This window comes from Muntiacus reevesi, chromosome 4, assembly GCF_963930625.1.
Source record: "Muntiacus reevesi chromosome 4, mMunRee1.1, whole genome shotgun sequence".
Lineage (NCBI taxonomy): Eukaryota > Metazoa > Chordata > Mammalia > Artiodactyla > Cervidae > Muntiacus > Muntiacus reevesi.
The window spans coordinates 145,141,479-145,213,295 of record NC_089252.1 but is presented as its reverse complement, the minus strand read 5'-3'; the positions used below and the strand labels follow the sequence as shown (position 1 = coordinate 145,213,295).

Genomic DNA, 71,817 nt, shown 5'->3' with positions numbered 1-71,817 from the left:
AGGATACTGGAGTGGGTTGCCATTTCCTTCTCCAGGGGATCTTCCCGACCCAGGAATTGAACTTGGGTCTCCTGCATTGCAGGCAGATGATTTACCAACTGAGCTATGAGGTAAGCCCTCCCCTTCTCTATATAAATTTAAAAAGAGGTTTCTTTTAAGATCTGTGTTGCCATGATGACACCTGATTCCACCTGAACTTAACTTTTCTCAAACCTTGAGCTAACAATGCATTTTTCTTATGGAAATGTCTGTCTTAAGCTATGTTAATGAACTATGTATTTACCCTAGACTCTGTCTTCAAGTCAGTTCTGCCTAAGATTCAAAACAGACTTTGACAAACCAGTATGTTTTACTCATGCAAATGTTCTCTTAAGCTATGTTAATGAGACTGTATTTACTTGGAAACCTGCCTTTCTTCAAAATTCACGTCAGTCATTTTATGGCCTGGGACATCTCCCCTTGTGCCAATGTTATCTCAAAATGCAAGTTGTGGGTGAGGGGCCTGATACCAGTCTCTGAGTTTTGAGTCATTTCCTTTCTCTAATTAGCAGACTGCTAGTAGCTATATAAAATCCAGCTAAAGACTAGCAGGGAGGCACTCTTTCTGCCTCCTTCTGATGTCTATGTCAGAAGTTTTCTCTATCTTTTCTATACTCTAATAAAACTTTATTACACAAAAGCTCTGAGCAATCGAGCCTTGTCACTGGCCCCAGACTAAATTCCTCTCTTCCAGAGGCCAAGAATCCCATCATCTTTCACACTCAGCAACAACCTTTCAGAGGCTTAGATGCTATGCTGCATGTGGGATCTTAGTTCCCCGATCAGGGATCAAACCTGAGTCCCGTGCATTGCAAGGGGTTCTTAACCTCTGGACCACTGGAGAAGTCCCCATAGTAGCTTCATTTGTAATAAGCTACTACTGTAATAAGCAACGGAAACGTTAACAACTCAAATATCCATCAAATTCAGGTGAGTAGATAAACTGGTATAGATCCACACAATGGCATACTACTCAGTGGAAAATCAATGGATACATACAAGAGTATAAATGACTCTTAATTATGCTGGATGAAAGAAACCAGACAAAGTAGATACTGTATGATCCCAATTAACATAAAATTATAGGATGTATGTGTATGCGTATGTGCTTACTCGCTCAGTCATGTCCAACTCTTTGCGACCCCATGGACTGTAGCCTGCCAGGACCTCTGTCCATGGGGATTCTCCAGGCAAGAATACTGGAGTGGGTTGCCATCCTCCTCCAGGGGATCTTTCCAACCCAGGGATCAAACCCAGGTATCCCACATTGCAGGCAGATTCTTTACCGTCTGAGCCACTAGGAAAACCCAAGAATACTGGAGTGGGTACTCTATCCTTTCTCCAGAGGATCATCCTGACCCAGGAATCAACCAGGAATTGAACTGGCGTCACGCCAGTGTATGTTCCTCAGTTCTTTGTCTCGTCACAACAAAAATTTGGAGTGATGGACATTGAAGCCCCCTCGGTGGGTCACAGCTCTTGGGAGGACAGACCGTGTTATAGCTCTTAAATAAATCAGTGTTACAGCTCAATTTATTTAGATAATAGCAGGAAAATCCATCTTCGAGGCATGAGGGCACGTCGATCCAAAGACACAAAGAGAAGAGCGCGGGAGAGCAAGAGAGAAGAGGGCTTTGGCTCCTCTTTTTATATGTTTTTTGTTCCCCCTGGGCCTGTCCTATGCAAATTAGGCTTAGGCAGGAGCGTTGTTTGTTTTACCTGAGGTTCTCACTCTGGTCCTCTGACCTTCCGTTGTTCTATTTTCGCGGGCTTTTCCCTTCCAGGTCTTTTAGCCACTGCCATTTTGGACTCCTTTTCCCTATTCTAACTACCTAACCTTGTCTTCTGCATTGCAGGAGGATTCTTGTAAGCCCAAACTATAGGAAAGGCAAACTAACCTCCAGACAGAAAACAGATCAGTGGTGGCCTGGGAGTGGGGAGGGCAGGAAAGAGGGATCACAAAGGGGCAAGGGGTATTTGGGAGGTGGGAACTGTAATTGATATGTTCATTACCTTGACTGAAGCAATGATTTCATGTGTGTGTACATGTGCCAGAATTTAACCAAATGATACAGCTTAAATATGTGTAGTTTATTGTATGTTAATTCCACCTCAAGAAAGCTGTTAAGATGGAGCACATATTTATAAAACATGCATTGGGTGTAACACATAATGAAATAAAACACTCCCTGTGTCCATTACATGGTTTTAAAAAGTAAACATTACCATTATTTTTGGGCATTTCTGTGTTTCCTGAACACCCTAAGACCCAGGCTTTCTTGTTAAAAACAGATAGATGTCTGAAAATATTTTCTTAACACTTTAGGTTCCCAAAAGTGAATATTCTGGGGACTATTTTTATGTAAGTTAATTCAGGAATGTAGTAACTTGGCACAGTTTGAAGGTGATACTTGCCCTTTAAAAGATGGGCAGCCCAAAACAGTGATTTAAAAATAATCCCACTGTGCAGTTATCAACATCTTAGAATGCAAAAGGGAAAACTCTTGCTGTGACCAGACAGGCATGTGCTTTCACTTCTTTTTTTTTTTTTTTTTAATGAGGCAGAGGTGGGCAGGATGGAACAGAAGCAGGATGGAGCACAAAGTAATAAACGAGGTTTAGTAACAGCCTTCTGGTGTGTTTTAACCAGGCTCCACCCACAGCTTCTGTTTTCTTAGGAGAGACTGGAAAACGGACAAGCTGTGAATACACTCTGCATTTAAAACTGCAGCAGTAGTCTCCAAACAGGAATAGGGGGTTGTAATCAGCTTTCCTTCTAAGGGAAAGCTGGGAACCTTCTCATTTCACTTCATGAAAATAAGCCATGAGGCAACTTCTGCCAAACATCTATTAATTGGATAAAACAGGTCTCTTGCCCGATATCTGACTTCAGCTGTGTATTTCCAGCACAGCCAGTTCTTCTTTCCTCTGCAGCTGATTGGCTCTGGAGTGTGGCCAGAAACCTACTTCCCGCAGTTAAAGGAGTCAGATCTCTAACTCTTGATCTGTTTTCTTCTCTTCTGAGTGATGGCGCTCACCATTTTAATCCTCCGGCTAGCCGTCTGCATCCTGGCATTTCCCATGTACCTGCTGGACTTTCTGGGCTTGTGGAACTGGATATGCAAACAGTGGTTCCCCTACTTCCTGGCGAGGTTCACTGTGACGTACAACGAACAGATGGCGAGCAAGAAGCGGGAGCTCTTCAGCAACCTGCAAGAGTTCACGGGCCCCTCCGGGAAGCTCTCCCTGCTGGAGCTGGGCTGTGGCACCGGGGCCAACTTCAAGTTCTACCCCTCTGGATGCCAGGTGACCTGTATTGATCCCAACCCCAACTTTAAGAAGTTCTTGATCAAGAGTATTGCCCAGAACTCACACCTGCAGTTTGAGCGCTTCATAGTGGCTGCCGGGGAGAACATGCATCAGGTGGCCACAGGCTCCATGGATGTGGTGGTCTGCACCCTGGTGCTCTGCTCCGTGAAGAACCAGGAGCAGATCCTCCAGGAAGTGCGCCGAGTGCTGAGGCCGGTGAGTATGCGCTGAGAAGGGCTGCTCAGTAGCAACCACCATCACCAAGGGCAGCCCTCCCAATTTCAGTAGATCAAACACCCTAACATGAAAGTAAAGCTACTAGAAAAAATACTGTTGAATTTTTTAAGAAAAAAATCTTAGAGTGCAGAAGAAGCTATGCAGGAAGAGATTGATAATACATGAATAAAAAAAAATTTAGAACTCCTGCAGGGAAAAGGACTATAAACAAATTTGAAGTACAAAAATGTTTTGTAAAAAATATTTGCCAAAGATGATAATGAGTTAACTTCCTTCATAAAGGCATTACACATCAACAAGATCAACAGGATTCTTAAATAAATTATATTAAAAAGAGGGAAAAAAAGCAAAGCACAGGAACAGAAATATAAATAAAAATAGCCAATATATGATTTAAATATCTAGTCTTGTAATTAAAGAAAAAATCAAAGCATGATATTTTATAGTGGAATCTTTAAAATAAAACAAGTGAATATAATAAAACAGAAACAAATTCATAGATATACAGAACAAACTAATGGTTACCAGCTGGGAGAGGGAAAAACAGAGGAGCAAGAGTGGTATGGGATTAACAGATATAAACTAGTATGTATAAAATAAATAAGCAACAAGGATATATTCTACAGCACAGGAAAATATAGTCATTATTTTGTAATAACTTTAAATGGAGTATAAACTATAAAAATTTTGAATCACTTTGTTGTACACCTGAAACTAATATTATAATCAACCATGCTGCTGCTGCTGCTAAGCTGCTTCAGTCGTGTCCGACTCTGTGTGACCCCATAGACGGCAGCTCACCAGGCTCCTCTGTCCCTGGGATTCTTCAGGCAAGACTACTGGAATGGGTTGCCATTTCCTTCTCCATAATCAACCATACTTCAATTAAAAAGAAATTAAAGCAAGACCCTTTTTATCTACTATTCGACAGAGACTTTTAAGTTCAATATAGTATTGGGGTGGGTCTGGGGGTCTGGACACCCAACTGGAGGAAGTGTCCTCTTCGGAGGGCAATTTAGTAATATCAAATTTTCAAGTAATTTACATCTTCATCCAACAGGAATTTATCCCATAGCTATCCTGCAAAAATATGCAAAAACTCATTTAAAGATAAAAATATTCATTACAATATTTTTAATATAATAAATTGGAAATAACATCCATCAATTGGAAGTTGTTAATTGTCACATAGTATAAAAGAAGAAATTTTTACCTATGTCAATGAAAAAAATCCTCAAAGGGATAGTATTAATTTTAAAAGCAATGAAAACAAAATATTATGTAGAGTGCTAATCTATTTGTGTGTGGGGGGGGAGAATATACTTATATAAGTATTTGTTTTAATGGGAATTATAAACATGTAATTATTAACAGTGGTTACCTATTGGGAAGGGAATTGGATGAGGGGAAAGAATTTCTTTTCATTTTATACCTCTCTGTATAGTTTGAAATTCTTTATACCTGTATGTAATTTTCACATATTACCTTTATTGTTTACTAAAAACTAGTTTTAAATAGAAGCTTGGTGTACTGCAGTCCACGGGGTCGCAAAGAGTCGGATACAACTGAGAAACTGAACAATAACAATTCTAAACAAAGCTGAACATACATAAAATATGAATATTTTAACATTTGAATTTACTCTTCTAGGGGAAAAAGATGGTCTGTAATCCCCAGTTTTATTTTCTCCCATCCAAGTACTAACCAGGCCCAACCCTGCTTAGGTTCTGAGATCAGACGAGATGGCCATGTTTAGGGTAATACTGCCGTAGACCACAGTTTTATTTTCTAACAGAAGAAGCTCCTCAGAAAGAAAGGGACTTGAAGATAGTGTTTAGAGGCAATAATATACAGTTGTCCCTCAGAGTCACTCCCTGCCCCCACACAGATACCAAAAGCTATACAAGCTCAAGTCCCTTACATAAAATGGTATTGAATCTGCATATGACCTTTGCATATCCTCCCACATACTTTAAATCATCTCTAGATTACTTTTAATACCTAATACAAGGTAAATACTATACAAATAGTTGCCAGCATGTGGGAAATTCAAGTCTGGCCTTTTTTTGAACTTCCTGGATTTTTTCCCCAATATTTTTGATCTGGTGGTTGAATCCACGGATGCAGAACCTATGGATACTGAGGGCCGACTGTAATTCTGTGTTTGGCTCAAGAATAGGCCACCATCAAAACTGTAACAGAAAAAGTTCCGATTCTGACATTCAAATCCTGGGTTCTTCTTTCCCAAGACTGGGCATTACCTGGGCACATTTAAGAGACATTTTGCTTATGTGTTACTAATCTCACAACGCCTCTGCAAAGCAAATAATGATCACCTCGGGTTTAAGCTCTGAGAATGTTCTTAGGGGATCATAAGTCTTCCTTTAGCTCCTACAAAGCACCCACTCACTGCTGAATAGAACCAGAGACTTTCCTGCATTCTCATTCACCCCATCACACAGTCCTTAACGCAGGGACTGTCTTCATGTTGGGTTGGGGAAACAGACCTAGAGAAGTTAAGAAATTTGCCCCATATTACACAGCCTGCTGCTGCTGCTGGTAAGTTGCTTCAGTTGTGTCCGACTCTGTGCGACCCCGTAACGGCAGCCCACCAGGCTCCCCTGTCCCTGGGACTCTCCAGGCAAGAATACTGGAGTGAGTTGCCATTTCCCCCTCCAATGCATGAAAGTGAAAAGTGAAAGTGAAGTTGCTCAGTCGTGTCCGACTCGTAGCGACCCCATGGACGGCAGCCTACCAGGCTCCTCTGTCCATGGGATTTTCCAAGCAAGAATACTGGAGTGGGGTGCCATTGCCTTCTCTGACATAGCCAGCAGATCTGACTTTAATGCACATATTCTTATCACTGCACCACAGTGCTTATCACTGGGGCTTTGTATTGCTTCAACTTCAACATTTCTACCACTTTTGCTGGCTAGTCTTCCTCTGCCCATCCCTTCAACACTGGAGTTTCTATTTTGGCTCTAATTTTGCTTATATACACCCCCTGTGTAATCTCATGTACCGCCAAAGTTTTCAATGACCATGCACACAGATGGTTTCCAAATCTAAGTATCAAGCTCAGATCTCTTTTCTAATCCCAAACCTTCATGCCTAGTTGCCTACACATGTCACCTGAAAGGGTAAAGGCTCTCTAGCCTAACCTGTGTAACCCAGAGGGCATCAGCAACCTCCTCAGACCTGGGTCTCCTCTTCTCTCCTGTCCTCTTCCATGGAAAAAATTTTTTTCCATCAGGAGATTTCAAGTTTTCCATTTCTGAACACATGTCTCATACTTGCCCACCAAGTGGCAAGTAGAGGGAACTCCCTCTCTAATCTCTGCCTGGACAGCCAAGACTAGGGAAGCTAGAAGAGGCAAAGGAGAATGGGACAGTCATCATGGGTTTTGGAGGTACTCATTGGTCCCATTCCTCCTTCCCCCCCCAGAGGTAGGTTAAGTAGAAAACTTCTGAAGACTCGTTAATAATGTGTACCCTCTACTGTGTCCAGACTTGATCTATATTTACAGGACTGTCCTAGATGAAACCAGCAGTTACTGCTATTTGACAGTTATTTACATACAGTATCCACTGATTGAAAAAAAATCAAATTACAAAATACTATCATGAATTCAGTAACACTTTTAGATGGCTCAATAGCTTTGTCCTTTTTTTAAAAAAATTATTTTTTAGATGAAAGATAACTGCTTTACAGAATTTTGTTTCCTGTCAAATCTCAACATGAATCAGCATTAGGTATACATATGTCCACTTTCTCTTGAATCTCCCTCCCATCTCCCTCCCCATCCCACCCCTCCACATGGATACAGAGCCCCTATTTGAGTTTCCTGAGACATACAGCAAATTCCCATTGCTTATCTATTTTATATATGGTAATGTAAGTTTCCATATTACTCTCTCCATCATCTGACTCTCTCCTCCCCTCTCCCCAAGTCCATAAATTTGCTCTCTATATCTGTTTCTCCATTGCTGCCCCACAAATAAATTCTTCAGTACCATCTTTCTAGATTCTGTATATATGTGTTAATATATGGTATTTCTCTGACTTACTTCACTCTGTATAATAGGCTGTAGGTTCATCCACCTCATCAGAACTCACTCAAATGTATTCCTTTTTATGGCTAAGTAATATTCCATTGTGTATATGTACCACAAGTTCTTTATCCATTCATGTGTTGATAGACATCTAGGTTGCTTCCACATTCTAGCTATTGTAAATAGTGCTACAATGAACAATGGGGTACATGTGTCTTTTTCAATTTGGGTTTCCTCAAGGTATATGCCTAGGAGAGGGACTGCTGGGTCATATGGTGGTTTTATTCCTAGTTCTTTAAGGACTCTCCAAACTATCTTCCATAGTGACTGTATCAACTTAAATTCCCACCAATAGTGCAAGAGGATTCCCTTTTCTCCACACCCTCTCCGGCATTTATTGTTTGTAGACTTTTTGTTGATGGCCATTCTGACTCATGTGAGGTGATATCTCACTGTAGTTTTGATTTGCATTTTTCTAATGAGTGATGTTGAGCATCTTTTCACATGTTTGTTAGCCATCTGAATGTCGTCTTTGCAGACCTGTCTGTTTAGGTCTTTTTGCCACTTTTTGATTGGGTTGTTTGTTTTTCTGGTACTGAGTTGTATGAGCTGCTTGTATAGTTTGGAAATTAACCCTTGTTTTGTTTGCTATTATTTTCTCCAATTTTGAGAGCTGTCTGTTCACCTTGCTTATAGTTTCTTTGGTATGCAAAAGTTTTTAAGTTTAACTAGGTCCCACTTGTTTACTTTTGTTTTTATTTCCATTAATCTAGGAGGTGGGTCATAGAGGATCCTGCTTTATGTCATCAAGTGTTCTGTCTATGTTTTCCTCTAAGTGTTTTACAGTTTCTGGTCTTACATTTAGGTCTTTAACCCATTTTGAGTTTATCTTTGTATATGGTGTTAGGAAGTGTCCTAATTTCATTCTTTTACATGCAACTGTCCAGTTTTCCTAGCACCACTTACTGAAGAGGCTGTCTTTGCCCCATTGTGTATTCTTGCCTCTTTTGTCAAAAATAAGGTATCCACAGGTGCATGGGTTTATTTCTGGGTTTTCTATCTTGTTCCATTGGTCTGTATTTCTGTTTTTGTGCCAGTACCATACTGTCTTGATGACTGTAGATATGTAGTATAATCTGAAATCAGGAAGGTTGATTCCTCCAGCTCCATTCTTCTTTCTCAAGACTGCTTTGGCTATTCGGGGCCTTTTGTGTTTCCATATGAATTGTGAAATTTTTTGTTCTAGTTCTGTGAAAAATGCCATTGGTAATTTGATAGGGATCACATTGAATCTGTAGATTGCATTTGGTAGTACAGTCATTTTCACAATATGGATTCTTCCTTCCCAGAAACATGGAATCTCTCTCCATCTGTTTATGTTGTCTTTGATTTCTTTCATCAGTGTCTTATAATTTTCTGTATACAGTTACTTTGTCTCCTTAGGTAGGTTTATTCCTAGATATTTTATTCTTTTTGTTGCAATAGTGAATGGGACTGATTCCTTAATTTCTCTTTCTAATTTTTCATTGTTAGTATATAGGAATGCAAGTGACTTCTGTGTATTGATTTTGTATCCTGCAACTTTGCTAAATTCACTGATTAGCTCTAGTAATTTTCTGATAATATCTTTAGGGTTTTCTATGTATAGTATCATGTCATCTGCAAACAGGGAGCACTCTACTTTTCTGATCTGGATTCCTTTTATTTCTTTTTCTTCTCTTATTACTGTAACTAGGACTTCCAAAACTATGTTGAATAATGGTGGTGAGAATGGATACCCTTGTCTTGTTTCTGATCTTTGGGGGAATGCTTTCAGTTTTTCACCATTGAGAATAATGTTTGCTGTGGGCTTATCATACATGGCCTTTACCATGTTGAGGTATGTTCCTTCCACGCCCATTTTTTGAACAGTTTAAATCATAAATGGGTGCTGAATTTTGTCAAAGGCTTTTTCTGCTTCTATTGAGATTATCATATGGCTTTTTTCTTTCAATGTTAATATGGTGTATCACATTGATTTGCATATACTGAAGAATCCTTGCATCCCTGGAGTAAACCCAACTTGATCATGGTGTATGAGTTTTTTAATGTATTGGTGAATTTTAAATGTATTGGTGAATTGCTAAAATTTTGTTGAGGATTTTTGTATGTATGTTCATCAGTGATACTGGCCTGTAGTTTTCTTTTGTGTTGTCTTTGTCTGCTTTTGGAATCACAGTGATGGTGGCCTCGTAGAATGAGTTTGGAAGTGTTCCTTCCTCTGCAATTTTTTGAAAGAATTTTAGAAGGATGGGTATTAGCTCTTCTCTAAATGTTTGACAGAATTCACCTGTGAAGCCATCTGGTCCTGGGTTTGTTTTCTGGGAGATTTTTGATCACAGTTTCGATTTCAGTGCTTATAATTGGGTTGTTCATAATTTCTATTTCTTCCTGGTTCAGTCTTGGAAGATTGAACTTTTTAAAGAATTTGTCCATTTCTTCCAGGTTATCCATTTTATTGCCATATAGTTGCTCAGAAGTCTCTTATAATCCTTTGTATTTCTGCATTGTCTATTGTAACCTCTCCTTTTCCATTTATTTTGTTGATTTGATTCTTCTCTCTTTTTTCCTTGATGAGTCTGGAGAAAGGTTTGTCAATTTTGTTTATCTTCTCAAAGAACCAGCTTTTATTTTTATTAATCTTTACTATTGTTTCTTTCATTTCTTTTTCCTCTGATCATTATGACTTGTTTCCTTCTGCTAATTTTGGCGGTTTTTTGTTTTGCTTTTTCCAGTTGTTTTAGGAAGTTAGGTTGTCTAGTCAATGTTTTTGTTTCTTGAGGTAGGACTATATTGCTATAAACTCCCCTCTTAGAACTGCTTTTGCTGCATCCCATAGGTTTTGAGTTGTGTTTTCATTGTCATTTGTTTCTAGGAAATTTTTAATTTCCCTTTTGATTTCTTCAGTAACCTGTTCATAACTTAGAAACATATTGTTTAATCTCACAGTGCAGCTTGCCACTTGTGTACATCTTGCAGGTGGACTTTCCTCCACCTCATGGACAGGGTCTACAAGATGATGAGGCAGAGAATCCTCCAGGTTCACAGGAAATTTCACTTTACTCGCTTCTCCTGCTCAACGATCTCTCTGGCCGAAAGGATGTTCTTCTCCTGCATCTCAGTCTTCTTCAGCTTGGCCTCATTGAAGCTGTTGATTTCCCCACGTTGGGCTTGTCTGCCATGTTCTTAAAACAATCCGAGAAGTTTCACTTCAAGTCTCCTGTCCCAGTGCTCCCATTTGTGTCACTGCCAAAAGAGACCCAGTGTTTTTGTTTTGTTTTTTTTTTAATTTCAACAAACCAAAAACTTGTGCTTTTATTCTTTCCCTATTTTTTAAAATTAATTTGTATTAAAGTATAGCTGTTTTTACAATGTTGCATTAGTCTCTACCATGCAGCAAAGTGAATCCCTTCTGGACTTCCTTCCCATTCCGGTCACCACAGAGCGTTAAGTAGAGTTTCCTGTGCCGTACAGTATGTTCTCATTTGTTAGAAGATTCATTTTTTAAATTTAATCCTATCACTTACATTCTGTGACAATGGTACAAAAGTACAAGACATGGTTATTTAGCCTCAGACAGTGGTTGGCATGGATTCAAACTCCCACAGGCTTGCAAAACAGAGCCTAAGAACAATTTTCAGATGAATTTAAAGGTGTTTTGTTTTGTTTTTTTTAATAAAAAGAGAAGTCAAAAAAATTGTCATTAAAAGGCAAACAACAAATGGGGGAAACATTTGTAGTGTATGTAGTATAATTATACTAAAAGCCCTTACTAATCAGTAAGAAAAAACCAACAGCCTATTAGAAAACTGATAACAGACATTAACAGACAAATCAGAAAACAAGAAATCCAAACAGCCAGTATTAGTAGTCAAAGTGTTAGTCACTCAGTCGTGTCAGACTCCTTACGACCCCATGGACTGTATACCCCACCAGGCTCCTCTGTCCATGGAATTCTCTAGGCAAGAACACTAGGGTGGGTTGCCATTCCTTTCTACCGGGGATCTTTCCAACCTATGACGTTTAGTAAAAGGTGCTATGATTTAAAATACTAAAGATATGCATGTTATAAAAAATACCACAGTACACATCAAATAGATTTTAAAAAATATAGATGAGCATTTATTGAAAATGGGCACTCACGTCTATTGCTGTTATGAATACAAACTGCTGCAACTCTTCCAAAGGGCAGTTTGACAACCAGGCTTCCGAGGTGGCTCAGTGGTAAAGAATCCACCTGCCAATGTAGGAGATGCAAGAGACATGGGTTCAGTCCCTGGGTTGGGAAGATCCCCTGGAGGAGGGCATGGCAACCCACTCCAGTATTCTTGTCTGAAGAATCCCATGGAGAGAGGAGCCTGGTGGGCTACAATTCATGGGGTCGCAGAGTTGGAAGTGACTGAGCACGCAAGCACGCATGTGACAGGCATTAAGAATAGGCCCTTGAATGCTTTAAACTGCTTTAAATTTTAGCTATAATTATATATTACTTTTATGAACAGACAATATAGACTGGCAGCTCTGTATACAATCTGACAGAAGATGACACTATTAACCACAATGGTATCATAGTAAGTTTGAATTTCTCCATGTGTTCTCGTGAAGTGGACCTGTGGGGCCACTGAACTCTGACATCTAAACATCTTATCAAATTGTGTGTCCCAAACTAAAATTCTTGGTATGGTTTTCTTTCCCCCTTTTCTTTATCAGGGAGGAGCTTTTTATTTCATGGAGCATGTAGCAGATAAGCCTTCAACCTGGAATTACTTCTGGCAACAGGTCCTGGATCCCGTCTGGTACCTTTTGTTTGATGGATGCAACCTGACCAGAGAGAGCTGGAAGGCCCTGGAGCAGGCCCGCTTCTCCAAGCTGAAGCTGCAGCACTTACAGGCCCCTCTGTCCTGGGAGCTCGTGCGCCCTCACATTTACGGATATGCTGTGAAGTAGTGGAAGCAGGGAGATGAGACCCAAAGGGCTCAAATAATTTAAGGTTTTGGCTTCAGTAAGTGGAAGATGGGAACTCCCTTTTCTGGGTAAATTTGAATTTCATCCCTAAAAGTTTATGTTATAACTTAGTTAGCCATTTTCTATCATCTCCCAAGAATCAAAAACAAAACAACTTTGAACTCTCTCTTGAAAGAAACAGTGGGCTTCCATAATTAAATTCTACCATTATCCTCAGATCTTACTTTATTCCATAACTTCACAATTTTTCTTATTTAAATGATGACCCAATGGATTTTAATTTCACCCTTTCTATGAGAGGCTGATGCTAATAAGAATTAAATCACACAAAAGAAGATTTTGAAAAGGGAGATGGGAAAAGATCTTAATAATTCACAAGCTGAATAAAGAAATACTAACTATTTGAAAAATACAAACCTAAAAGCACAGGTTTTGTTTTTTGTTTTTTGGTTTTTTTTGTTTTTTTTTTTTAAGGAATCTGAATATACTTGCTGTTCTTAATATCAATGGGCTGGCTTTCAAAATTAATGTACCAGGACGCTACACCTGGTTCTGCCCAACTCTGTTACGTTTTTTATTCCAGTATTCCACCAGAGTTCTCCTGCATTCCAGTCTTTAATTCTTACAAGAAAGATTGTACTTTAGTACAATACACTTTAGTATATCCATAAAACTACATGAAGCAGAGTTCTTGGGTTCATTTTGCCTATTATCTAGCATGTACTTGGCTTAATGTTTTAAACTGCAAGCAAAGAAAATGCCCACTGTAATGGGCATTCAGAAACACTGAATGCTTGGGTATACTTTGTAAGAGCCCCTCAAAATAGGCAACCTGTGAGTCTGTAAAGAGGTAGACAAATATTGTTTGGATTATTCTAATCAAATTTCTACTCTGGTCCCAAGATGATTTCTTTGTTCCTTGTAACCACAGAAACCTTGGGAAATAATCACAAGTGCATTGAAAACAAGTTGATCAGTTAGAGGATTTAGAATTTTCAGCAATAGTTTGTATGCATTTTAATAAATTTAGTATGTTTTCTGAGACGATTTTGCAAAAGCACTATTTTAAATATCAAATCAATATATTCACATATATTTGAGGAATGGAAATAAAATGAATGATTTATATCTTTGCTGACTTACTTTCATTTTTCTTAGCATCTATGGGAGGGCTTTCCTTCATGGTGGAAAATTAAGCTATTTGAATGTACAGATTTTTCCTTCTACAGCCAGATAAGTAAATACAGCTAGCAGACTTCAGGAAAAGCAATTTTGGGGACTTTGCTGGTTGTCCAATGGTTAAGATTTGCATTTGAAATGACAGAGGATGCTGGTTCCGTCCCTGCTCAGGAAACTAAGATCACATATGCCATGTAGCATGGCCAAAAAATAAAAATAAAAGGCAATTTGGGAAGGGTCTGAATGGGTTTTGAAAAGTTCAAGTCCAAAAACTCCATTTGTGAAATCCATAGAGCAGAAACAAAGGAAGTTTACTATTCTCTCTTGTGCATGAAAACAGTTATCATTATGGTGAGGTTAGGACATGAGTCTATGGTCTCCTGAACTATGGAATGTGAATATCCTCCCTCCAGGGTCTCCCAAAAGTAGGGGCGTCTTTATTTACCCAACTTACTACTGGTAAGGTCAGTCTAGGGATTGAGAAATCTGAAAAACCACAGGTTAATCTGGTGAAGTATTATTGGCATGCTGGAAGGTGTGTAATACCAAAGTACAAAGTACTAGGCACATTCTTCTCAACTCTGTTTTGTTTAAATGGTGTAGCAACCACATTAACAAATTGAAAGATAAAAACCATATGATTATCTCAATAGATGCAGAAAAAGCCTTTGACAAAATTCAACATCCATTTATGATAAAAACTCTTCAGAAAGCAGGAATAGAAGGAACATACCTCAACATAATAAAAGCTATATATGACAAACCCACAGCAAACATTACCCTCAATGGTGAAAAATTGAAAGCATTTCCCCTAAAATCAGGAACAAGACAAGGGTGCCCATTCTCACCACTACTATTCAACATAGTTTTGGAAGTTTTGGCCACAGCAATCAGAGCAGAAAAAGAAATAAAAGGAATCCAGATAGGAAAAGAAGAAGTGAAACTCTCACTGTTTGCAGATGACATGATTCTCTACATAGAAAACCCTAAAGACTCTACCAGAAAATTACTAGAGCTAATCAATGAATACAGTAAAGTTGCAGGATATAAAATTAATACACAGAAATCCCTTGCATTCCTATACACTAACAATGAGAAAGCAGAAAGAGAAATTAAGGAAACAATACCATTCACCATTCCAACAAAAAGAATAAAATACTTAGGAGTATATCTACCTAAAGAAACAGAAGACCTATACATAGAAAACTATAAAACACTGATGAAAGAAATCAAAGAGGACACAAATAGATGGAGAAATATACCGTGTTCATGGATTGGAAGAACCAATATTGTGAAAATGAGTATACTATCCAAAGCAGTCTATAGATTCAATGTAATCCCTATCAAGCTACCAACGGTATTTTTCACAGAACTAGAACAAATAATTTCACAATTTGTATGGAAATACAAAAGACCTCGAATAGCCAAAGCAATCTTGAGAAAGAAGAATGGAACTGGAGGAATCAACCTGCCTGACTTCAGGCTCTACTACAAAGCCACAGTCATCAAGAGAGTATGGTACTGGCACAAAGACAGAAATATAGATCAATGGAACAAAATAGAAAGCCCAGAGATAAATCCATGTACCTACAGACACCTTATCTTCGACAAAGGAGGCAAGAATATACAATGGAAAAAAGACAACCTCTTTAACAAGTGGTGCTGGGAAAACTGGTCAACCACTTGTAAAAGAATGAAACTAGAACACTTTCTAACACCATACACAAAAATAAACTCAAAATGGATTAAAGTTCTAAATGTGAGACCAAAAACTATAAAACTCCTAGAACAGAACATAAGCAAAACACTCTCCGACATAAATCACAGTAAGATCTTCTATGAGCCACCTCCCAGAATATTGGAAATAAAAGCAAAAATAAACAAATGGGACCTAATGAAACTTAAAAGCTTTTGCACAACAAAGGAAACTATAAGCAAGGTGAAAAGACAGCCTTCAGAATGGGAGAAAATAATAGCAAATGAAGAGACAAAGGATTAATCTCAAAAATATACAAGCAACTCCTGAAGCTCAATTCCAGAAAAACAAATGACCCAATCAAAAACTGGGCCAAAGAAGTAAACAGACATTTCTCCAAAGAAGACATACAGATGGCTAACAAACACATGAAAAGATGCTCAACATCACTCAGTATCAGAGAAATGCAAATCAAAACCTCAGTGAGGTACCATTACACGCCAGTCAGAATGGCTGCTATTCAAAAGTCTACAAGCAATAAATGCTGGAGAGGGTGTGGAGAAAAGGGAACCCTCTTACACTGTTGGTGGGAATGCAAATTAGTACAGCCACTATGGAGAACAGTGTGGAGATTCCTTAAAAAACTGGAAATAGAACTGCCATATGACCCAGCAATCCCACTCCTGGGCATACACACCGAGGAATCCAGATCTGAAAGAGACACGTGCACCCCAATGTTCATCGCAGCACTGTTTATAATAGCCAGGACATGGAAGCAACCTAGATGCCCATCAGCAGACGAATGGATAAGGAAGCTATGGTACATATACACTATGGAATATTACTCAGCCATTAAAAAGAATTCATTTGAATCAGTTCTAATGAGATGGATGAAACTGGAGCCCATTATACAGAGTGAAGTAAGCCAGAAAGATAAAGACCAATACAGTATACTAATGCATATATATGGAATTTTAAAAGATGGTAACAATAACCCTATATGCAAAACAGAAAAAGAGACACAGATGTACAGAACAGACTTTTAGACTCTGTGGGAGAAGGTGAGGGTGGGATGTTCTGAGAGAACAGCATTGAAACAAGTATACTATCAAGGGTGAAACAGATCACCAACCCAGGTTGGATGCATGAGACAAGTGCTCAGGGCTGATGCACTGGGAAGACCCAGAGGGATGGAATGGAGAGGGAGGCAGGAGGGGGGATCGGGAAGGGGAACACATGTAAATCCATGGCTGATTCATGTCAATGTATGGCAAAAACCACTATAATATTGTAAAGTAATTAGCCTCCAACTAATAAAAATAAATGGAAAAAAAATTAAAAAATAAATTTGGTACAGCAAATATTATCCTTACTCTCTACAGGTGGGAAAAAATAAATAAGTGAAGTTTCTCACATTCCATGAGTTACTGAGCTAGTCTTAGAGCCCTGATTCCTAAAACCACAACATCTGTTTTGACAAGCATCACTGCTACACTACCTTTGCAGGCCCAGAAAACACACATTTATGATCATTCCAAGAACCTAAGGACATGACTTAAGCCTATGCAAAATGGAAACAGAAAAGAGGCAAAAGATGTCAATGCTTTTTAGGTTCTGTGTTGGTTAGATTCCCTTGATTGCTGGTGACAGAACTCCCAATCCAAAAAGATTTAAGTAGAAAAAGAACTCTGACTCAAATTAGTGAAAGGTTTAGGAACAGAGAGCCTGAGGCACAGTTTGGGCAAGGCTCAGATAATGTAATCAGTGGTCAGACAGTGTCTAGGGTCACATCTGCCCTCCTCTCTCTTTCAGGTGGTAAAGTCTTGGGAAATAATGCTAGTCTTCATGCTTCCAAGATCCATGGCCAGTTGAAAAGATCAAGACAACTTTTTGGAAACACTCCAGAGTTCTACAGTTGAGTCTCAATTGATTCTTCAATTGACAATACTAGGTCAGAAGTCCATCCCTGAGTCATTCATCCTATCTCAATGGGATGGGTCATGTTGATAAGCACAGCACGTCATCCCAAGGGCTGAGGACACCCAAACCTTGGGGACTGAGACAAGGAGAGTTGTGTATCCTCCACATGAAAGCAGGGCCTGTGATTAGGGAAAGCAGGAATGGATGGTGGGAAGGCACACTACAAGTATCCATTATAAGTACATCACTGCATTCTGATCAGACCCTCTGTCTTTCTAAGCATAGTGCCATGTTCAGAACACTGGCTTTTCCATGGGATAATAGCACACAATAAGAGAAATAAAAGAAAAAAAGAACACTGGCTTGGCCATCAAAATCACATGAATCAAGTTCTGGCTGTGTCAGTCACTGACTATATGACCTGGGGCAAGTTACTTCTCCAGTGTCACTCTCGTCATCTATTAATGGGGATAATATCTACCTAAAGGGTTACTGTGAGGAGTTAATGAAGTGAGGTACTTAGTGCTTAATAAATGTTGAATTTCTTTCAACATTTACTTCATGCTTACTGTGTACTCTGCTCTTGGTGTTTGGCTTAGAGCCCTGAATAAGCTAGAATTGTTCTCTGTTCTCTGGGAGCATATACAGTTGTGATCAGTGCTCTCTCTGAGGAAGAAGTTCAGGAGAATGGAATCTGACCCTCCCAGGGAGAGGATCAGAGGCTTCTTTGAGGAAGTGACATCTGAGCTGAATTTCAGAGGATGAATAGAGTATTTCAGCCTAATGGAACAGCTTGTGCCACAAACAAACAAACAAAAAAGAAAACAATATCTTCAAGGAACTGAAAGATAGTAGGCAGGGTTGGGAACCTGAAGGGCAGATTTGGGGATGGCTACTATTTCCATCAGCTTGTTCCTAATTTTGTTAAGACCCTGGGTCCATGAACTCAACACTTACTTTAATGGCTAACAACAACAAAAACTTACTAAATTTTATCATATTTATATGTTTATTATATCCTGTTCCTAACTGTTCCAATAATCCAGCGGCTTCCCCTGAATTCCTACATATTTCACACTTGAATAGAAAGTGAGGCAAACTTTACATAACAGTTCCTTTTGTACTCTTGACCCTAATATAAGCCATTCTTTTTGGTATTGCTTTAGAAAACACAGAACTTAACATAATTGACATTCAGTTCTTATTTATCTGTTAAGGAGTTCACGGTGTAATGAATCATAGCAGAAAATTCCTACATATTTTACACTTGAATAGAAAGTGAGGCAAATATTACATAATAGTTCCTTTTGTACTCTTGACCCTAATATAAGCCGTTCTCTTTGGTATTGCTTTAGAAAACACAGAACTTAACATAATTGAAATTCAATTCTTATTTATCCGTTAAGGAGTTCACGGTGTAATGAATCACAGCAGACTAATGTCAACAAAAGCAAAAAATAAAGCAATTCAATAAGTGGCACTTTAAATACCTCAATATTTAAAACCAAAAGTGTTCAGTTCAGTTCAGTCGCTCAGTCATGTCCGACTCTTCACAACCCCATGAATCGCAGCACACCAGGCCTCCCTGTCCATCACCAACTGCCAGAGTTTATTCAAACTCATGTCCATCGAGTCGGTGATGCTATCCAGCCATCTCATCCTCTGACATCCCCTTCTCCTCCTGCCCCCAATCCCTCCCAGCATCAGGGTCTTTTCCAGTGAGTAAACTCTTCGCATGAGGTGGCCAAAGTATTGCAGTTTCAGCTTCAGCATCAGTCCTTCCAATGAACACCCAGGACTGATCTCCTTTAGGATGGACTGGTTGGATCTCCTTGCAGTCCAAGGGACTCTCAAGAGCCTTCTCCAACACCACAGTTCAAAAGCATCAATTCTTCAGTGCTCAGCTTTCTTCACAGTCCAACTCTCACATCCATACATGACCACTGCATTCAGGCTACATAACGAATAACCAGGATTCCCTGAACCATGGAATCACCACAAAACTGAGGCAAATGTCACATTAACTTGAAGGCCCAGGAAATGAACATAAAGTGGCCAATGTTCCCAATTTCTAGTTCAGTTTTTAAAATAATAATAATAATACACAGATGATATATGACATTATTTTGTTTCTAAAGGAAACTATTTGGGAACCTACAGAGAATTACATGGGAACAAGGAAAATTACCATTCAGAATTTACCTTTTTTTTTTTGGCCGAATGGCATATGGGATCTTAGCTCCTTGACCAGAGATCGAACTCACACCCCCCTGCATTGGAAGTATAGTCTTAACCACTGGACCACCAGGGAAGTTCCCAGAATTCACCATTTTTAAAGATAAAAATCTCTCACATCCCATAGTGCAACCCAGGCATCCTTCACGGTCTTTAAAATGTATCTGAAACTGATATCAACCTTCTCCTTGGAATGATTCATTTATTCTATGACTCTAACAGCAAATAAAAAAAATTTCATTTATTACCCACCTTCTTTATACTAGGGAGTTTTACAGAATTCATATAGTACTCACAACTTTACCAGGCAGGTGTAATTATCTGCATCTGACAAAGAAGAAAGCAGATCAATGGATGTTCTGTCACTTGCCCAGGGCCACAGAGTGAATGGTCATCCTGGTATTCCCAAGAAGCTCAACTGACTCCAAAGCCCAGACTTCCCTACAATGCTGCCCTGCCTCTCCAGCTCTTCTGAATCCTAGTCTCTATAACCGTTTGCCCCTTCCTCCACCAATTCTCTTGAATCATCCCCTAAGACTCATTTGGTCTGTGTTCAGTCCCTTGAGAGTTTCTTATGAACTTAGGTTGTGAACCACCATCTATGTGAAGAAGATTCTTAAACCTCACAGTTGCCATGACTTTGATATTTTGGACTTACCACATCAAAAAAGAATTCACTCTCTTCTTCCCTAAATAAATAACATTTTCCAGCTTCCTCAATATCCGTAATAATTTCCTACAGAACAGGTAAAGTGATGCCCTAGAAAGCATTTGCTGGCTGTTTCAAGAAGATGGTTCTTTGAGAAATCTCTTAGCACTCATTAATAACCACCAGTCTCTTCCTCCTTTCTTCTACATACCCAATGCAGTGTGTACTACATAGCAGGTGCTCACTGTGAAGCCAAAGGATTCATCATGAAGTCCTGCCTCTTCTACATATCTCTCAACTGGTCCGTCTACTGCACTTCCATAGCCACCACCTTAGCCTCAGAATTAATGCCTGGATGACCACATGTATAGACTGAATGGGGATGGCTAGAGTGATAAACCATTTATGCTGGAACTTGCCAGACATCACCTGATTCAAGGGTATGACAGAGAAGTAGCTCTAAGGTAAGGAGGGGATAATACACCTCAATACAGTAGTAGAAAGACATTCCTTTTACAACTGATTTAACCTTCCTTTCCCTCTGTCACCCAATTCAACCCACATTAAAGCAGAAGTTCAGCAAACAACTTTCCTGGGGTACAAAGAAGGGGCTTCCTTAGGCAGGCACAGATATCTCACCCAAGTCCTGATCTCTCATACCAGAAAATGCTTCAAACAGGTCTCCATGCCTCCACTCCTTCATCATCCCTTTCTGAGCATGAGCTCATAATTTCCAGAACAATTTAACTTGACCATTCCCACAACTCAAAATCACAAAGATAACTATTCAGCATTAAACTGAATTCAAGATGCTCAACTCTGTATTTAAGGCCTCTGTCAACGGACACCTCAATGCTTTCCCCAGCACTGTGGTCCAGTGAAAAAAGCTTCCAAAATGTTTGTTTGTTTTTAAATATTTCTTTATTTTGGCTGTGCCAGGTGAAGGATCTTTAGTTGCGGGATCTAGTCACCTGCTGCTCAGTTTTGTCCAATTCTCTGGGGTCCCATGGACTCCTGCCAGACTTCTCTGTCCATGGGATTTCCCAAGCAAGAATACTGGGGCAAGTCGCCATTTCCTACTCCAGGGGATCTTCCCGACTCAGTGACCGAACCCACATCTCTCGTGTTTCCTGCATTGGCAGGCAGACTCTTTAACACTATTGCTACCAGGGAAGCGCCCTCGTCCCCTGACCAGGGATCAAACTCAGGTGCCCCGCTTTAGAAGTGCAGAGTCTTAGCCACTGGACCACCAAGGAAGTCCTTGAAGTCAGAATACTTGAACAAATCTCATCACCACACTTTACTAATATTTTACTCACTTAGCATAAGAGGGTAACAGTACCCACATCTCCTAGGACTTTTGTGGGGATGAAACAATATATAAGATGGTTAGTAAGAGCACTGGAACTGCTCCACACGGCCCCTCACTGTGGTCAAGATCCTGCCACCCTAAGTATTTGTGAGAGGAATAAAGACTATTTTCCTATTAGAAAAGATCCTTCATTTCTATAAATGTCATTATGGAACTTCAATTGACTTAATTATTACACACTATAATGTTTTCTGAAGATTCTGTATTTTAAAAATCTTTCATAAGAACTTGGTGAAGCTCTCATTTTTGTACCTGACAATAAAAAATTGGCACCTGCATGAAATGTTTGCTTCAGCTGCTGAAAGTAACTTCTACAGGGAGTACTGTGGATACTTACAGGATTTTCTTAGTCCTGCCAATATTGGCTTCCATTTTACCTGTTAAGCTAAGTAGGCAGTATTAAGCTTATAAAAGAAACAGCACTCCTTTCAAATTCTATCTCACCTCTCAGGTTATGGGAACAGATTATTAACTCTGATCCCAGAGGAAGAGTTTTTTTTTCCACTTTATTGTCCACCAAAGCTTAGGAACAAAGAAATCTAAAAACTCTTTTTCTAAAAAACCAAAGGCTTAAACAGTAAGATATACATTTATTTATAAACATAAATGATACCATATACCAAACTGCATGCCAGTACATATTCCTCATCTGCTCCAATATTAAAAGCGGGAGGAAACACTGGAGAGAGCGGACACTATTAATAAACTGCTAACCTGTCAGCTACCTTTTTGCTGTTGTGTTTTTATTTTCTTCCTTTCATATTCTGTAGGGCCCTTCTGAGTTAAATTTTATAAAGAAACATTTACCTTCTGCTCATATAGCAACTGCATGACAGGCATGTCTGAAAATATGAGAAATAGGTTACGATGGGGCTAATACCAATTCTTAATTTTTATAGGGTCCTAAGAGATTTCCTTGAGAGTCTGATGAAAGATACAGATCCTCTCCTTGGGAAAAAAAGTGCTCCTACAAATAAACTTACCATTTCTAGAGGAAAACAGACATACTAAACATCTATCGAAGCATATCATCATCACCTCCAAAATGCCACATTTTAAACTCTAAAGTTTCATTCTGGAAACCCAGCCTTCCAGCCTTTTACCTCTCCCACCCATTTATCAATTTAGAAATCTTGGATAAATCTAATCTGTCTTGCACTACCAACCAAGATGGATTCCCTTCTCTAACTAGGCTGGACTGCAGTGTAAATCAATTCATCACCACTCTCCCATTCATGCCTTATTTTCCTACTGCCGTAAAATCTGCCAATATCTGAATATGGGTCTCCTTTACCTCTAACCTGCTTCTTATTCTGTATTTGTTTAATCTCAGCAAATAGCAAAATCACCATTTGTCACTGTCACTCAAGCTGGGAACCCAACACATCATCCTAGCTTTCTTTCTTCCTACAACCAGACACTGACCCTTCCTTTCTTCTTCCATTGCTTCTGCACATATCACTCCTTACTTCAATTAAGTAAGCCCCACCACAGCCCCACCCCTCCCAAGCTGTTCTCTATGATGCTTCTAGAAGCTAAATAAAAAACCACTTCCTGCCTGAAATCCTTTGGTGGCTTCTCATGGCTTTCAGATCAAAGTTGAAAATCCTTAGCTTAAAATGCAAGATCCTGTAGTATAGTCTGAAGTCAGGAAGCCTGATTCCCCCAGCTCCGTTTTTCTATTTAAAGACTGTTTGGCTATTCGGGGTCTTTTGTGTTTCCATACAAATTTAAAACATTTTTGTTCTATTTCTATGACAAATGGCATTGGTAATTTGACAAGGATTGCACTGAATCTGTAGATTGCCTAGGATAGTATACTCATTTTTTAAAAATTTTAAATCAGCTTATTGATGTATAATTTACATATAACAAAGTCAACCCATTTTAATTGTACAGGTTGATGAGTTTTTGACAAACATGTATGATAGTATAGTCATTTTGATCTTGGAGAGGCAGCAATGAGTGGTGGTGTGAAGCAAGACCGTAATTCCCTGTCCAGGAAGTGAACCCGAGTAGCCTGGGCTTCCCTAGTTGCTCAGAGAGTAAAGATTTCTGCCTTCAACGCGGGAGACCTGGGTTCAACCCCCAGGTTGGAAAGATCTCCTGGAGAAGGAAATGGCAACCTACTTCAGTATTCCTGCCTGGAGAATTCCAGAGACAAAGAAGCCTGGCAGGTTACAGTTCATGGGGTTGCAAAACCTCAGACATGACTGAGCGACTAACACTCTCACAGCCTGGATAAAAACCAGGAATCCTAGCCATCAGACCAACAAGTGCTAGAGGCTAGAAGCTATTTTTCCCTGGATCTTTGCCCCCAGGGAAAAATGCATTTCTCATGATGGCAAAAGCTGTAAATGCAGGTACAAAATTTATTATTAGAGACATAGCACAACAATAAATGGGAGAATACACAGAGACATTTTGTTAAGATAGAAGCAAGGCAGAGATGCACACCCAGAGAGAAAGGGTGTGGGCATCCCCCCTAGGGAGGAGGAGCACAGTAAAGAGGGGGTTAAGTCATTTACATAGGACAGTTCTTCTGAGTCTTTGTTTACCTTTAGCCAATTATCTGGTTTCTCTTTCCATAAGACTCTCCCCAACACACATGTGTGCAACTTTTTTTCTAAGAGGGATTCCATCCCAGAGGCCAAAGAGATCACATATTAGCATCATATATCATAGGAGTAGAGTCCCCTCCTTTTAAAATCCTAAGGAGCCTTGCCCCAAGGATGGAAAATATACAACCTCCTGATCCTTTTACTCAAACAAGGGTTAGCCCCTCTCTGTTCCTGCCATGACTGTTATTTTTAAGTGTCCTCAGGAGACAAAGCCTGGCTATTTACCCTGTTTCAGTTGTTACTTCCCCGTGGAAGAGCAAACAGGAGGCTGGTTATAAGTATGTAACCTGCAGCTCACCTTTTTCTCGCCCCAAGAAATGTAAACAAGAGTACAGCTGAAATTGCCTAGCCTGGGGCCCAGCTACCTCCTGCCTCAATTTTGACAATACTGATTCTTCCAATCCAAGAACATGGTATTTCTTTCCAACTGTTTGTGTCATCTTTGATTTCTTTCATCAGCACCTTACAGTTTTCTGAGTACAGGTGTGGCACAGCACAAAAGAAATACAGATCAAAGGAACCGGGCTGAAAATCCAGCAATAAATCTACACACCTGTGGTCAATCAATCATTGACAAAAGAAGCAAGAATACAGGATGGGGAAAAGACAGTTTCCTCAATAAATGATGCCAGGAAAACTGGCAGCTACATGTAAAAGAATGACATTAGAACACTCTAGCATTAGACACAAAAATAAAAATGGACTAAAGACCTAAAACTCAGCATGTCTAGGCTCTAGAAGACAGCTTGGTCGTTTGTCTTCGCTGACCCTGCTTCCCACCTCTGGGTTCCTCTATCTCATCGTAGATGTGGCCCTAATGGTGCGGCAGGCTGTGAATTCCTAGAGCGCTGGAGTGAATTTAAGAAGATTTTGTCCACGTGTATGGCATAGAAGATGAATTCGTCCTCCTCCACCATGAATGAGGAACCTGATGCTCTCTCTGTAGTTAACCAGCTCCGAGACCTAGCCGCAGATCCTTTAAACCGACGAGCCATTGTCCAGGATCAGGGATGTCTGCCTGGCCTTATTTTATTTATGGACCATCCCAACCCCCTTGTCGTCCACTCAGCTTTGCTCGATCTTCGTTACTTGGCAGAGTGCCGTGCCAACAGAGAAAAGATGAAAGGAGAGCTGGGAATGATGTTAAGCTTGCAAAATGTTATACAGAAGTCTACAACTCCAGGGGAAACAAAACTGCTAGCCTCTGAAATCTATGACATTCTTCAATCTTCCAATATGGCAGATGGGGATAGTTTCAGTGAAATGAATTCACGTCGAAGGAAAGCTCAGTTTTTCCTGGGAACTACAAACAAACGTGCCAAAACAGTGGTTTTGCATATAGATGGTCTTGATGATACGTCCGGGAGAAACCTGTGTGAAGAGGCCTTGTTAAAAATTAAAGGTGTTATTAGCTTTACTTTTCAAATGGCCGTTCAGAAATGTGTGGTACGAATCCGTTCAGACCTTAAAGCAGAGGCGTTGGTATCAGCGATAGCATCAACCAAGGTTATGAAGGCTCAGCAAGTTGTGAAGAGCGAAAGTGGAGAAGAGATGCTGGTCCCATTCCAGGACACGCCTGTGGAGGTAGAACAGAACACAGAGCTGCCTGACTACCTGCCCGAGGATGAGAGTCCCACGAAGGAGCAGGACAAGGCAGTGTCCCGGGTGGGCTCCCACTCGAAGGGTGGAGCTAGCTGGCTGAGCACAGCTGCAAACTTTTTATCTAGGTCATTCTACTGGTGACTTCCCTTTGGGGCTCAAGGACTGTATAAGCAAACAAGGGGCCAGTTTTCCATTGTTGTGGTGAACTGGCAAGTGCAATTTGCAATAAGTTATCATGAAAAGTTTCTAGATCCCATGATTGAGAATGCTGCATTTTTCATTCTACCGGACATTTTACCCCACTAAGTGGTAAAAGGGACAGAGACGACAGGTGGAGTTGCTTTGTTGATGAAGGTATTTTGGTTTTGTTGTCCTTTGTTTAATTGCCTCACTTAAAAGAAAAAGGGGTCCACTGTTAAACCAAACATGTATTTGTGCAGCTTTCCATTTTATTTTACATGAAGCACGTGATTAGGAAAAACTCATTTTCTCAAGCTTCAGGACCTAGAAGAGAATTTTTTTTTTTTTAGCTCAAGTTGTGCATGACGTACTGAACACTTTTCTCCACCTTTTCTCGTGAAAGATATTTGCTTTGGTACTCTTCACTGAAAGTGGAAAGCATTTCTTGTTATTCCCCTTTTGTGCCTTTTTTTAATTTTGCCAACCATGTTTATGGACAAGACGTTACCAATGACATTTTGTGAATTAAAACATATTCTTTGGAACATAGCAGTCCCCCTAAGACTACAACTCTATGAAAACTTTGCAGTCTTACTTGTTAGAAGTTTTTAAAGGTTAACACAAAATCAGTCGAGAAGGGAACATGTGTATCAGCAAAGTGTTAGTGGAGACCATTTGAATGGGACCAAATGTGGTTCTAATTGAGTACTTCCTGTTCAGTCTGGTTTATATCAGCTCTTGAGAATGATGTCCACCCTAATATTGGGAGTGACTATGAATGGTTTCTAGGCCTTACTTTGTGATTACACACTATCCCCTGCTGGGGGGCGGGGGGAAATTAGCAAAGAACTGACAGACTTGAAAAAAGAAAAATGGAATGCCTATAATGCCATAGTGCTACTTGGTAGAGTCCAACCTTAACATGACTTGTTTGGCAGATGCCTGTTCAGTAGGTGTTTCCTTATATTGCCTTTTGTGAGTTTATTATGAACACGCAGTTTCTACTGAATGAAAAGAAAAAAGACTCCAGTTACTGCTTATAAAGAAATAAAGCCAGCATTTGTCCGTCCACTAGGTTCTTATGTTCAGCCAGGAAAAAAAAAACAGCACTTCAGTGAAGGTAAGATAAATAAATACAAATATATATACATATATATTTTTGGTAGATAAGAGCTAATTACATATACGTAACGCTTTAATAAATTTCTGAAAATACTTGGCAACTAAAAATTTTCTTTGGGAAAGCCCACTGACTCCAGATAAATTTTAATGCCAATATGATTAAAAACTGAAGGAGGAATAGGAAGAAACTGAAAACTTTTTTCATCCACGTTATAGAGCTGCTATTTTACTACTTGGAGAATGTGATGTGAAAATTGGACCCTGGAGGGTGTCCTTGCATTTTCATTGCTTCTCTTTCAGAGAAAAAACTAAAAGCATCCAGTGTCACTGGAGAAAAAATTGTAAAATAGTTCACCAAGAATCTCGAGTTTAGGAATATTGTAACCTTATGGAGGGAGGGGTGTTGAGGGTGTGGAGAGTGATTACTTTTTTCATCTGGGCTCTGAGTTCAGGTGATGCACACAACTGAAAATATAAGCTTTCAGGGCATGTATTGCTCTAAATGCATATTACATCTTGCTGCCAGACCAGATGTGTTAAAAAACACACAACAAAACCACCTCCTTTCTATAGCCATTGAAACAAAGTTTACTGTTCTAACCAGTGTGTATTTTATTTTGCATTGCCACACATCTGCTTGTTTAAGAAACAACATCCCTTTGGTAGTAATGGTTCAGCACAAGTAGGTGTTACAGCTTGACGTGTGTGTGTTCTAATTCTCAGTGTTCTTTGATTCCAGGTCTTATAGAGCAGTTAAGGCAACTGTAATGGCGTTTTTTGGAAATATGCTGTAAAATAATAAAAGGTGACATAATTAAAATTGGGAAAAAAAAAAAAAGACCTAAAACTCTTCGAGGGAAACATAGGCAGCACTCTGACATAAATTATAGCAATATCTATTTTTGATCCACCTTCTAGAGTAATGAAAATAAAAACAAAAATAAACAAACAGGACCTAATTAAACGTAAAAGCTTTTGCACAGCAAAAGAAAACATAAACAAAACGAAAAGACGACCTACAGAATGGGAGAAAATATTTGCAAACAAAGCAACCAACAAAGTATTAATCACCAAAATATACAAACAGTTCATGCAGCTTGATACCAAAATAACAACCCACTCACAAAAATGAGGAGATCCAGAAATGCTTCTCCAAAAAAGACAGATGGCCCAAAAGTACATGTAAAGATGCTCAATATCACTAATCATTAGAAAAATGCAATGATGAATCACCTCACACCAGTCAGAACGGCCATCATCAAACAGTCTAAAAACAAAAATGCTGAAGAGGGTGTGGAGAAAAGAACCCTCCTACACGGCTGGTGGGGATTTAAAGTGGTACAACCCTTATGGAGAACAATATTGAGGTTCCTTAAAAAACTAAATATCGAATTACCATATGATCCAGCAGTCTCAGTCCTTGGTATATGTTCACAATATAGCAAAGTTTCCCAAAGTTGTGCCCTCTGCCTGAAACATCCCTACCATCTCTTCACCTAAAATCTATAAGTTTTCTAAAAAAAATATCCCATAAGCCACTTTCTCTAAAAGAATTCTTTAACTCTCCAGTTTGAATTTTAAGATCCTTTAGCTCCTATAAGCCCATACCTCTTCCTCCCATCATCTCAACAGGTTCTCACGTGACACTGCTTTACTCATCCATCTCCCCAACTCGATTCTAAGCTTCTTGAGGACAGGGCATTTGTCTTAAGACACCTTTCTGTCTGCAGCACTCAATTAACCTTTGTTAAGCAAACAGTTGATCCCAGCCCCAATTTTCTTCCTCTGCCGCTCTCAGGAAAAAGAACAAAATCTGAGTTAGACTTTCATTGCTGCTAAGAAATCTCATAATTTGCCCTCATTTGCCACAAAGGACAAACCTTCATCACACTCATTTCCACAATGTCCTCTCAGCAGACAGCTTCACTATTCATTTCACAGAAGGGAAAAATAAAGTCACTGGGTAGGATCAGAAATTTAAGAACCTGCAACTACTGAAGCCCACTGAGCTCTAGAGTTCACGAGACAAAACTAGGGAGTCCATGGGTCACAATGAAGATCCCATGTGCCGCAGCTAAGACCCAACACAGCCAAAGCAGCAAATAAATATTAAAAAAAAAAAAAAAACCTTATCAGTTCTGTTTCTCTGAAGTATCTTGAGTAATACACCAACTAAGGAAATGTTCCAGATTAAAGGGGTCTAAAAGACACACTTGACAACCAAATGTAATATGTATTGGAGTGGACTGGATCCTTGACAAGAAAAAAAAATTTTTTTTTTTTTTTTTTTTTTTGCTTTTAAGGATTATTGGGACCATTAGTGAAATGTGAATAAAATCTTGAGATTATCATGCTATAGCGCTGTTAATTTCCTGATTTTGCTCTTTGTACGATGGTTATGTAAAAAAATAGCCCAAGTGCACACAAAGTATATAGGGGTACAGGCCTATCCGTAGGCAAGTTTCTCTCAGGCGGCTCATTGGAAGGAAGAAACCCTATCCAGAGGAAAATGATAAAGCAAATGTGACTAAATGTTAACAAAGAGGGATCTAAGTTATCAGATATACAATTTTTTGTACTATTCTGGGAACTTTTCTGTAAATCTAAAGTAATTAAAAACTTCAAACTTCTAAGGTAAAAGCGTGAACTCTACCTGGTTCTCTGTCCTCAGCCTGAGGCGTTCGTGGCTGCAGTCGGGAGACCTGAGTCAGAATTTCTCTGAGGCCTCAAGGTTGCACCCTCAAAGAAGCAGCGAAGACAGGGTCCACCACCACCCGCAGGGAGACAGAGTAGCCTCGCGCCGCGCAGGCGCAGCTCCCTCACACCGCCTGTCTACCGCCCCTGGGCCTTCGGATTGGCCGAGGGCGCAGTGATGTCACGTCCTTCCTGGCAGGGCGAGCGTGCATCTCCCAGCTCCACGTAGAGCTCAGGTGCGAGGGCTTGGCGGTCAGATGAGCTGGGACAGACTTGCGGCTCCTCAGCCTCAGATCTCGGCCACCATGGGCGGCCATCTGGCAAGCGCACTAAAAGACAAGAGTCTTGGCCTCATAAGGCTAACCCCACTCCCACCTACAAACCCACTGTTGTAACCCTGCCCCCACTTTCCATTCAATTTCTGGAATAGGAGTTGGGTAACGGGGGACTCAACCACAGAGGGAATTGGGAGCTCCCTTTTGAAGGCAGAAGGAAATGCCTTTTCTTGAAAAGCTTAATATTTCCTTGAATGTTATCTTCGAAAACCTAATGTTTGTGGTTCAGGTCCTGCTACTAGTAAGTTTCCAGCTGGGGCTTATAAAACCTTGGCCAATACCAGCTGGCCACTCCCCCTTACTGGGGCGAGGGCACTGGCTTTCCCATTATCAATTAGTTAGAAATTGCACCTAAACGTGTCGCGTCTTTGCAAAGCCTGTTCTGATCCACGGCTTCCTGCTAAGCGGACACCAGAAGACAGGCTGCAAGTGGTGGAGTACGCTAAAGGTATTGTGCTTCTGCCACTTACCAGATTACATTTTCTGATGAAAGCTGATTGATATCAAAGAATGAAGCCATCGTATTTCAGATTTGAGGGTTAAAAATAGAGGGTTGCACGGATAACAAACAGATACTTCCAGATCATGTTGATTGTGATTATAGTTGCTCTTGCTAGCTTCCTCATTCATCTTGTGCAGACAAGGAAGATTATTTCCATTGACTAGGGTAGCACCTGGTACATGGTAGGTGCTTGGTAAAAATCTCAATGACTTTATAGTACCCTACACATTCTGCAAAACTGGAGTGGTCATTCTCCAAATAACTGTAAATCTGGAGTTATTTTTGCCTATGTTGGCTTTGCCATCATTCTTTAAAACTGTATTTTGTAAAAGAAACTCTGCTCTTACTCTCTGTGGAAGTTCTGAGATTCCCAATGATTACAAATGCTGAGCAGTGAAAGGGGACTGAATAACACTTCTATGATCTATGTTTTTACTCTGTATTCATGGAATCTGATTATTATTTACCACTCTGTATATTTCTTTTTCCTCCACCCCTAAACAAAATGAAAGGATTCCACAATGCAGAGGGTGAAGGAAAGATAACTTTATTTCAGTTGAGCAGTCATGTCAAACAAATGAAGAACACGTAATCAAGAGTATATTGGAAGAGGGAAACAGATTCTTTCTGAGCATTCATAGCAACCACATTTATCCCCTAGTTATTAGAGAGAAAAATGTCTTCAGATAACCAGTGGTCAGCAGATGAAGATGAAGGCCAGTTATCCCGACTGATCAGAAAATCTAGAGACTCCCCATTTGTCCCTGTAGGTAAGTACAAGCCTTGATTGGATACTGTAAAACTGTTTGTAATAACACAATAATACCTCGACCAGTATCTTTGAGTATTGAAATCTTTTATATAATTGAATACTTTCAGATAATTGAAGCTAACCCCTTCTATACATGTATGAGTTAAACTTTCAGCACAGTTCCTAGTGTATGACAAATACTCAGTAAATGTTAGCTATTATTATTATGAAACATCAAATTTTTATTCTGTTTAATTCATTTTCATTCACAGTCTATTTAAAAGTACTCATTACCAAGTACTTCCCTTGTGGTCCAGTGGTTAAGATTCTGCACGTCCAGTGCAGGGGGCATGGGTTCAATCCCTAGTTGGGGAACTAAGATCCCACATGCCTCTTGGCACAGCCAATAAATAAATATAAAAAGTAAAATTACAGGTTTATATAAAAAAATTTTTTAAACTTCCCAACTAGTCTAAATAGAATTGATTGAATGGACTGTAACTTTTCTATAATGATTCAGAATCAGTAGCAGCCAATTCAGTTTATTAGACTGAGTCTGTTAGGAACTATTGAGATGTATACAGAGACTCTGTATACAGAGTTACAACTTTTTGACTTTGAGATGATGAGAAAGCAATGTGCATTCAAGTAGAAATCATACTTTGAATGTTGTCTTTTCCTGGGCTAATGATATGTGATACAATACTCTTATGATGGTGCTGGACAGCAGCAACTCCCAGTCAGCATCACCATCATGAAGGTAAACAACCAATACCCTTACAACCACTCTGTACCCAACATCCTGTTTTTCACTTTCAGTACAATATTCAATAAATTACAGGTATTATAAAATAGACTTTGTATTAAATGATTTTGCCTAACTGCAGGTTAATGTAAGTACTCTGAGCACGTTTAAAGTAGGCTAGGCTAAGTTATGATGTTCAATAGGTGAGGTTGTATTAAATGGATTTTTGACTTACAGTATTTTCAACTTACGATGGGTTTATCAAGATGTAATCCAATCACAAGTTAAGGAAGATCTATATATCTCTTTAAGTTCTTGTGTCCAATGTTTATAAATCTTTCTCTTTCTTCTATTACTGTTGGGTACCATCAGAAACTTCTGCTTCTAATATTCTGTGTTGCCAGAAGCTAGATACCCAAGCTCAAAAGAACTGTGAGCCAATTCAGAGTTAAGAAGCTCTGAATGAAAGTCTGTTGTTGTTGAGGCTTGTTGTTGGCTTCCTGATGTGTTTCAGGTGCTAAGATTGATGGTTAAATAAACTCTTGATGCAAGAAGTATCAATATTATTATAATTGTATCTGGAGTCTTGGCCTCTTTATCCTTTCTCAACACATATTTAATGTGTTTACATTTTTATCAAATACTATATATATATATATATATGGAGTTTTAAAAAAAAATCTAAGCACCAGTATTTTGTTTCAAAAGCTAAGCTTTCTCTTCCTTCTCTTTTGGATACTTTAGCTGCCCTAAGCATTATTATTGTATACTTCAACCATCCCTCTTTCCTTATGTTTAGTCTGGAAACTATTTTTTAAAAAGTATTTAAATCATATATATATATATATACACATATATATATAGGTAACTATATTCAATATAGTGTGATTAACTATAAATGGAAAAGAATATGAATAAGAAAATATATATGTAAAACAGAATCACTTTGTTGTACAGCAGAAATTAACACAAGGTTGTAAATCAATTATACTTCAATAAAATTTAAATATATATATATATAAATCAGACAAACATAAGTTTGTGATTAATTCCACAAAAGCTTCTAAATAGGTATAAGTCATATGTTTCCATTAAATGTCACTACAAATCTAGCAACTTTGTCATTATTCACGTATCAAAAAGAATCAAAATTTTAAAGTAGTATTCTGTGTTTAAAGTTTCACTTAATTTGATTAAGGTTTGTACTAGCACAAGAAATGGACACAAATAATTTTATAGTGATTTATTCATCATCTTTAGCATTTTTAACTAGAAAAAAAAAATTCAAGAACTCAGTGTCACTTGAACAGATCACTATAATGAACAGATTAATCACTGTGTCTGTTGTAAGTTAAATTGTTTTTCCAGAGACATTTAGGGTGATTAAAGTAGAAAGATAAAAGTGTTTCCAGCTAAACTCAATTATATACCAACTACAGAGATGCTGTATGGAAAACAGGAAAGGTTCTGACTTTAATTTCTGAAAAGAAGCAAAACAAATTTCAGTAAGAACAGAGTCTTAATAAGGGAAGAGAGCCAAGTTCTTGCTGGAAAGCTAAATGATAAAATTTGTATATATATTATTAGTTTGTTTTACTTGTTTTATTAAGAATATCTACTAAGTATTTTCTGCCACAGGATGGAGTATCCTCAGATAATTTATAGAACATTTTAATTTCTTATCTTGACTTCTCTCGTTATAACTGATTTATATTGTTTAAAATCTTATGGTCACTGCTAAGGTCTAAATAATGACACTTTAAATACATTACATATATTTAAACTCTATGTCAATAGATTATTTGTTTTTTCTTCTTAACATTTCATAGTAGTATATTATACTATAATGTAAGTACAATTATATTTACAATTTTGTTTACAGCTCTGATAGTTTTTCCTCTGTTTGGGCCATTTGGATTGTTTTGTTTTTCCTCATACATAGTGTAGCCATAAACATCTTTGTGTCAGCTTCTTGACTTTTCTTTTACTTACTTCCTTGGAGTATTTTCCCCAAAGCAGAATTTTCAGGGCATGAAGCATGTTCAGTTTTTTTAATTTTATTTTTAATTGGAGGGTAATTACTTTACAATATCGTGATGGTTTCTGTCATATATCAATATGAATCAGTCGTAGGTATACATATGTCCTTTCCCTCTTAAACTTCTCACATGTTCAGTTTAATACCAATTATTATATCTTTTCAGATTTCTTTCCAGAATGATTTGGCTAAATCTTTACAGAGCTTTCAGCATTGTACCTGTTTCTCAGTGTACCTGCCATCATTGTTTTACTAGAATTTGTTTTTTGCTGCTTTTGTTTGTCATTTTTATTTCAATTTCACTTATTGCTAATTAGCATACAAAATATTCATATAAATGTGATTATTTACTCTGATTCTTATTTCCATTTATTAAGTGGATCTGAGAGAATTAATATATCCTCACCCACCCATAGAGACAAACACATACCAACATAGTCAAGACTTGCTATTCTACTTAAGCATCAATTGCATTTCCATATACTAACAACAAACACATGGAAGCCAAAATGAAAGACATGAGACCATTTACAGTCACTCTAAAGAAAATAAAATGATTAGGGTTTTCCTGGTGGCTCAGACAGTAAAGAATCTGTCTGTAGTGCAGGAGACCTGGGTTCAATCCCAATCTTCTAGGGAAGATTCCGTAGAGAAGGGAATAGCTACCCACTTTAGTACTCTTGCCTGGAGAATTCCATGAACAGGGGACAGGGGAGCCTGGCAGGCTACAATCCATGGTGTTCCAAAGAGTCAGACATGACTGAGCAACTAATACACTTTCAAGCTTCAGAAAACATGTAGAGAATCTGTATGGTGAAAAATACAAAATGCTAATGAAAGAAATCAAAGAAGACCTAAATGAATATAGAGACTGTTGTGTTCATGGATTGTATGACTCAATAAGGATGTCAGTTTTCCCCAAACTCATCTATGGGTTTAGTGTAATTCCTATCAAAATACCAGCAATGAGGTTTTTTTTGTAGATATAAACAAGCTTATTCTAAAATTCATATAAAAGCAAAAGTTCTAGAATGGCTAAAACAACCTCTTTTAAAATTTTATTTATTTTTTATTGAAGGGTAATTGCTTTGCTGTATGGCTCAGGGAATTCAAACAGGGGCTCTGTATTAACCTAGAGGGGTGGGATGGGGAGGGAGATGGGAGGGAGCTTCAAGAGGGGATACATGTATATCTATGGCTGATTCATGTTGAGGTTTGACATAAAGAAACCTTTTTGGAGAAAAAGTATTAAGTGGGAGGAATCATCCTTACCTGATATTAAGGGTTACTATACAGATATACTAGTCAAGACAATGTGGTACTGATGAAGGTAGATGCATAAATCAGTAGAAGAGAGATCCCCCAAAATAAAGCCACACTTTTACCATGCAGAAGTTTCCTTTATTCTGTCATCAAAATACAGTATTTTTGTCCTCACTTTAAGTCTACCTTACCCCTTTTTTAGATGTCATATTCTTTTTTATTTTTCTTCTATATTTTTTTTGATAAATTTGCTTTGTTTTCATACTTAATTCTAACCCATCCAGTGTTTTTTTTGTAGGGTCTGGTGTGAGATGTAAATTCAAGCTAGTTCAGATAGTTATCCCCTTATTTGTTATATGGTTATTTTGATTTGTCATGGATTAACTTCTCACACTGTTTCAAATCACTTACTAGAATTTTCCCTATTCAGTTGATTCCTATTCAGTTTTCTGTTTTAGAGTCAACTGCATAGAATCTTGGTTGTCACAGCAGTATATTCAGTTCTTGACATATGTAAAAAAATATTTGTATGGGCTTCTGGAATTTTTTAGAATCACAGTTCTTCCCAGAGTCACAGGCTTCTCATGCAAATATTCACACCTTTTTACCTCTTACTAAAACTCAACATGTCCTTTTCACTTACGATATTAAAGTTTCTTTCACTTCACTAGATTTACTCCTTATTTAATATTAATAAAAACTAGAGAGGAATAAGGCCAAACACCCAAAAGCTATGAATGTTGAGATTTTGGTTGGTTCACTCACTGGTTGAACAACTTGCCCCAAATAAGTCTTAACTGCTTACCAATTTGAAACCATGCCTCAGGAAAACTACTAGACAAGTTTCTATACTATACAATTCAACTTTTTCTGAAAAGAGTCAAAACTGAAAATACTGAATCCATTAATGAAGTATTTTTTGGTGTTTTGCCTGCTTATCTTCCACGTACTGATCCCTTGGGCAGTCCTTTATTCAAATCTCTAAGTTCTTGGGAAATTTTAGCCTGCTATTTATATAATCTCTACTTTTTTAATTTACAGGGATAGCAGGCTTTGTGACTGTGGTGTCCTATGGTCTCTACAAGTTAAAATACAGAAGAGATCAGAAAATGTCCATTCATCTTATTCACATGAGAGTTGCTGCCCAAGGATTTGTTGTAGGAGCTGTGACTCTAGGTAACCTACTTAAATTTGTATATGATTCGACCATCTTTGAGAGTATTTTTATTATTAATTCATTCAGATTAGAGTGTATTTTTATTTAATCATTCATTTCCATTCATTCATGAATATTGGATCAAGATGATTAATGGAGGAGGACTGGAAAGAAAGACAGCAATCTTCACTTGGTTGAGGTTGCTGGCCAGTTAGTTATAGGCTTAATGTCTTGGTAGTTCAAGCACTGAAAAAAAAAAACTCAGTAGGCAAAGTTACAAAATTCCAGTTATAAAATACATAAGCTATGGGGATATAATGTATAGCATGGTGACTATAGTTAATAATGCTGTATTGCATATTTGAAGGTTGCTAAGAGAGTAGATCTTGAAAATTCTCATCAAAAGAAAAAATTCTATAACTATATCTGGTGATAGATGTTAACTCGGCTTATTGTGATGATCATTTCACAATACATACAAATACAGAATCATTATGTTGTACACCATAATGTTGTATGTGAAATATACTTCAATTTTAAAAAGGAAAAACTTAGTAGAGAACTAGGTTATAGTTTGTATTATCCTCTGTAGTAAAAGGAGCAGTGAATAGTTTATACCCTATGTAACTCAGCTATTCAGCTTGAGCAATAGGCAATTTTTTTTATTAGTCTGTAAATTAAGTGACATTTACACAGTCAAATCCAAAGAATGGTGTAAAATTATCTGGTTTATTCAGGTTATATCAACAGCTAAATCAGATAGTTCAGATAGAAAAAGAATCTACTTTGGGACCTAAATTATCTAAGGTTTTTTTGTCTATATTAATAAGAACAAGTCACAATGTTCTTAGCTCCCATTCATTCTGTGCAAAGTATATTCAGCCTGAGTAGGTCTAGGATTATGAGATGATGAGTGTGGGACTTGCACAGAGGGAGTTATATGGTAATTATCTTCTTACTATGAGCTGTGATATGTGATACTTGAACAAAATATAACAGGAAACATTACTACACAGTAATGTGTTCTTATTTTCATCATTCAGCAAACACTGCGCATGTGCTATGTGCAAGGCACTATGCTGGTCTAGAGATATAAAAAATAACTCCCTACCCTCAAACAGTTTAGTCTCCTTACGGAGAGAGATCAAGAGCAGGAGAAGACAATATAAAGTCAAATGTACTACAACAAAATAACACAGGTTGCTCTGGAAGCGCAAGCACAAAGGAGGGGCATTTAGAGCTGAGAATTCAGGGGAGGCTTCTCTAAGGATGCAAACCATGTGATGAGCCAAGAATGCAGAGGAAATAGCTAAGCAGAGAAGGAAGTCGGGACTCCAGGCAGAGGAAAAAGTCATAAAAGCATGGCATGTTAGTGGAACTCTATGTAGCGGTATGGTAGGTGAGTCAATCTGTGATTGTTGAGACTGCAGAACTACTAGTAGTAGCATAAAGTAAGAGATTTGTTGTAGGTATTTGGATTTATGTAATTGTAAGGATCTTGTTTATGTATCAGGAACTGGGACCTGAAGTGGTCAGAGCAAGCAGTTATTAAGAAATGGTAGATGAAAAATGAGAAAAGCAAGGAAAATCTAGAACCTACAAGGATGACCTAGAACACACAGGATATTCTGGAATCCTAGTGGATTTCTCACCATTTCTAAGCCTTCAAAGTAGATGCTGGGAGTGACAGAAAAAGCTGATGCCCCTCATCCTGGAACTAAACACAGACCTGGCCAAGGAGTCAGAGAAAGTGAAAGAGGAAATTCAGTAGGAGCCATAGTAGCTGCACTCCTGATTGCTGCCCCATGCCAACAAAGTGGCCCCGCAGACAGCAAAAACATGCTGCAGCAGTGCCTTGTCGGGTTAAAAGAACTTGGCTGCTGCTTTACTTCAGCCTTCTAGGCTCATGCTAAATGTCCCCTGTGCAGTTTTTCAGGGAATGAAAGTTTCAACTTAAAAAAATGCACAATGTGACAGTTGCAAATTGAGGATTATTTGGGGCAAAATGAAGATTTCAGCATGGGAGACAACACCTCAGATAACTCAGAAGCTACTCCAAAGAGGCAGGGGTGGGGTGGAGTGGGGGTAACATGATTATGTATGTGATTTTGGTGAGGGGAGAATACATGAAATCAAGCACATATTTTTCCAGAAGGTTTCTAGCTTCTGCTAGTCTGCTAGTCTTTCTGGTAGTCACAAAGAATAGTCATCACCATGAAGGATTTTAGTGCTTTTCTAGATAGGAGATATAAGAATTGGGCTCACAAAGTCAGCTCCTGAAAATATATAACTATCTGAAGACCTGTCTTCCCAGTTTTCCCCTGAGCACAGAATGGCTCATTTCTGCTTTCTACCCTAAACTCCTTTCAGGGGGTGTTGAAAATCAAGAGCTGCAGCTAGAAGAGGTAGCACATGATTTAATACTTATCGAGGTAGATGGCAAGTGCCAATTTGTAGTTGACAAAAGGAAAGGAATTCTGGAAAACCTAGTTACATTTTACCTACGTTGACACAACACAAATCCATCACCTTCTATTCCTTGTCCCTGGCATCCGTATATACGTCTCTTAATACACTTACCTTCAAATAAAGACAAATGGCAAAATCAAACATGCCTTGTATAACTAAAAATATGCTAACTCTCTCCCCAGGAGGGTACAAAGTCCCTTTGGGTGATGTTGATTCATTTTTGAGCTGTCATGTTCCCTTTTGATATCCTGTGACTTAAATACTGAGATATAAAGTTAACTACTATTAACATTTTTTATGTTAGATGGTAGGTAAATGAAAGTGGCAAACAGTAAAAAAAAGAAAAAAACCCAAAAAACTGGTGAATATACACAAGTGTATTCATGTAAAAATAAGGAAGAAATATTCATAACCATCATAGTCTTTGTTTCTGCAACTGGTCAGGTGAGCATGGCTCATTTTATAACTATGTTTTTCCACTAGACATTTTATCCATCCTTTGCCTTCCAAAAGCACCTTGGCTATTCATAGTTATTTGACTGGGGTGTTAACCCAAACCTTCATTCTTAAATGATGTGGGTCATTAATCATCCTTCCTGTATTGGGTGTAATTTTCCACCTTCTTTAATCACAGGACATGGGAGTACTAAGAAATGCCCCAGAAGGTATACATTCCAGACACCCTTCTCCCTAGCCTAACAATATAGTAGCAATTTCCCCTTGATAGATCCGATCAATGTAATGGACTGATGTGATATCCTGTGGAATAGAGATGATCAAGGTCCTACAGACTAGATTGTGGCATAGGGCTGGAAAGTTCACACAGTCCTGAGACTCAACACTGAAAGTATACCACTGGCCCTGCCAGATGAAAGCAAACTGCTTCTGACGGCCTTTACCAAATGGTATACAGAAAAAAGCAACCCATCAGATTAACAGCTGCAAATCCGACAGCAAAAATTAGGTTGATTTGCTATAGCACTGAAACCACATGTGTACGGTAGCTGCAATTAGACTGATCACCTGATTAAGTTTTTATAAATCCATTATCATTCTTTAAGATCTCTCTGCTTTCTGGGAAAAGAGGCAAAATGAATAGAGATGTGGTAGAGATCACCACCCTGGCATCTTTAAAGTCATTGCTGATGATACTAAGCTATACAGTCCCCCTGGGAATGCAGTATTACTTTGATGATAGATGCATATAGAATGGTTTACACTTAGCTTTCCCTACCATAAGAGCCCTTACTCCATAGGGCAGAAGAATCACTGCTCTACCATGGAAGTATACTAAGGAAGTTCTGGTATTTCAGCTTCATTTAGTGGAGACTACTTTTTGGCCCAAGTTTCAGTCTTTCTCAGACAGATATAGAGGACTGTTTCTCCTGGCAAAGGAGTGTCAGTAAAATATTGGGGCTCAAGGACCCACTTTCACTGAAATCTGACCGTATGTCCCCATTCCAATTTTCAGAGTCCCATTCCTTCCAAAGCAATGCCCTAAACTTTAATATAAGAGGTGTTGTGAGGCTGGGAATTCATTTTGTGTTGTGATTAATCACTCACAAGATTAGACTCTGTGGATATTTTTCAAAAATAGCAATCTCATGGCCACAGGGATTGAGTTTCTTTTTGGAAAGTCATAAAGCTTTCAGTTCCCTCATGCAAACCTGAGCTCGGAATTAAAAGCTATGAGCTCAGGGACTTCCCTGGAGGTCCAGTGGCTAAGACTCCAAGCTCCCAATGCAGGGACTTGGGTTTGATCCCTGATCAGGGAACTAGATCCCACATGCTGCAACTGAGACCTTGTGTATCTAAATTAAAAAAATAATAAATTGCATCTTAAAAAAAAAAAAAGCCATGAGCCCATTGTATAGTTTTCCCAACTTTTCCAGTACACTTAGAAGTCACCAACTATATTATACTCCTTATTTCCACTAAATGGTCTATGGTAGTATATACTTGATCACCTAAAGCCTTGCTTTCTATAGGCACATGGTTAAGGGTATCTGCAAGGTGATAATTTTTTTAATGTTTTGCTAATGTATGCCATGGACTGCCAGCATACTCTTAGCCACTGAAACGGGCTAGAAAGGCCATTAATACCTTTAAATCTAATCATATTAGAGAACCAACTCCAAATAACCCAAAACTAATTCACAGAACCAATCCTCTGGGTTATGTTATGTTATGTTAAGGTTATGTTCCTCTGGGAGCTTCTAATACCAAATTCTGTATCATTCTGTTCAATCAGATAAACAAAAGTACTGGTTGTTTTTGTTGTTCAGTCACTAAGTCATGTCCAACTCTTTCATAACCTCATGGACTGTAGCCAGGCTCCTCTCTCCATGGAATTTCCTAGGCAAGAATACTGGAGTGGGTTGCCATTTCCTTCTAAAACTACTAGTCGTGATACAGAAAAAGGGATTTATTATAGAGATATGACCTTAAGCAATTTGGGTAGCTGGTTAAACAGTCCATGTCAGCCTGTTGGTTGTATTTCTAATCCTGGCACCTGAACAAGACAGCAGTTGGGAAGGAAAAAGAAACTAGAATCTGCAAGGATGAACTGGAACCCACAAAGACAAGTGGAAACTTGAGTCAGAATCTTGTCGACTCCAACCTAGATGGCATGACCTTTAAGAAAAGCTGGAACCCTCTATTATCCATATCTGGCCCAGGAACCAGAAAAGCTAATAGAAGAGATTCACTAGGAGCTGAAAGACCTGTGGGCCTGACTGCTGCCCAACAGTAGCAAAGAGAGCCAGCAGATAAACAACACACACACAAACTATAATAGCACCTGGTCCTGTGTACCAAGCCTGACAAGTGCAAAAAGTATTTGGAAAGGTATCCTTTCACCTTCAAATCTCAAGTGAAATGTCTCTCATGGCCAAGCTAACTCAGAACTATGCAGAGAAGGGGGCTTCCCTGGTAGCTCAGTTGGTAAAGAATCTGCCTGCAATGCAGGAGACCCGGGTTCGATCCCTGGGTCGGGGAAGATCCCCTGGAGAAGGAAATGGCAAACCACTCGAATATTCTTGCCTAGAAAATCCCATGGACAGAGGATCCTGATGGGCTACAGTCCATGGGATCACAAGAGTCCGACACGACTTAGCGACTAAACTACCACCACCATGCAGAGAAGGGAATCCTGGAAAACATAGTAACAGTTTAGCTAAATTGATATAAAACAGGTCCCCCTATAGATTTTCATGGTTGCTAGTTGAGGAGTAACAAGATGAAGTAAACCAGTGAAGGGTTTAAACAGGGGAGTAACATAGTCAGAATAACAGTTTAGAAAGATGCCTGCGGGGGGACTTCCCTCCACACTCCCAATTCAGGGGGCATGGATGGGTTCTATCCCTGGTGGAGAAATTAAGATCCTGCATGCCTTACTGGGCTTCCTGGGTGGTGCTAGTGGTAAAGAACCTGCCTGCCAATGTAGGAGATGTGGGTTCAATCCCTGGTTCAGGAAGATCCAATGGAGGAGGGCATGGCCACTCACACCAGTATTCTTGCCTGGAGAATCCCACGGACAGAGGAGCCTAGTGAGCTACAGTCCATAAGGTCGTAAAGAGTCAGACACAGCCGAGATGAGTTTGCACCCAAGCACACATGCCACACTGTGCAGCCAAAGCCAAAAACAAAATGAAAAAGATTTATTAGTATATTGACTGGCTATAGTACATTTATTTTGTTTATAAATGCACCCACAGGGGCATGCTCAACATAGTTGCTTGTATACAAGTTTTGGAGACCATCTACATATGGGATGTTGAAATGTCACATTTAATATAGTCTATATATAGGTCTCACTCTCAGAAGAGAGATCTACTTGCTTAGGAGTGAAACAATAGGTGTGAATGAGGTGAGAAAAGCATCGGGATCAGAACTCCAGGAAATACCTACATTGTGTCCTACTCTTTGTGACCCCATGGACTGTATAGCCCACCAGGCTTCTCTCTCCATGGGATTTTCCGGGCGAGAATACTGGGTTGGTTCAAGTGTGTTGCTATTTCCTACTCCGGGGATCTTCCCAACTCAGGGATCAAAGTTGAGTTTTGTTTTGTTTTTTTCCTAGAGCCACTTTTATGATCTAAACCAAAAATTAATAAGATAGAGGGTGTTTGTTTTTAATTGTAGGTTAGTTTTAGAAAAAATACAAGTGAAGAAATGCAGTGTTTGTTTCCCATGAATACTCTATTGATATACATATTTTGTTTCTAGGTGTTCTCTACTCTATGTACAAGGATTACATTAGACCTCGATTCTTCAATAGGTACAAAAAATGAAGCTACACACAAGAAAAATAAGAAGCCTTCTGAAAAGTACTTACGAAGAATGAATTTTCAATATGTAGCAAATTATACTGCAGAAGTTTCAGCCAGAATTCTCATAGCCTTCAATTGTTTAAGATGTTGACTTCCAAATCAACAATCATAAATAGTCAACTCAAAAATGTATTTGTTGATGTCTTTTAGAACATGATTTTCTGACTTTTAAAATTTTTATTTTCTAGTTAGTGGCAGAAAATAATCTATATTATGCCAAATCAATCTGAAAATTAGGAGTTATATAATGGCTACAGAAAAATTTTCTCCATATTAAATGTGATGCTGTATTCATTGCTTAATTCACTCCAGACAGGGCAAGGTAATTAAGGCTTTCATAAAGTCCTTTTTAGTATGGGCAAAAATTACATCAGAAGCAAATGAATGGCCATGTTGTTATTTAAATTTGGTTCTGCCCTGAGGGCCCCAGTGGAGCAGCAAGGCTGTGCACTGCAAGGGGGTACACAGTGAAATTAAAAAAAAAAAAAATTTGGTTTACCACTCTACACCTCACTCTCATACAGAAACTTGACTTATTTACCACAAACATAAATGTCTAACATTAAATATTTGTGTATTCATCTTTATACTTCTTCAAAGTATTTCTAGGAATACAAAGGTAAATTGCTAAAACAATCCCTTTTCCCTTCAAATGGCAGTATTGTGGGAGTGGAAAGATTTAGTCCATTTGTGCTACTGCTAATCTGGCATGACGCTGCAGAAAACACAAGAAACAAAGAAGATAATAAATGTGAAGTATACCTCAGGCCTCAAGCTCCTCTATAAGCCCTAAGGTTCTAAAAACTAGTTCCATCTTGTTGAAGTCAACTGCTATGCCTCAGATTTATTCTGACTCCAGGCATGGGAAAGAAAACCAAAGGGGGGACAAAAAAGTCCCCACTGAGATAAAAACAAGAATACATGGTAAAAAAAAAAACAAAAAATACACTAAAATGCATGTAATATGATCTGTGGTGATAATTTCCTCTTCCTTGATATTTTCTGTAGTAGAGAAATACTCTGACTGGAAGGTGAAGTCTAGCGTTTGGGGAAGGGAAAAATGCAGGAATGTTTGAAAGTCTATCTGCAGTCTAGACACTAACTCACTGTTCTGTGTATTATATACACTTTTCTCTACTGACTCAGGGTAATTATTTTTAAAGTTGCCGTCTGTACCTACTATGAGGCTCTTCAAGTGCCACCAACAGGCATACATGTTTCAGTCAACACTAGAAAATGGGCGCGGAAAGAATCCAACTACTCTATTCCACTAGAACAAACATTCCAGCAGTTGGCTCTAATATGTTCCATGAAATCAGGAAAATTTAAGACCTCTGGCATAGAAATGTTATCCTTCATGTTGATTACACTATGAAAAGATACTTCTAATAAGGCTACCAGAAAGACCTCCCTCTCCCAAAACACACTCAGCATTAAAAATAGATGAACTGAAGTATTTACTCAGAAATGGGCTCTTCACTCTGATTCATCTAGAATTGCTGTCGCTGTATAAAGAAACCAAAACATTGGAACTCATTTTTTGAGTTTCTTTTTCAAGTAAAAGCTGATAAATGGTGTTAACTCAGTTATACTTTTAATATCAGAAGGTCTATAACCTGTTTGGCAGGGCTGTTGCTCTTATGAGAAGTTTCAAGGGCCACAAAGTAGAAATGAGGGCATTTTAAAGAATCATCTTGGTAAAAAAAATCCCTGTCACTTAGAGGATCAAATTATAAATGAACAAAGGCAATGTCTGGAAGGTGCTAAGTTTTAAAATAAGGCAGTAAGGTTTATGCTGAAGGAGGAAAATGATGCTCAAACATACAAAGTCTGCAGGGTTTGTAAACTCAATGCCTTTGCTGCTGAAAGGAAATGAGAGATGGCATGGAGTGTATTCCATTAAAAATGGATAGTGCCACCAGTGTAAGTCAACTACACTTCCATGAAGGGATGTGAGCCTGGTGTTGAAAATCTTCTGACTTTTCAATCAGATCAATATGCAGAAACTTTCAAGTATAAGTATTAAATGTTTTATTATACAAATTTTATGGAGGCTGCTATGGGTGCCCAGGTTGCTGCAGTGAGCCACTGTCAACCCATGCCACCACGGGAGAGTCTCCAACACTAGCAGGCATGGGGTATTTCTTTTGGTGGGCTCCAGCATCCTCCTGTCAATGGTTGTTCAACAGCTAGTTGCAATATTTTGCTCTAACAGGAGGAGACGGGTATGCACATTCTTCTAATCCGCCATCTTGAACCTAGACTGACTTTTAAACCACCAGCTATTAAATTGTGTTGTCAAGTAAACAGTTTCGACTCCCTTCAAAAAAAAAAGTTATGAAATAAAAAAAATCCTAGTTAGGAAGGAGCGTCAAAAAAAAAGCTATCACCCACATGCAGGCAGGCAGTTTGCAACCTGTGGACTAATCTTCCAAGCCCCAGCCTAGTTCTAATATCATACCACTTGCTATAAATAACTTAAAATGCTTAACATTCCCTAGGAGAGTCAGCATTAGAAACATTAACCACTACAGAAATAGACTTTGACCTAGAAATCATGTTTGGAGTATTAATGGGCAAAGGGGGAAGAAAAGACATGGTGGGACTATACATACATTAGGAAGAAAATTATCATTATTTTCTGTTGTGCCTTACAAAGTTCAATGTTAGAATTCTTTTTATACCTAAAATGCTAGAATGGGCTGAGTCACAATGCAGTATGGAAAACTGATCATTGGTTAAAGTATAATTTCTGGATCCTGTTGCTAGGTATTAAGCTCTTTGGAAAATACCATCATATCTCTGAAAAAAAAATATTCAAGAAAAGCAATAGAGAAAATAACAATCACAGAGCATGCTGACAACCAGGATGAAATATAACTGTCAAATAAAGAAAAGTCTTCTTTGGAAATGGTGTACTAATACTAGTAGTTATCGAGGACTGTTTAATTAAATCCAAGTCAAGTTTAACAGGCCATAGTCAAGTATCACTTTAAAAATAAGTCAATTTGACCAGTCCATTCTGAAAAAGAACAGTGATCTTTTTCCTTTGTCATTTCTGATTCAGACAAAATAAATATGATTTATCTGAGCAATATTTGTTTTAAAAAATACAACATATTTATCACTTTTATATAAAACTCTACCCAAACTGATATGTTCAGGTTTACATAAACATACACACATATATATTTTTTAAATTGCAGAAGTCCAGACACAAGCCCATAGGGGTGTGTGGTCATCATAGGCTAATCATTTAACCCTGGCAGTTGTAGGACTCTTGTGAGGTGGGTGGGTCTCTGACCTACACTTAACAGCTATCAGCCTTTCACACCCTTCCTATGAGGAAATCTTTCCCTTTTGTTCAAAAAGTTTGAACAAAACTCACCACTGAACAAACAGAGATATATTAACATAACACTTGGCACAAAGGACTAAGAGAAAGTGGGTCGTATATAGTTTCCCAGGCTATCAGTTATCAGCCATGTAGACACAAGTGAGTCAGCATCCACGGTGTTCAGAAGGTAGAGTTCAGGTTGAACTGTCAATCCCAGATGGTACTGAGGACAAAAAGATGGAAAAGGGTTAGACTGATTTGTTAGTATTTAAAATTGGAATTTAAGGACCTATGATCAGTATATAAAAGTAGCTCTTGTTTCAATTCTGCTATATTGATTTTCTTTCAGAAAATAAATGGCTTACAGACACATGAATGGTTTATTGTATATAAAATAATCTATATGAGCTAAAATCAAGATTGAGGTAATACCAAATGCAAAATTTTCACTTTAACTATTCTTATGACACTCTACCTCAGGATGGGTGTTTCTGATCAGGATCTTAAGAGCAAATGAACTGCAAGCTTTTATACCTTAATACCAAGTGTGCTAGAAATAAAATTTCAGGGAATTCTCTGGCAGTCCAGTGGTTAGGATTCCAAGCTTTCCCTGCTGAGGGTGAGCATTCAATCCCTGGTTAGGGAACTAAGATCCCATAAGCTGCACAGTGCAGCCAAAAAAGAGAAAAGAAATCAAATTTCAAATGATCTCAATCCTGAGCCCTATTATCTGGGCCTTAATATCCTTTGGTACCTGAGCAGAGAAAAGCCTTTCATTAAAAATAATAATAAAATGGCATGTGCTAAGAGAAAAGGAGATGACCAACGGTCCCAAATGTTTATCAGACTGAATAAGAATTACTTTAGCTGCTTTTAAAACACATTGCCAGGAACTTCCTTGTGGTCTAACGGTTAAAAATCCACCTTGTCAGGCAGGAGACATAGGTTTGAGCCCTGGCCTGGGAACTGGGATTCCATATGCCTGGAGGCAACTAAGCAAGCTCTGGCTCTGGAGCCCACAGGCAGCAACTAGAGAGAAGTCTGTGCACGGCAATGAAAGATCCTGCGACACACAGTCAAGACCCAGTGTGGACAAAAAATAAATATGAAAACAAAGCAAAAAAATATATTGCCAGACTCACTCCTAGAGACCTAATCCCAGTGGTTTGTACTGGCATTTGTGAAGTTGTATCTTACTCTTTTTCTCTCCTATGCATTCACATGGGACAATCACTGAGTCTCTTTTAGCCCACTGGTATTACCTGGGGTTTGAGGAATGTTGTTGCTGCTACGTACCAAAGGTCTTTTTGACCTTTCAGTTACTTCATCTGAATAGAGGCTAATTCTTTAGTTGTAAGAATTAAAATGAAATCATATGAGTGCTCAGGACACCAAATGCACACTGTAAAATCATAGAAAGAAAACATTTCTAGTATAGTATAGTGGAAAACGAGATATCAAGGTGGCAGAGTAGAAGGATGTGTGCCCATCGTCTCCTGCAAGAACACCAAAAATGCAACTAGCCGCTGAGCAACCTTCGACAGGAAGATGTTGGAACCCATGAAGAAAGATTCCCCATGTCTAAGGACCAAGGAGTAGCCACAGCGAGATGGTGGGAGGGGTGTAATCACGTTTAAGTCAAATCCCATACTGTCCAGGTGGGCAACCCACAAACTGGAGAGCAGTAATACCAAAGAAGATCTCTCACTACTGTGAAGGTTCTAGGTCCCACGTCAGACTTTCCAACCTGGGGGTCTAACAAAGGAACTGGGAATCCCCAGGGAATCTGACTTTGAAGGGCAGCGGGATTTGATTACAGAACTTGCACAGGACTTGGGGAAGCAGAAACTCTTGGAAGGCACAAACAAAACCTTGTGTGGACCAGGACCCAGGGAAAGGAGCGGTGACCCCACAAGAGACCAAGCTAGACCTGCCTGTGACTGTTTGAGCGTCTGCTGTGAGGCTCAGAGCTGCAGTAGCCTGCCACAGGGACAGGGGCACTAGCAGCAGCAGCAGTGGGAGGCACCTATTGACATAGGTCCTTTTAAAGTTCACCTTTAGCCCTACAGCAGAGCCTGCAGACTCCAGGACTAGGCCTCCTCAGGCCAAACAACTAACAGGGAGGGAGCACAGGCCCACCCATCAGCAGAAAACTGGATTAAAGATTTATTGAGCATGGCCCCGCCCACCAGAGCAATACCAAGTTTACCCCACAACCAATCCCTCCCATCAAGAAGCTTGCACAAGCCTCTCATCCTCATCCATCAGAAGGCAGAAAGAAGAAGCAAGAACTACAATCCCACAGCCTCCAGGACAAAAATCACAATCACAGAGCTAACCAAAATGAACATATGGATCACAGCCTTGTGCAACTCAACGAAACTATGAGCCATGTCGTGCACGGGTACCCAACACAGACAGGTCGTGGTAGAGAGTTCTGACAAAATGTGGTCCACTGGAAAAGGGAATGCAAACCACTTCAGTAAGAACACACTGGTCATAGTAAACACTCTCTTCCAACAACACAAAACTCTATGTATGAACATCACCAGATGGTCAATACTGAAATCAGATTGATTATATTCTTTGTAGCCAAAGATGGAGAAGCTCTATACAGTCACCAAAAACAAGACCGGGAGCTGACTGTGGCTCAGATCAGGAGCTCCTTATTACAAAATTCAGACTTAAATTGAAGATAGTAGGGGAAACCACTGGACCATTCAGGTATGACCTAAATCAAATCCCTTATGATTAGACAGTGGAGGTGATAAATAGATTCAAGGGACTAGACAGAGTGCTTAAAGAATTATAGACAGCGCTTTGTAACACTGTTCAGGAGGGGGTGACCAAAACCATCCCAAAGAAAAAGAAATGCAAGGAGGCAAAGTGGTTGTCTTAAAAGGCCTTACAAATAGCTGAGAAAAGAGAAGTGAAAGGCAAAGGAGAAAAGGAAAGATATCCCCAACTGAATGCAGAGTTCCAGAACAGCAAGGAGAGGTTAGAAAGCCTTCCTAAGTGATCAGTGCAAAGAAACAGAGGAAAACAATAGAATGGGAAAGACTAGAGATCTCTTCAAGAAAATTGAAGACATCAAGGGAACATTTCACACAAGGATGGGCACGATAAAGGACAGAAATGGTAAGGACCAAACAGAAGCAGAAGAGATTAAGAAGAGATGGCAAGCATACACAGAAGAACTATACAAAAGAGTTCTTAATGACCCACATAACCACAATGGTGTGGTCACTCACATAGAGCCATACATCCTGGAGTGTGAAGTCAAACAGCTCAGCTGGAATTTTGTCATCTCCACTAACTTTGTTGGTAGTGATGCTTCCTAAGGCCCACTTGACTTCACACTGCAGGATGTCCAGCTGTAGATGAGTGAGCACACCTTCGTGTTTATCTGGATCATTAAGACCTTTTTTGTATAATTCTTCTGTGTGTTCTTGCCATTTCTTAATATCTTCTGCTTCTATTAGATATTTACCATTTCTGTCCTTTACTGGGCCCATATTTGGATGAAATTCCTTTGATATTTCCAAAGAAATATCAGTAGATTTATATTTAAGTCAAATATCAATAATTGATAGATTCTTGAACAGATCTCTAGTCTTACCCTTTCTGTGGTTTTCCTCTATTTCTTTGTATCGTTCACTGAAGAAAGTCTTCTTGTCTCTCCTTACTCATCTCTGGAACTCTGCATTTAGTTGGGTGTACCTTTCCTTTTCTCCCTTGCTTTCCAATCCTCTTCTTTCCTCAGCTATTTGTAAGGCCTCTTAAGACAAGCACTTGGCCTTCTTGCATTTCTTTTTCTTTGGGATGGTTTTGGTCACTGCCTCCTGTACAGTGTTACAAAGCGCTGTCCATAGCTCTTCAGGCACTCTGTCCACCAGATCTAGTCCTGTGAATCTGTTTATCACCTCCACTGTCTAATAATAAGGGATTTGATTTAGGTCATACATGAATGGCCTAGTGTTTTTCTCTGAAAGTGAAAGTGTTAGTCGCTCAAACGTGTCTAATTCTTTGCATCCCCATGAACTGTAGCCTGCCAAGTTCCTCTGTCCATGGAATTCTCTAGGGAAGAATACTGGAGTGGGTAGCCATACCCTTCTCCAGGGGATCTTCCTGACCCAGAGACTGAAGCCAGGTCTCCTGCATTGCAGGCAGATTCTTTACCATCTGAGTCACTAGGGAAGCCCCAGTGGTTTTCTCTACTTTCTTCATTTAAGCCTGAATTTCGCAATAAGGAGCTCATGATCTGAGCCACAGTCAGCTCCAGGTCTTGTTTTTGCTGACTGTATAGAGCTTCTCCATCTTCAGCTGCAAAGAATATGATCAATCTGATTTCTGTGTTGACCATCTGATTTTAGTAACCAAGAGCAATTGTCAGATACATTGACAATTCACTGTAGCCTTTTCTCAAGTGAGCTAAGGTGGTGGGGTGGGTGTGTAGTAAACAGGGGCTGCTTTTTTAGTCCCATGAACTCCAGGTTGTTATTATTTGATGACTTAGTAGAGAGAACTCCTTCATTGGAGAAGTTTGTTGCATTTCTCAGTGAGAAATGGGGCTAAATGGTAGAGGAATTGGCTAAAACTTTCAAGGGCAGTGCTGTGTTCTGCTTAGTCGCTCAGTCATGTCTGACTCTTTGCAACCCCATGGACTGTAGCCCACCAGGCTCCTCTGTCCATGGGAATTCTCCAGGCAAGAATACTGCAGTGACCATGACCTCCATAGAGGATCTTCCCAACCTAGGGATCGAACCCAGGTCTCCTGCATTGCAGGAGGATTCTTTACTGTCTGAGCCACCAGAAAATGAATAAGTTATCAGTTCTTACTTATTGCTAGGATAGGATCATACAGGACCCTGCCATTTTCCACATCTACCTGAAAAAGCATCCAGGTACTTTGGAAAATGTAGGACAGGCCAAACAAAATTAGCCTATCAATTGGCAGCTTTTGACCTAAAACATCTTCTAACCCTAATCAGAGTATTAAGCAAAGTATCTTTGATATGGTGCTGTTCTTGGTGCTGCTAAACACCAAAGTTTGGTGTCTTAAAGTACATACTACGAAGTATATACTATATATTGTATAGAATGATTGGTAATGGTCACATGGGCTCTGGAATTTAGCTAGTCAGATTCAAATGCCAACTCACAGTTATTAGTAATATGTTATTCTACTTTTGGCCCTTCAGTTGCCTTATTTTTGCCCTTTTTCGTAAGAACTACAAGAGGTCTTATGAGTGTTAAGGGCTTCCCCAGTGGTGCAGTGGTAAAGAATCCTCCTGCCAATGCAGGAGGCCCAAGGACACGGGTTTGATCTCTGGGTCAGGAAGATACCCTGGAGTAGGAAATGACAACACACTCCAGTATTCTTGCCTGGAAAACTGCATGGACAGAGGAGCCTGGTGGGCTAGAGTCCATGGAGTCACAAGGAGTCAGACATGACTGAGTGACTGAGCACACATACACACACGAGTGCTTAGACCCCAACGAGCATAGTAATGTGTTGGTCATTTTTAACATTCCAAAGCTAGGATGTCAAAAGAAGGCGACACATCTGGACTCACGGGTCCTGTCCAAGGAAGGAACAGAAAGCCCTGCAGAGGGCAGAGCTAAAGCTAAATCAGGATCTTCAAATGGTTATGCATCCTATTTTAGTTCTGAAGTTAAACCCAAATAAGGAGTTCCCCATGGCTTATTGGTTACGATTCCAGACTGTCACTGCCATTAGTCTGGGTTCAATCCCTGGGCAGGGAGCTAAGATCACATAAACCGCATGGCACAGCCAAAAAAAAAAAAAAAAAAAGATTAAAAGAAAAAAAGAGGTAAATGAGAAAGGACAACGTGGAGAACAAAATTCTCATAACTTCTCTGGCGTTACTTACAGTATTCAGTTCCTGTTAAGACAGGAGGAGCTTGCAACACAGAAAGGGAAAAGGAAGTTCTAGTGACATCTCCGGAACAAATTAAGTGCTGACTTAGCTTTTCTTGCCCCGTGTTTGGTGACAATCCTAGTAGTTTACTGTTTCTGAGCTTTGTCCTTGTACTTATATCTGGTCTCCAAAAATGCTTTAATTTCTAAGCTACACAATTTTGGTTTCTCTTTTCAAATACACATACTTTTTATTGGCAGCATATACAGAATATAAAAGCCTACATCAGTGGTGAAATAAGACTACAGACAGAAAAATGTTCAGCTTAGAGTAGAGAAGGGCAGAATGACAATTATCTTTCAACTTTACATATGGTAATGATGTAATCTTTAGCAATGGCAAAACTAACTAAACTGGTGATAGAGATTAGTGCTTGGTGTCAACAATTCATCAAGTCTTCTGGGAACTAAACCTATGTTGAGCCTTGAACAACATGAATTTGAACCCCTCAAGTCTCCTCATATAGGGATTTTTTTCAATGGTAAATATGACAGAAATACATGATCCCAGACAGGGTGAATCTGAGAATGCGGAACCACAGATTTGGATGAACACTGGACATGGAAGGCTAAGTATAAACATGAAGAGCTGACTATAAATTACATGCAGATTTTTTATTCCATGGAAGGTTGGCACCCCAATCTCTCATGTTCAGAGATCAACTGTATTCCTCTATACCTTCTAAAGAGAAAACCACTAAAAATGAGTCTAATATATCAACCCAGGTGGTAAATGACGTTTCAGTATTTCAAAGTTGGTGTGTGTGTGTGCTCATTCAGTCTTGTCTGACTCTTGGTGACCCTTTGTACTGTAGCCCAGCAGGCTCCTCTGTCCATGGGATTTTCCCAGCAAGAATACTGAAGTAGGTTGCCTTGCCCTCCTCCAGGAGATCTTCTTGACCAAGGATTAAACCTGAGTCTTCTGCGTCTCCTGTGTTGCAGGAGGATTCTTTACCGCTGGGCCACCAGGTGAAAGTAGCTCAGTTGTGTCTGATTCTTTGTGACATCATGGACTGTAGCCCGCCAGGCTCCTCTGTTCATGGAATTCTCCAGGCAAGAATACTGGACTGGGTTGCCATTTCCTTCTCCAGGGGATCTTCCTGACCCAGAGACTGAACCTGGGTCTCCCTCATTGCAGGCAGATTCTTTACCACCTGAGCCACAAGGGAATCCCCACAAACTGAGTTTACATATTGTTGAATGTCACTAAAAGTTCATTGTAACCACTCCTAAAACCACTAGCAGGACCTCAGAGGAACCAAAATACAGCTCTTCCCCATCCCTGTTAATTCCCAGTACACTGTAGCAGCACAGTTATTTCATGACATATTTATGGAGAACAAGGACCAACTTACATAAAGGACAATTGTATATTCTTAAACATTTCACACAAACAGAGTGTACATGCTGGCATGGAAGATATCAGTTCTAAACATTATTTACTGTACCCAAAGTAGTGGCTGAATAGAAAGAACACTTTCCATGTGAGAGCATCTGATGGACTATAGCATTGGAGTGTTGTTAACGCTGTAAAATACTACACACATACTGATATAAACTGTCATTTAACTGGGAAGAAATTTTCATCATTGCAAGTCACATATATAACTTCTAAAAGAAAACTAGCAGCTTTTACCTGGGCTTCTAAATGTTTGTGAAGCTGAGACTGACTGGACCCACTCAAAACTCCCGGCAAAGGTAAATGTTAATGTACCACCTTTACAAAGAATTCTGTCAACATGGCCCTCAACCTACTGAGGCCAGACGAGAGCGTAAGAGGTCAGTCCCCGATATCTCCAGAGTGCCCTTGTGACCAGTGTAGGGAACGATGGTAGAGGAGAGGGAGGGATGTGAGGAAGAATGGTTGGGGAATTTGTCTCTCATGATTCTGTGCTATGTCATTGAAGAGGCTGAGGTAAAGGTATGGTCAGTAGAACACAGAAGTTTACCCTTGACGCCATGTAAAAGACAGTCCATTCAGTCTGTGCTTTTGACTGTGTACAAAGTATTGGAAACAATGCCTTTAGGGGCTCAGGTGAACAGAGAACATCAGTCAACAGGCACTCCAGAAGGAAGACACCAGAAATGCAAAGTCCTTCAATTGCATTCCCATTACTGTTCTCTCCAAGTCAGTGGCTATAAAAGACCTGGTTATTTATGTCCACCAGACAATATGATTTGGTTTGAGACAATCACATGGTGTCAGGCTCCACATGTAAAAATGTCAGAAGTGGCTGAAGAGCAGCAGCTCCATGCTGAAGAGACCCATTTCCTCTGACTCCAGAGCTCCACCATCTGGTCTCTGAGGGAATGGCTGAAGAGAGGCAGCTCAGTGCAACCCTGCAGAGAGGACTTGGCAACCAGAGTGACACCAAAGGACTCGCTGAGAGGGAGCGAGCTTTGCAACGCTCACATCCAGAGCTCCTCAGATTGCCTTGCAAGTCGTCTTAGGCATGCTTCAGAAAAACATGACGATTCTGGAAGACGTTGTTTTATAGGAATTAAACAGATGGCTCCTCTTCTTTCAAGTTTTTTCTCCTCACCCCAAAGTCTCTTGAGAACATCAATTCATAAATGCTACCATCTTTTTCTATCACTACCCTCCTGGAGAAGGAAGGGGAAGGTTTCCCAACTCTAAGGGCTCAAGAAGAAATACCATCAGGAGAGCTCTGTACTAACATGAGAGTTATTAAAATCGGGACTCCCAAGAACATTTCAGTAAGCTCTCAATCTCTGAGGGAAATCATCAGAGTGATTTTCAGAAGAGAATAGTATTAGTCACCACAACCACAAGTGAGTTTTACCATCTGTCCATTTATCATGTTAATGCTTTCTCACCCCTCTTAACTTCCACTTAGAAATTTAAAGTGAAAATAAGTTAAAAAAAATCTTGAACCTGATAGGTGAAGATTATCTCATAATTAAATATAATATGAATCAAACTACTCTAGTTGAGATTTTATTTTTTAAATAATAAAAATAATTCAAAGGATATGTATAAGGAAAGTATTTTTCAGCCTTTTATTTTTTTGCTGTATGCTTTTTATTTTTTTCAAACTTTAAACTTTTGTTTTGTGTTAGGATATAGCTGATTAACAATGTTGTGGTGTTTCAGGTGAACAGTGAAGGGACTCAGCCATACATATACACGTACGTGTCCATTCTCCCCCAAACCCCCCTCTCCGCCAGGCTGGCACATAACATTGAGTAGAATTCCATGTGCTGTACAATAGATCCTTGTTGGGTATCCATTTTGAATATAGCAGTGTGTCCTAAGCAGGGACCGTCCTCAACTCCCTCATTATTCCTTCCCCCCAGCAACCACAAATTCGGTTTCTAAACCTATGAGTCTCTTTCTGCTTTGTAAGCAATTCATTTGTATTATTTATTTTTAGATTCCACATATAAGGGATGTCATACAATGTTTCTCCTTCTCTGTCTGACTTACTTCACTCAGTAGGACACTCTCCAGGTTGATCCATGTTGCTGTAGATGGCATTATTTCATTCTTTTTAATGGCTTCTCAGCCTTTTAAATCCATTATCTTTAGATAAACAAAACTTCCATACCTATTTTGTAAACTGTATTATGAAAAATGTATTGTATTTTCCAAATAAGTTTTTATAACATGTAGTCAGTCTTGTTAAGAATCAGGCATGAGGATTATCTCTACTAAAGATAAAACAAGTTGATCCTGGGACAGTGAAAGTGTTCAGCATTGTTTGAGAGCAGCAGATGTCAAGTTGTCAGAGATACTACCTAATCCAATTCCCATGTTAGAAGCTTAGGAAGAAAAATAATGCTATCTTTCAAAAGACATACAAAACAAAGCCTTTCCCAACAAACAGCTGAGTCCTAAATGCAGTCTGTGCACCGGCACATACCTTTGGCTATGTTCACACAGTAAACCATAGAAACACTGGCTCTGATGGCTACCTGTGAACAACATTTACTCAGTACAGCCACTGGTGGCTTCTTCAGTCAGCAGGACTTTAGAGACGCTTACCGTGTGCCCACAGTCCAGGAAGGACATGCCCAGTGCAATGAAACATTGCCAACCCTGGAAGAGAAAATACAGTTGGTCATCATTCGCTGACCCCTCTGGAGAGCCCTCTTAGCCCCCTCACTGCCCACAATGCACTGCTCAGATGCAAAACTCTTTGTTGTACTAATTTCAATACTCAGCTCCTTCTGTTTGTTGTACTAATTTCAATACTCATCTCCTTCTGTTTGTTGTACTAATTTCAATACTCAGCTCCTTCTGTTCTTACTGCTTTGCATTTGCTTCTTTTATCTGACTGGGAGAGGTCCCTGAAGACTTTTTTTTTCAGTCCTACACCATTCCTCACAATATGGGTAATGACTGAACTGTGATAGTCTTCTAAACAAAAGAGTAGTATAGCAATTCATTCTAGAATCAGTCCTCAGCCTTAAAACTGGCCTTCAACAATTTCTATAGCCTCAGGTTGACTGAGAAGACCTGAGCACCTTCATAACCAGTTTGCATACAAGAAGGATCCCCTTAACTTCTACAGAAACTTCTTTTTGGCCATGCTGCCTAGCTTGTAGGATAGGATCTCAGTTCCCTGACTAGGGACTGAACCTAGGACTTTGAAGCAAAAGTTCAAAATCCTAACCACTAAACCACCAGGAGATGTCCTACAGCAAATTGTTAAAACAATTTCTGTCAAGGCCATACTCAGTTATTTGGGTTTCATAGATTAAGGGCAGGAGGAGAAGGGGACGATGGAAGATAAGATGATTGGATGGTATCATCAACTCAATGGACATGAGTTTGAGCAAACTCCAGGAGATAGCAAAGGACAGGGAAGCCTGGCATGCTTCAGTCCATGGGGTTCCAAAGAGTTGGACATAACCTAGCAACCGAACAATAACAACTGTCCCTATTTTACAGGGTCAGCTTAATCTAAGTGTACCCAGGGTTTACCGGGCAAAAAAAAAGAGATATGTCTATCCAAGACATAATTTCTCAATATTCACTAAAACGTTTTCCCAATCAAGACATTGTCTGTGGCAGACAATGACATGGGGACTAGGTAAGTGTAATAAAGATGAGCAGGGCATTTCCACCCGACTGCCTTGCCATTCTTTGTAGTAGTCCCTAATCCTCAACCTTGTGTTTTTTTAGAGAAACCTGTGTAGAATAGGGAGGTGGATGTGTTGCTATAGCTATTTTTCATTGATATAAATAATATTACAGAAGAATTGGAAAATAGAGAAAAGGGTATTTCCATAATCCCACCATTGAAGGCAACTACTATTACTATTTTTATATAATTTACTCTAGACTTTTGATAATTTTTTTATTATCTAGGTATACATAATTCTCCATTCTTTTTCTATGGAGCACTATGTTTTACAACCACCATTTTTAATAATTCAGTCAGAGATTATCACTATTTATTTGTGTCATCATTGGACAGCTATTAAGTAGTACAGTTGGGCAGGGCTGTGAACCCACATGTGCTGCCCTCGAAAGATTTGAAATCACACAACACAGCTCCCTTCTCCTACCCCATCTTGTACCACTCTCTACTTTTACATGGCTGATCTTCTTTGAGTTCTTCAAACATACTACACTCTCTGGTTACGAATTATTAGAATGGAAATCAGAGTGACAGAAATAGAAAAATGACAGCTCTTAGGAACCAGGGAAAATTTATGGCTAAAAATATTCTTTAGTCACAGCTGATTTAACAATTTCATGTAAATTGTGTCAATAAACTGAAGATAGATTGGTAAGTGTTCTCTGGGATCCTTTTTCTTCTGAGTGTTAGCCCCCCTTGACCACACCTGCCTCCTCCCAACTGGACTTACCAAGTAAAACACAAAGCTCAGATAAACCACGCTGACCACTGCAGCTACCACGTACAACGCCATATGCCCTAGACCCTGGACATAAACCACGACAAAGTACATGTTGATGGAACAGACGACAAGGACCACAATACCGCCTATGATCCTCCAGCCTCTGTCAAAAGAATCAGCACAATTATTGGTGGAATAGTCCAACCTATTCACAAACAGAAAAGGACACTGTGTTTTTTGAGGTCACAAGACAGGAGTAAGCGGCATTTCAAAATAAACTGGAAAGGGCTTCTTTTGTCCCAGGTTAGATTAAACGAGCAAAAATTACACGATAGGGAGAAAGAGAAAAAAAAAAAAACACTATCAAATAATCCGTATCATATAAGTCCCAAAAAAATGCAACAAGCCCTACAACTGAAAAGGTCATCAGTCCCTGGAGATAGCACAAGTCATTTCAAATACTCCATGTCCTTTAGACATGTATATAAATGGTATTAGCTTGTGCCTCTCTCAGCAAGATCATTTAACATGGATTTAAGATGCTTTAACCTTCTGTGGCTGAAGTTGAAGAGTTAAAGCACTAAAAGCTGAAAAACTTCCCCCAGAAATAAAAAATGTGCTTGCCCTCCTTTGTGACATTTACCATCTCTATTTTCTTTAATTTTTTAAAATTGAAGTACAGTTGATTTACAATGTTGTGTTCATTTATTTTTAATTTTTGGCCACACCCTGTGGCATTTAGGACCTTAGTTCCTTGACCTGGGATCAAACCCTCACCCCCTGCATAGGAAGGCAGAGCCTCAACCACTGGACTATCAGGGAAGTCCCAAGTAGTCTCTCCTTTTTAAGTTAGAGATTGAGGGGGCAGCTCTAGCAGCCACGTCTTAAAGCACATAGTACCCTATGACTTATTTCCTAACTGGCCTGTTTGATGAAGGTATCCATCCCCCAACATCTTGGGGAAGAAAAAGAAGTACACTCACAATCCATTGGCAAATTCGCTCATCACAGGCCGCACACTTGTAAACGTGAGGATGGGTATGAGAGCAAAGGGAAGCTGCAAAAGAAAAAAATTAGATCAGACGGGGCTACAGGGGGTCCTTGTAACACCCCAGAGAGCAGCGCTGTTAGCAAAAGGGAACCACAGACCCTGCCTCATCTATTCTGTGAGAAATTATTCCTGTCATCACAACCTGCTGGAGGGTTATGTGGAAATCTGTAGCATGAACCCAGAATCAATTATGATCACAGTGTTTACAAAATTTGTATCTGCCTTGTCTTCTTAATCTCCATAAAGCAGCGTCCTATACATTATTTAATGCTTGTTTGGATTAACAAACAATAATTGTATTCTATGTGTAATTACAGCTTATAATTCCCATTCAACAGGCTTAAAAATAAAGCCATTTCTAAAAGTCTTTTAGATGCCAGAATTTCATATGCGTTCACCATAGACCAAGACTGTGCCTCTTTCTTCCTCTGAATTTTCCCCACAACCACACTAGGCTTGTTATCTAAAGGCAATACAGAATATAGGTACAGAATCCCTCCTGACTTAGTGGGATGTGAATTTCCCCAGCTCCCTCCTCACTTGTAAACTCTGAAGAACATTCAGGAAGTCATTCATCCCTGTTAGATGCTCCACGTCTTGGAAGACGGCAATAAGCAGAGCAGGGATGATGGCAATAGAGCGGGTCAGACTCACTCGGGCAAAGCGTGACCATTTTAGGTTCAGGAATCCCTGGAAGAAAACACAGAAACAGGATGAATGTCTGGAAGGAAATAGAAAAAGGGCTGGGTGGTTTGGGAAGACAATAGAGGCATGGGGTTAAGAAAGAACAAAAGGGCAATGTCCTCTTCCCCTAGTCTACCCCGGTCACAGCAGCACGTACCTCCATGACAAACTGGCCGGAATAGGTCCCTGTCATGGTGGAGCTCTGCCCCGCAGCCAGGATCCCCACCGCCCAGATGTAGAGAGCGGCAGGCCCAAAGTAACACCCCAGCACAACACCCTGGAGAGGCAAGGGAGAAAGATCACCTGAGACAACACCCCAAACATACTCCTCTGTGTCACCTCTCTGTCTTCCTGGCCACACACCCACCTCTACCAAGCACTGTGCTGGCACTGTCCCAGAAGCGAGACTCGGGTCCTGACCTCATTCAGAGGCTTTCAACCTAAATTCTGCTGGATGGGTCCCCATTTCTCCTCAGCCTAGTCCCTTCTCTTCTCTAGGTTCCTAAAGCTTTTATCCTCAATTTACATGTTAACTACTAAAAAAAAGTCTACAACACATTTCCCAAATTATATTCTTTAACACAGTATTCTGGAAGATGGTAACAGGAATGAAGAGAAAGCACAGATGAATTTTGGAGATGCTACATATTCTACTCTTGGAAGTTCATAATGTAACTAGCATAAGGGACAGAGAGGCCCCAATAAAGATGACTTTATAGGGACTTCCCTGGTGTTCCATTGGTTTAAGACCCTGTACTCCCAATGCAGAGGGTATGGGTTTGAATGCTGGTCAGAGAACTAGGTCCCACATACCACACAGGACAGCCTACATAAATAAAGTGTCCAGTCACTGGGGCTAGGTGGGGAACAAATATAAAAAATATATCACTTTACTAAGAACACTTTCTCTAGTCACCCCAATTAATGCCTATAGCAGCACAAGTTTGGGAATTGCTGATTCAATTAATTCATCTTTTCAGCAGATCTTTATTCCCTTCTACATAATCCAAAAGTCTTATCTGGTATCTGGACCTCTGAAAAAAAAACAACACTTCAGAGAAGATATGCTGAGCTCTGAAGTGAACCCATGGAAAAGACCAGATATTATGCTGAGAATATTGATTCAGGAGCAAAGATCAGAAACCCGAACAGGTTTACCCCTTTGTAGATGTCCACAGTCAGTGTTGAGTTATCATCAGGGAAAAGGTGAGTATGGGCACTGCTGCTGTTTTTACAGACCGCAACCTGGAACCAAAGCAGTTTAGGAACAATTTTTAATTTTGAGTCCAGGACTCAGATAAGAAGACCTCTCCTATAGATCACACACAGGTCATCTAAGAGATGGATGCTGAAGGCGAGACACTGGACGTGGACTGATGACAGCAGAGACTGGCAGCAATGGCCTTGAGGTCTTCCTTGATAATTTTTCTACACTCCCAGGTCATCAAAAACTTTTCCTGAGTTACAGTATGCATGGTAATACATGAATGTTAGGTCAATTTAAATGGTGACATGAAATGAGGGCCCTTAGAAGGCTTCAAATATGAAAGGACACCCAGAATAGAGAGTCCTTAGTCAAAGCAGAGCCAGGAATCAGAGGTCCTATGAGAGTGAGAGGAAACAAAGGAGTGATCAAAACTAGACTGGCAATCAGGAGTCAAGAGGACAGAGAACTCAGTGTGATAAAACAGTCTGTCTAGCCACAGATTCTATTTTCTGTGAGCTGACTCCTCCCAACCTGTCATCACCAAATAGCAGGACTGGAAAGCAGTCAGTAGTTGGAAGCAAAAGGGGATGAGAAAGAGCAAATAGACGTGACGCCACTAAGCACGGCATGAGGCAGTTTTTATCTGAGGACTGCTCCCTTTCCAGTCCAAAGCTGAGAATGATGGGTCTGGACTTGGCCACAGCCCTAGACTCTAAACCCGACTAGCGCAGGGACTTAGGCCAGCACTGAGATCTATTTCGCCTGAGCTCTGAGTCACTGTCGTGTCTTTTGCCCCAGTCAGCCTCCTCCTTACCCCCACAGTCACTGCTACCCAGGTCCCTGGCTTACTTACCACCTGCTGGTTGGTTTTCTCAAAAAATGCTTCGGCAAACACGGAGATGACAAAGATGTTGATGATAAGGGAAACAAAGAGAGCAATGCAGGAATCAATGAAGAAGTACTTATTCGCTTCTTGAACTTCCTGCTTATTGGCTCGGTCTACCTGTCTGGACTAGAGAGGTAATAGCAACAGTCATTTTTTGACTAGTTGGAACAAGTTTCCTTGTAATATTTCATGAGTTGGAGTCAGCTGAAAGTCCTAGAGGTCAAACAACTGACCACATGAAGTGTGAGACACCCCACATACATCCTGGTTCACTGAGTTTAATCATGACCCTTTGACGACATCACACATACCCAAACAGGGAAAAGTGACTGAGTGAGTGACGAGCCCTCAGTTACTGTGGCTTGAAGAACCGCTGACCTACAAAAACAACCTGATTTTAGAAATAAGGGGGAGTTACCCTTAATTACAAAGGTCTCTGAAATCTTCCAGCAAACAATTGTGTTGGACTGACTGGAAAAAGCTACGTTGGGCTCCTTCCTCCTGACCTCCATGAGGCCATTGAGGTTTCTGAGATTTAAAGACAAGAGACACGGTGCCCCTTCAGATCTTTTAAGGACTTTAGTCCCTTCTGTATGGGGTCAGTCATCTCTGGTCACCTTGGTGATACAAGAGTGTGGTGTCCATCTGTGGAAAAACACCGTGCTCCTTCAGGGCTCCAATAATTGTAAACTAAGTATGCTTCCCTTGCAACAAAAGGAAAAGATGCCATGAACTACATAAGTCACTGAGATAAGACAGGTCTTGCTCACCTTGACTAAGGCAGAATGCAGGTATATGTTGTGTGGCGTGATAACAGCACCCATGATGGCCACAGCCTGAATGATCTGTGGGGTACGACAGCCTGAACAGGATGGTAGGAACATGCCTTGGAGGACTTGGGTCTGGCTAGGTTTCACTGTAACATACTACATACAAACAGAACAGCTATTAGCCTTTTCTGGAACTTGACACTAGGAGAAAAATACGGTACTAGATAACATTGCATCCTTTACTCCTTAAACCCCTTCATCAACACTATTTAGGAAATGAGGAACATAGAACCACCCAAAAGAAACCAAGCACCACAAGGTTAGAGAATTTATGACTGGGGTATCCAGACATTTCACATTGTATTTTATATATACTAAATAGATGTGTAAAGAATATAATTAATATTCTAAAGAAATAACATGGTTGCTAAAGGCCTTATTGAAATTAGTGTCACAATAACTCCTGTGAGACACACCTTAGAATACAGTCAATTCTTGATTACCCACACAAATCATGCTTCTGTGCTCAGTTAAGTTCAGTGGCTCAGTCATGTCTGACTCTTTGTGAACCCATGGACTGCAACACACCAGGCTTCCCTGTCCATCACCAACTCCGGGAGCTTGCTCAAACTCATGTCCATTCAGTTGATGATGCCATTCAACCATCTCATCCTCTGTTGTCCCCTTCTCTTCCTGCTTTCAATCTTTCCCAGCATCAGGGTCTTTTCCAATGAGTCAGTTCTTTGCACCAGGTAGCCAAAGTATTCAAGATTTAGCTTCAGCATCAGTCCTTCCAATGAATATTCAGGACTGATTTCCTTTAGGATTGACTGGTTGGATCTCCTTGCAGTCCAAGGGACTCTTAAGAGTCTTCTCCAACACCACAGTTCAAAAGCATCAATTCTTCAGAGTTCAACTCTCACATCCATACATGATTTCTGGGAAAACCATAGCTTTGACTAGACGGACCTTTGTCAGCAAAGTAATGTCTCTGCTTTTTAATGTGCTATCTAGGTTGGTCATAGCTTTTCTTCCAAGGAGCAAGTGTCTTTTAATTTCATGGCTGCAGTCATCATCTGCAGTGATTTTGGAGCCCCTAAAAATAAAGTCAGCCACTGTTTCCACTGTTTCCCCATCTATTTGCCAAGAAGTGATGGGACCAGATGCCATGATCTTCATTTTCTGAATGTTGAGTTTTAAGTCTACTTTTTCACTCTCCTCTTTCACTTTCATCAAGAAGCTCTTTAATTCCTCTTTGCTTTCTGCCATAAGGGTGGTGTCTTTGGTGTATCTGAGGTTATTGAAATTTCTCTCAGCAATCTTGATTCCAGCTTGAGCCTCATCCAGCCTGGCACTTTGCATGATGTACTCTGCATGTAAGTTAAATAAGTAGGGTGACAATATATAGCCTTGACGTATTCCTTTCCCAATTTGGAACCAGTCTGTTGTTCCATGTCCAGTTCTAACTGTTGCTTCTTGACCTGCATACAGATTTCTCAGGAGGCAGATAAGGTGGTCTGGTATGCCCATTTCTTTAAGAATTTTCCACAGTTTGTTGCGATCCAAAATCAAAAGCTTTAGCGTAGTCAATAAAGCAGAAGTAGGTGTTTTTCTGGAACTCTCTTGTTTTTCAATGATCCAACATCTGTGCTCACACATTATATAAAAATTACTTATGCTTGCCACTAGCATCTGCTGCGACTCACTCAAAAATACTTCTCATACACTGTTTTTCCTGGTTCAGCATTTCTCTTGGAAGCCTTAGACCAAGCTGTATCATCTACTCATAGAGCAGACATATTTTTAAAAGCTTAGCTAGTCCAATAAACAGAAATCAGTTTATAATAATTGGACATAGAAAGGTGCTAGGTTTCACTTCACTGCATATAATGATAAGGTTAGGGATAACCCAATGCAGTGTTGGGGCTGGGGCACAAAACAGGAAACATGCACTGTATCCCCTATAGTTCATTAACTGTTACAACACAGAGAAAGTCCAAGCTGGAATTACTGTCAACCAGGATGAGCAAAAACAGAACCCGTCAAGGTAACAACCAAGAATAACCCTGCAACTCCTCTCCTAATCCTTGCCAAGGCTGTTCTATTGTTGAGACGGCCAATTTGGGACCAGGGGGTCTAGTCTGGAAAGTCCTAGAAATTCCAGTCATTTTTTACCTAGGAGTCCCTGCAGAACTTCCTGGACACTAGTCTTTCCTACATCCTTATTCCTTTAAAATTGGCCTAGTGCTGAATTTGGATTTTGTTAACACACACTGTGTTTTATAATAAAAGTACAAAAATTTTGTTTAAAAAGCTAATGAACAAAAGACAAACAACAGCTAGTGATCAGCCTGTAATACTTGCCTCATAACCAAATGTCAGGGCCATAATAGTGATGAGAAAACCAAAAAACGCTTCTAGCTTCCGCAAACCTGAAGAGGAAAATGCAGCAGTGAGTTCACAGAAGGCAGATTTCCCCGTAAGCCACATGAAGGAAATTTCAGTGACCCCTCTGTTCCTACTGTCCTTACCATATTTGTCCAAAAAGAGAAATAAAAGTGTATCTGCAATGGTGATGAGAACTCCACCCCACAAAGGAATCCTAAGACAGAGATTAAAATGGGAGATTAAAGAAAAGAAAACAAACAGTAAGAAAAAGACTCTCTTCCCAACAACTCTCTAGATATATGACCCTTGGAGGAGCAAGGACCTGGGGAAAAGGGAACAGTGGTAAGGAGGCCAGGCCTTGGATGTTTTAGGATCACAGCACTAAGTAAAGTAATACATTCATTCAAACTTTATCTACTATTACAGATATTCAGGACGCAAAACTGAAAAGTATGTGTCTTATCTCTCAAGGAGTTCACTTGACAAATGGGATAAGCTGATATTCAAATTAATTATAATATACATTGCCACACACTGGATAACACCGATATGCATGACCAAACATGAGAACATGGGAGATAAAGAGCCTACATCTGCCAGAAGAGAAGAAGGTGGTTCCAGAGTGGTTACACGGAAAAAATAATACTTGAGTTGAATTTTGAAAATTGAAAATGACAGGTTTTTGTTTTTATGTTGTTGTTGTTTCATTGCTAATTCATGTCCAACTCTTTTGCAACCCCCATGGACTATTGCCAACCAGACTCCTCTGTCCATAGGATTTCCCAGGCAAGAATACTGGAGTGGGTTGCCATTTCCTTCTCCAATGGATTGTCCTGACCCAGGGATCAAACGTGCATCCCCTGCTTGGCAGGCAGATTCTTCACCACTAAGCCACCTGGGAAGGACTTTTCTTTTTATACTTGCTTTGAAATCCCACAAAACATTGATTACTTTCTAGAGAAAAACCCCTCACCTTCCTACAGACAGAAGATTGATGGCAATAGCTGAGCCAATAACTTCTTGCATATCTACACCAATGATAGCCAACTCCACCATCAGCCACAGAAGGATTCGTGGAACCTAAACATCAAACAGCAGAAAGATATGGTTCTAGTTAATCATTTCTAAGAACTTCCCCCATAGTTTGGTATTCACATTTTGTCAGTGATCCAATAATGGTCCTTTATTAAGCCTTAGGTCTAGAGATGAAGGACCAGAACTCAGCTGCACTTGGCCCCCTGCTGGAGAGGGCCAGGCTGCTCTTTGTGGCAGAGCCTGTGAGTCAAGGTCAGGGCAGCAGCTGATGCCAATGTCTTCTCCTTCCGTTTCACTTGACAGAAGAATGGAATTTCCATTCATTATTTCCACTTAATTTTTGATCTAAAAACAATCCTGAAAGTTTTAGCGGAAAATGAGAATGCTAGGGTGGTCAAAATATTGTTCAGGAGAGAATAAAAATACTGCAGAAGAAAATATCTATCCTGACCATAGCTGAAGAGACAAAACAAATGTGAAAAGATTGGAGTCATCCTTAGTGTAATAATACACAAGCGAGTAAACAAAGACAGATATGCAAAGGGACTCGGGGCAAAGTGTTGGAATTGGGTGTCCTATAATAAAATCTGGGATCTAATCTGGTCAATAATTGAACAGAAAGAAATTTCTGTTAGCTCACTGAGGCCAGGAAAAAAAAAAAAAAACAACCTCCAGGTATCTACTACCTAACAAATATGTCACACACACACAAAAAAAAACAACCACTAAGATACATGAAGAAAGAGAAGATAAAACAAACTATAAATTCCGAAGTTTTTTTTTTTTTAAGAAGCATACAAGATAAAAAGCAGGTAAGGATACTCTCACAGCCAGGAAAGGAGATTGAACATTTAAGACAAACTGGAGGCAGATTAGTACTTATCCAAAGATCAAGTCAGTTTAAACCTGTCTTCCAGACATTGTTGCTGTTGTTCAGTCGCTCAGTGGTGTCCGACTCTTTGCGGCCCCATGGACTGCAGCACGCCAGGCTTCCCTGTCCTTCACCATTTCCCGGAGTTTGCTCAAACTCATGTCCATCGAGTCGGTGATGCCAGCCAACCATCTCATCCTCTGTGGTCCCCTTCTCCTCCTGCCTTCAATCTTTCCCAGCATCGGGGAAACACGGTTTAGCAGCAAGAGGAGCTAGAGAATTTCCCTTGGGATTCCCAGCCCTCAGGGCCACGATCCCCACATCCTCCACTATTTTAGTATACTAGGGGCTAGCATAGGTTGCCAGACACATAGTTACCTATGATATGAGACAAACACTGCTTACCCTGGGATACTGGCGGTGACACACTTCAGCAAGATGCAGCCCAGTGACCACTCCCAGTCGAGCTGCAAGGCTCTGCAGCAGGAGTCCCATGATGGTGGAAAACAGAACAACCCAGAGCAACTAGAGAAGAAAAAAATCCCGCCATTACACTCTCGAGATAACTGGAAGTTTTGGTTTGGTTGTTTGGCAATGGGAATGAGAAACAGTACACTCAGGAAAGAGCCCAGTTCAGGAATCCAATGACCTGAGTTCTGTATCACCTTCTGCACAGAACTTGCTAGGTCGCCTTGCACCTTTCCGAGTTCTAGTTTTTCCCATCTGCTGTTTCACTTTTGTTCAAGGAAACTACCTGGGTAAATAAAACTAAAAACCAACTACGTGATAAAATAAAATTTAAAAACAGATCGAAAAGTACTTTTCATCGAAGTGTCAGAGCCAATGAAGAATCAGCATGTAGCCACGAAGGTTCATATCCAACAGGCAGAGCAGAGGAAAAGGATGTGGTGTGCTGTGTGTGTTTAAAAAGGAAAGAAAAAGTTAAAGTGTTCGTCACTGAGTCGTGTCCGACTGTTTGTGACCCCATGGACTGTAGCCTGCCAGGCTCCTCTGTCCTGGGATTTCCTAGGCAAGGATACTGGAGTGGGTTACCATTCCTTTCTCCAGGGGATCTTCCTGGCCCAGGGATCAAACCTGTGTCTCCTGCACTGCAGGCAGATTCTTTACTACCTGAGCCACCAGGTAAACCAAAAAAGGGATGAGGGAGGACTCCATGTTCACCTTAAATCCAGCCAGTGCTCCAGATTGCAAATCACACTCAATGTTTCCTGGATCCACAATGCTCATAAGAAATCCTGGTCCTGTGAAAGCCCAGAGTTTGCGAAAGCTAAAACAAGAGGGCTGTACAAGAGAGGAAAACAGAGCAAAATGATTATCTCCTCCGGGGGAGAATACATACATGCCTATGTATGGCTGACTCCCTTTGCTGTCCACCGAAACTAGCACAATATTGTTAATTGACTAGACTCCAATATAGAAGAAAAAGTTTTAAAAAATAATAATAATAAAAGTGTCTCTTGGAGAAAAATAAAAGATTATCACCTCCAAACTGCTGATCTAATTTATCTATTATTTTATCACATAAAAAGCAACAATATCAGTTTCATAAGAACAAAGGGTTCGAAAGTTGGACATGGGTGAGTCCAAGATTCTCCTCCATCTTATCCATTCCTTATCAATAACCTGGTTAGCTCTCTGTCCAAATAAGAGCCCTTCTCTTACCTGCCCTTCCAACAGCCTTTCAGTCTAAAACCGCAGCAATAATAACAGTACCTCTGTGCTCAAACACTACCCAAATGGGACAAAAGGCACCGGAAAAAAGGGACCATGAAATTTTCCCTTTCTGGGTCAAAAAATGCTCACTAGTACAACTTGGCAATGATTTTTCAAGGGCCTTAGTTTCCTTAAAAGTTTCTGTTTACTCTGACTACAAAAATTCAGTCTTCAGAGATTGCTTGCCAGAACTGACTCTGAGGTTGCTGATCCTGAGTTATCCAGCAGACACTGTACATAGGTTTTCCCTAGATAATAATATTTTTCTCTAAGGACCTGTCACTAACCTTCTCCTCAGGAATGGCAATCTTCTCATCAAAGTAGGTGGTAAAGGGCTTCTCTGTGTGAGCCCCAGGGGACTGTGGAATTGAGGAGTTACTGCAGGCAGGGTTGATGGCACCACGACTGACAGAGACCCCATGGTCTCCAGAAGCATTTTCTGAATTAACAGATTTGAGAAGAAATGAGTTAAAATTAACAAAATACACTAATATTAATAAGTATCTTAGAAATACTGAAATTAAACCTTTTTAATACCTAAATGCACAAGATCAACCTGACTCTGTATCAATTTCTGGCGCAGTTCAGTCACTCAGTCGTGTCCGACTCTTTGCGACCCCATGAACCGCAGCACACCAGGCCTCCCTGTCCATCACCAACTCCCGGAGTCCACCCAAACCCATGTCCATTGTGTCGGTGATGTCATCCAACCATCTCATCCTCTGTCGTCCCCTTCTCCTCCTGCCCTCAATCTTTCCCAGCATCAGGGTCTTTTCAAATGAGTCAGCTGTCCCCATCAGATGGCCAAAGTATTGGAGTTTCAGCTTCAGCATCAATCCTTCCAATGTATATTCAGGGTTGATTTCCTTTAGAATTGACTGGTTTGATCACCTTGCAGTCCAAGGGACTCTCAAGAGTCTTCTCCAACACACAGTTCAAAACTATCAATTCTTCGGCGCTCAGCTTTCTTTAGAGTCCAACTCTCACATCCATACATGACTACTGGAAAAACCATAGCCTTGACTAGATGGACCTTTGTTGGCAAAGTAATGTCTCTGGTACTTTATTTTTATTTATATTTCTAACAAATTAATTTTTGAATAGGCAACACATTCACATGGCTGAAAATTTGAGGAATACAAAATTGCTTATGGTGATAAGGCTCCCTCACAACCCTCTTCCCTGGTCACTAAGCGCTACATCAGTTTTCAACACTAATCTCACAAATGGTCTCCCCCTACTTTCACACTTCTATTGTACTGCACTGTGAAAGTCACTCAGTCGTGTCTGACTCTTTGCGATCCCATGGACTATACAGTCCATGGAATTTTCCAGGCCAGAATACTGGAGTGGGTAGCCGTTCCCTTCTCCAGGGGCTCTTCCCAACCCAGGGATCAAACCCAGGTCTCCGCACTGCAGGCGGATTCTTTACCAGATGAGCCACTGGGGAAGCCCTCACGCTTCTACTGCCCCTTGCCAATTTTTAGAATCATTTTCTTCTAAAATCACTGATATCAAGGGCTTAACATATGACATTCCCAGACTAGCAACAATGATAACCTAAAATCTTAACTTTTAGAAGGAAATAGTTAGGCTAATTGGACACTCCCCTCTCCACCTCCCACCCATTATTTGTAGGATTTACACAAAAGATCAACCTTGGATATTATATCTCCATCAGATTCCCCCCAAAATTGGTAAGTTGCAAAATCTTGCCACACTTCAGGCTAAAATCTGAAGTTTCAGGAAAACAACCAAACAGGAACCTTTTGCCACTTGACTAAGACCTGCAGTGAAGAGCTTGGGGAAGGGGAGGTGTCACCCTCCTCACAGGAGGGCTTATCGCCGACTAATCATCAGGGTTTCCATTGTCTGAATGGAGCAGGTCTCCATGACATTGATGGCTGGAGGACAGGAGATGGAGATGATTTTTGATGAAACAGAGGACAAGAAGGACTATATGGTAAATTTCTGTTACTGGCTTAAGTCTAATTCCAAACAAAAATGAGTCAATAACACAAAGCTGTAAATTACCATCTGGCATCTTCTGTTCAGGACCCATCACCGTGGTGGATACCTGAGTGCATGATTTCATAGAATAGGACTCTGGAAAGGAGAGAAGAGAGGGAGAGGAATTATCAAGAACAAATGAAAACAAGTTTCACAACCAGCATTCTATGACTCTATATGACTGAACCCTTACAATGTGAAAAGAATAATTGTTCTACTGAATTAGATAATTTTGGAAATAATCACAGTTTTCAGACTATGATTAAGAGATGTTTAATAGAAAAAATATAAAAGTCTTAATCATATTTTTGCTGGCAACACTTCAAAACAAAATTGAAGTAAAGGGTATTTCAGGAAAGTGGGCAAGTAGTTTTTAATAAGCATCCACAGGAAAAAGTGAGGGACAGGGACACCTGGCGTGCTGCAGTCCATGGGGTCACAAAGAGTCAGACATGGATTAGTGACTGAACAACACAACAAAAGCATCCACCCAGTGGCTTCGAGGCAATCTCCCAGTCTCTGCCTTTGCCTCCAGGTTAACCCAAATATTTAAGAGACTGACTTCCCACTATT

The 71,817-nt window shown here is 39.8% G+C and overlaps 4 protein-coding genes across 5 annotated transcripts; 3 read left to right on the top strand and 1 right to left on the bottom strand.

Annotated features, from left to right (window-relative positions):
- Positions 1 to 2,985: 2,985 nt before the first annotated feature.
- LOC136167135 (thiol S-methyltransferase TMT1A) lies at positions 2,986 to 13,763 on the top strand. The gene is made up of 2 exons (XM_065934418.1): positions 2,986 to 3,564; positions 12,387 to 13,763. The coding sequence occupies exons 1-2, from the start codon at positions 3,067 to 3,069 to the stop codon at positions 12,621 to 12,623; spliced, it is 735 nt and encodes a 244-aa protein (XP_065790490.1). The 5' UTR covers positions 2,986 to 3,066; the 3' UTR covers positions 12,624 to 13,763.
- An 11,309-nt stretch (positions 13,764 to 25,072) lies between these two features.
- LOC136166076 (armadillo repeat-containing protein 1-like) lies at positions 25,073 to 26,092 on the top strand. Of its 2 annotated transcripts, XM_065932112.1 has the most exons (2): positions 25,207 to 25,481; positions 25,672 to 26,092. In XM_065932112.1, the coding sequence occupies exons 1-2, from the start codon at positions 25,324 to 25,326 to the stop codon at positions 26,054 to 26,056; spliced, it is 543 nt and encodes a 180-aa protein (XP_065788184.1). In that variant the 5' UTR covers positions 25,207 to 25,323; the 3' UTR covers positions 26,057 to 26,092. The 2 variants fall into 2 exon arrangements, with proteins under 2 accessions (XP_065788183.1, XP_065788184.1); XM_065932111.1 differs by having other exon boundaries at positions 25,073 to 26,092.
- Positions 26,093 to 31,424: 5,332 nt separating this feature from the next.
- Positions 31,425 to 43,462, top strand: HIGD1C (HIG1 hypoxia inducible domain family member 1C). Its single transcript, XM_065934420.1, has 3 exons — positions 31,425 to 31,518; positions 36,587 to 36,721; positions 43,398 to 43,462. Exons 1-3 carry the CDS (start codon positions 31,425 to 31,427, stop codon positions 43,460 to 43,462), a joined length of 294 nt encoding a protein of 97 aa, XP_065790492.1.
- Positions 43,463 to 56,728: 13,266 nt separating this feature from the next.
- On the bottom strand, positions 56,729 to 71,332 carry LOC136167134 (natural resistance-associated macrophage protein 2-like). The gene is made up of 15 exons (XM_065934417.1): positions 71,269 to 71,332; positions 69,522 to 69,673; positions 68,683 to 68,802; positions 67,906 to 68,025; positions 66,568 to 66,674; positions 65,738 to 65,808; positions 65,571 to 65,638; positions 63,207 to 63,362; positions 62,404 to 62,562; positions 61,502 to 61,588; positions 60,501 to 60,620; positions 60,200 to 60,349; positions 59,592 to 59,665; positions 58,618 to 58,771; positions 56,729 to 56,839 (listed from the first exon to the last, which is right to left on the bottom strand). The coding sequence occupies exons 1-15, from the start codon at positions 71,327 to 71,329 to the stop codon at positions 56,729 to 56,731; spliced, it is 1,710 nt and encodes a 569-aa protein (XP_065790489.1). The 5' UTR covers positions 71,330 to 71,332.
- Positions 71,333 to 71,817: the final 485 nt, after the last annotated feature.

Excerpts from the sequence above, each read along its gene's own strand:
- LOC136167135 (XM_065934418.1), top strand. The coding sequence starts at position 3,067 with ATGGCGCTCACCATTTTAATCCTCCGGCTAGCCGTCTGCATCCTGGCA. Across the intron at positions 3,565-12,386 it reads TGCGCCGAGTGCTGAGGCCG|GGAGGAGCTTTTTATTTCAT; the intron begins GTGAGTATGCGC and ends TTTCTTTATCAG.
- LOC136166076 (XM_065932111.1), top strand. The coding sequence starts at position 25,208 with ATGAATTCGTCCTCCTCCACCATGAATGAGGAACCTGATGCTCTCTCT.
- HIGD1C (XM_065934420.1), top strand. The coding sequence starts at position 31,425 with ATGTCTTCAGATAACCAGTGGTCAGCAGATGAAGATGAAGGCCAGTTA. Across the intron at positions 31,519-36,586 it reads CTCCCCATTTGTCCCTGTAG|GGATAGCAGGCTTTGTGACT; the intron begins GTAAGTACAAGC and ends TTTAATTTACAG. Across the intron at positions 36,722-43,397 it reads TGTAGGAGCTGTGACTCTAG|GTGTTCTCTACTCTATGTAC; the intron begins GTAACCTACTTA and ends TTTTGTTTCTAG.
- LOC136167134 (XM_065934417.1), bottom strand. The coding sequence starts at position 71,329 with ATGAAATCATGCACTCAGGTATCCACCACGGTGATGGGTCCTGAACAG. Across the intron at positions 65,639-65,737 it reads TCTCTTTTTGGACAAATATG|GTTTGCGGAAGCTAGAAGCG; the intron begins GTAAGGACAGTA and ends TTTCCTCTTCAG. Across the intron at positions 58,772-59,591 it reads AGCGAATTTGCCAATGGATT|AGGCTGGAGGATCATAGGCG; the intron begins GTGAGTGTACTT and ends TTCTTTTGACAG.